Below are 71,694 nucleotides of genomic sequence, written 5' to 3'. Positions count from 1 at the left end.
TCTTGAGTCACTGGGTCTTAGTTTTCTCACCTTCAAAAAGATATAAGAAAACAATATAAATGTTCAATCATATGGGAACTCTGTACTTGCAACTCTTTTTCTTAAATATAATCCTTTATTGTTGAAACTATTACATATGTCCCCTTTTTCCCCCCACTGACCCCTTCCAGCCCCTCCGCCCACCCCCCACTCCACCTCAGGCCTTCACCACCTTATTGTCTGTGTCCATGGGTTATGCATATATGCTTACAAGGTCTTTGGTTGAATACCTCCCACCCTCACCTTCCCTCTGAGAATCTGCACTCTATTACATACTTCCATATCTCTGGATCCACTCCTTTCATCAGTTTATTAAGATTCCACATATGAGTGAGATCATGTGATACTTGTGACTGGCTTATTTCACTTAGCATGATACTCTCCAGGTCCCTCCATGCTGTCTCAAGGGGTAAGAGATTCTTCTTTTTTTACTGCTGCATGGTATTCCATGGTATAAATGTACCACAGCATTTTTATCCACTCATCTACTGATGGGCACTTGGGCTGTTTCCAGATCTTAGCTATTGTAAATTGTGCTGCTATGAACATAGGAGTACATACATTCTTTCTGATTGGTGCTTCAGGTTTCTTAGGATATATTCCTACAAGTGGGATCACTGAGTCAAATGGCAGTTCCATAATTAATTTTTTGAGGATCCTCCATATTGTTTTCCATAATGGCTGCACCAGTCTGCATTCCCACCAGCAGTATACTAGGGTTCCCTTTCTCCACATTGTCACCAACACTTGTCATTTGTTGATTTGTTGATGGTAGGCATTGTGTCTGTGTGAGATGGTACCTCATTGTTGTTTTGATTTGCATCTCTCTGATGATCAGTGACTTTTTTATTTTTATAAAACTTTTATTCTTTGTTTTTTTAAGATATCTTTTTATTGATTTCAGAGAGGAAGGGAGAGGGAAAGAGAAATAGAAACATCAGTGATGAGAATCATTGATTGGCTGCCTCCTGCACAACCCCTACTGGGGATCAAGCCCACAACCCAGGCATGTGCCCTTGACCAGAATCGAACCCGAGGCCCTTCAGTCCATAGGCCGATGCTCTGGCCCTTGAGCCAAACCAGCTAGGGCTGATCAGTGACTTTGAGCATTTTTTCATATGTCTCTTGGACATCTGTATGTCCACTTTTGAGAAGGGTCTATTTAGGTCCTTTGCCCATTTTTTAATTAGATTGTTTGTCTTCCTTTTGTTAGGTTTTATGAGTCCCTTATATATTTTGGATATTAACCCTTTATCAGACGTATCATTGCCAAATATTTTCTCCCATACAGTGGGCTCCCTTTTCGTTTTGTTCATGGTTTCTTTTGCTGTGCGGAAGCTTTTTATTTTGATGTAGTCCCATTTGTTTATTTCCTCCTTCGTTTCCTTTGATTTGCCCTAGGAGATGTATCCATAAACGTATTGCTATGAGAGATGTCTGAGATTTTGCTGCCTATGGTTTCTTCTAGGAATTTTATGGTTTCATGACTTAATGTTTAAGTCCTTTATCCATTTTGAGTTTATTTTTGTGTATGGTGTAAGTTGGTGGTCTAGTTTCATTTTTTTTTTTTTTGCATGTATCTGTCCAATTTTCCCAAAACCATTTACTAAAGAGACTCTTTTGACTCCATTGTATGTTCTTACCTCCTTTGTCAAATATTAATTGAGCATAATGGCTTGGGTCTTTTTCTGGGTTCTCTGTTCTGTTCCATTGGTCTATATATCTGTTCTTGTGCCAGTACCAGGCAGTTTGAGAACAGTAGCTTTGTAATATAGCTTGATATCTGGTATTGTGATCCCTCCAGTTTTGTTCTTCTTTCTCTTGATTGCTGCAGCTATCCAGGGTCTTTTTTTATTCCATATAAATTTTTTGAGTATTTGTTTTAGATCTGTTAATATTTTAATAGGGATTGCATCGAATCTGTAGTATGGACATTTTAATGATGTTGATTCTACCAGTCCATGAACACGGTATATTCTTCCACTTGTTTATATTTTCTTCTATCTCTTTTTTCAACGTCCTGAAGTTTTCCGAGGACAGGTCTTTTGCCTCCTTGGTTAAATTTATTCCTCTGTATCTTAAATTTTTTTGTTGCAGTGGTAAATGGGATTGTTTGTTTAGTTTCTCTTTCTGATAATTCACTATTGGTGTATAAAAAAGCCATCGAATTTTGGGTGTTGATTTTGTATCCTGCTACATTCCCAAATTCATTTATTAAATCTAATAGTTTTGTTGGTGGTCTTTAGGTTTTTCTATGTACAATATCATGTCATCTGCAAATAATGAGAGTTTTAAATCCTCCATTCCAATTTGGATGCCTTCTATTTCTTCTTGTCTGATTGCTCTGTCTAGGACTTCCAGTACTATGTTGAATAAGAGTGGTAAAAGTGGACATTCCTGTCTTATTCCTGTTCTTAGGTCAAATGGTTTTAGTTTTTGCCATTGCATATGATGTTTGCTGCACGTTTGTCATATATGGCCTTTATCATGTTGAGATATGCTCCCTCTATTCCCAGTTTGCTGGCAGTTTTTATCAAAAATGGGTGGCCCTAGCCGGTTTGGCTCAGTGGATAGAGTGTCGGCCTGTGGACTGAAGGGTTCCAGGTTCGATTCTGGTCAAGCACACATGCCTGGGTTGCGGGCTTAATCCCCATAGCCGATCAATGATTCTCTCTCATCATTGATGCTTCTATCTCTCTCTCCCTCTCCCTTTCTCTCTGAAATCAACAAAAAATAGTTTTAAAAAATGGGTGTTGGATTTTGTCGAATGCTTTTTCTGCATCTATTGATATATTCATGTGATTTTTGTCTTTCAATTTGTTTATGTGATGTATCGCGTTTATTGATTTGATTTGTAGATATTGTACCAGCCTTGCATCCCTGGAATAAATCCCACTTGGTCATGGTGTATGATCTTTTGAATATATTGCTGGATCCGATTTGCTAATATTTTGTTGAGGATTTTAGCATCTATGTTCATCAGGGATATTGGCCTGTAATTCACTTTATTTGTAGTATCTTTATCTGGTTTTGGAATTAGGATAATGCTGGCCTCATAAAAAAGAGCTTGGAAGTGTTCCTTCCTTTTGGATTTTTTGGAATAGTTTGAGTAGCATAGGTGATAGTTCTTTGAATATTTGGTAAAACTTCCCTATGAAGCCATCTGAACCAGGGCTTTTGTTTGCTGGGAGTTTTTTGATTACTGCTTCTATTTCATCAATTGTTATTGGCCTATTCAGGTTTTCAGATTCTTCCTGATTCAGTTTTGGGAGATTGTATTTTTCTAGGAATTTGTCCATTTCATCCATTTTGTCCAGTTTGTTGGCATATAGTTGTTCATAGTATTTTCTTACAATCCTTTGTATTTTAGTGGTGTCAGTGGTTACTTCTCCAGTTTCGTTTCTGATTTTATTTATTTGGGTCCTCTCTCTTTGTTTCTTTTTTTTTTTTGGTTGTCAATCTTTTAATGTACAAACATAAAAAAAAGACAAAGCAGAAAGCAGTTTTACATTGAATGAGTAGAGACAATTACATACAGCTACCAATCCCGCAGCTGGATATTGAATCACTACAGCGCCTGCTAGATCTTAACTCCAAGGCTGAACAGTTCCACCCTCCTCACAGAAGAATCAGAGCACTAAGCAAGGCCAACATTCCCAGGCCTTCACTTCTCATCCTCCTTCTAAACCAAAAGGTCAGAGCAGATCTAGGGAGGGTTCACTATTACCCAGGAGACAATAAGAATGGCACTGGCGACTTCCCTGACTGCTCAGGACTCTGTCACAGAGTGACTTTAAGAGGCCCCTGTGTATACAGGTATTTTGGTCTGAATTGTAAGGTTTACAGCAAATACAGGGTGGGTCAAATGGTTCCAGGCCAGGGAACAATTGTCACAAATGTCATGTCTTCAGTGAAATAAGGCATATACTGCTGCCCCCAAATACCCGGAGGCAAGGATGGCTGCCTGACCAGTCTATCCACATGAGACTCAAACCTGGGACTTCGCAAAAATCAAATCTGGGTGCTGAGGGTCCTCCTAGTGAAAGCCAGTGGCCCTACAACAGAATGCTAGAAAGTCTTTTCTTAGTCACCCTTGGTTAAAATGACAGTTCAGGCCCTAGCCGGTTTGGCTCAGTGGGTAGAGCATCGGCCTGCGGACTGAAGGGTCCCGGGTTCGATTCCAGTCAAGGGCACATGCCGAGTTGCAGGCTTGATTCCCAGTGGGGAGCGTGCAGGAGGCAACCGATCAATGATTATCTCTCATCATTGATGTTTCTATCTCTCTCTCCCTCTCCCTTCCTATCTGAAATCAATAAAAAAATTGTTTTTCAAAAATGACAGTTCAGGTCATTTGGGAAAGCAGAGAAATATTAACCACCCCTCCTTTCATGTTTCAGTAGCCAATAGGAATCGGGGCCCTGAAAAGCCACAAACATTTTTCTTCACGATTATGAGCAATTGCAGCAACTGGCCAAATGTGTTAGTGATAGGAAAGCTGAGAGCGACCCATGTGAGTGGGTCTCACAGCGGGGAATTCATGGCCACAGCAGCACACTGGCTTCATGACTGCCATGCTGGACAGAGTGCCTGCTCTGCAGCCTGTCTCAGCAGTACCCAGCCATCCACAGGACCAAGAGTGGGAGTGCTACGAACAGTTGAGTCTGTGCCTCACAGATAATGGTATGAAGTGACTGTTAATAGGTACGGTTTAAGCAGAGCTTTTGGAGACAACTCCTCCAGATGATCTATTATTAAAGTCTTAAGAGCTCAGAGCCAAGGATGATTGAGAAATTCAGAAGAATTAAACAAAAAACCCAACAACAACAAAAAAGGATGGGTAGAAGGTGTCAAAGACATAAGAGCTCTTTGTAGATGCTGACTGGCTCACTTTGTCCCCAAGTTCATCTTAGAGCTCAAGCGAATTCAACACGAGACAGACACATTAGACCTGAGTCAAGGGCAAAAACTTCTGGTAGTAGCTCTTGGTGACGTCAATCATCAGCTCCTGGATACATTCTGGAAGCTCCCCCGAGAAGAGTCCTGGGCAGCCTGAGAAGACAATGAATGGTGGGACCACCGTTTCTGGGGGTAGTACTGTGTTGTCAAGAATTTTGCAGCAGTCTTTCAACACACACAGGCGCCCAATCACACAGTTCTTGCCAACATGAACGTAAGAACCAATCTGAGCTGCGTTGACCACACAATCTTCCTCAATAAAAACATGGTCCCCAATATGTAAAGGGAAGAATGCAACCCCTTTGCTGAATTTCTTGAACGGTGGCCTTATGACACTCCGACTTTTCACAACACAATGACGTCCAACTCTTACATTTGCCATATCCCCTCGGATAATACAGTCATTCATCACAATGGTCTTGCCATTGAGAAAGATGTTCTGACTTCCGCACAACACCGACTGGCGACTAACTTTGTTCCCAGAGGCCAACTCGATGTACTCGGACTTGTTGTAGAGCAGCTCGCCCAACTCCATGGCCACCAAGTCCTCCAAGCAGCTCCTGCTCCAGCCAAAGCCTGTCAGCTGCTCAGTCCACCGGGGATACCGGGGATGCCGGACTCTCTTTGTTTCTTGATGAGTCTGGCTAATGGTTCATCAATCTTGTTTATCCTTTCAAATGACCAGTTCTTGGTTTCATTGATTTTTCTTTTGTTTTGTTTTTTTTTTGTCTCTATGTCATTTATTTCTGTTCTAATCTTTATTATTTCCTTCCTTCTACTTACTCTGGGCTTTTCTTGTTGTTCTCTTTCTAATTCTTTAAGTTGTAGGGTTAAATAGTTTATTGTTAGTTTTTCTTGCTTTTTGAGGTAGGCTTGTACTGCTATGATCTTCCCTCTCAGGACTGCTTTTGCTGTGTCCCAGATATTTTGGGTTGTTGTGTGTTCATTTTCATTTGTTTACAGGAATTATTTTATTTCTTTCCTGATCCTGTTGGTAACCCATTCATTGTTTAGCAACATGCTATTTTGCCTCCATGTATTTGATTGTTTTGGGGTGTTTTTACTGTATTTAGTTTCTAATTTCATTCCACTGTGATTTGAGAAGATGCTTGATATGATTTCAATCTTCTTGAACTTGTGGAGACTTGTTTTGTGTCCTGACGTGTCTATCTTTGAGAATAATCCATGTGCACTTGAGAAAAATGTATATTCTGCAGTTTTGGGGTATAATGTTCTATGAATGCCTATTAAATCCATCTCATCCAGTGTGTCCTTTAGAGTCAATGTTTTCTTATTAAGTTTTTATCTGGACGATCTATCCAGTGAAGTCAGCAGGGTGTTAAAGTCCCATGCTATAACTATATTGTTGTCGATTTCTCCCTTAAAGTCCTCTAGAAGTTTTCTTAATATATTTTGGTGCTCCTATAATGGGTGCATATATGTTTACCAGGGTTTATATCCTCTTGCATGATTTATCCCTTTAGTATTATGTAGTGACCTTTGTTGACTATTGTGATGACCTTCATTTTGAAGTCTATTTTGTTGGATATGAGTATTGCTACTCCAGCTTTTTTTAAAAATAAATCTTTATTGTTCAGATTATTACAGTTGTTCCTCTTTTCCCCCCCATAGCTCCCCTCCACCCAGTTCCCACCCCACCCCCTGCCCTTATCCCCCCACACCTGTCCTCGTCCATAGATGTATCATTATTGTCCAGTCTCTTCCTGCACCCCCCATACCCCCTTTCCCCCAAGAATTGTCAGTCCACTCCCTTTCTATGCCGCTGATTTTATTCTATTCACCATTTTATTCTGTTCATCAGATTTTTTATTCACTTGATTTTTAGATTCACTTGTTGATAGATATGTATTTGTTGTCACTTTGTTGTTCATAATTTTTATCTTTACCTTTTTCTTCTTCCTTTTCTTAAAGAATACCTGTCAGCATTTCATATAATGCTGGTTTGGTGGTGATGAACTCCTTTAGCTTTTTCTTATCTGTGAAGCTCTTTATCTGCCCTTCAATTCTGAATGATAGCTTTGATGGGTAGAGTAATCTTGGTTGTAGGTTCTTGCTATTCATCACTTTGAATATTTCTTGCCACTCCCTTCTGGCCTGCATAGTTTCTGTTGAGAAATCAGCTGACAGTCGTATGGGTACTCCCTTCTGGGTAACTGTTTTTTCTCTTGCTGCTTTTAATATTCTCTCTTTGTCTTTTGCCCTTGGCATTTTAATTATGATGTGTCTTGGTGTGGCCCCCTTTGGATTCCTTTTGTTTGGGGTTCTCTGCGCTTCCTGGACTTGTAAGTCTATTTCTTTCACCAGGTAGAGGAAGTTTTCTGTCATTATTTTTTCAAATAGGTTTTCAATATCTTGCTCTCTCTCTTCTGGCACCCCTATAATTCAGATGTTGGTACGCTTGAAGTTGTCCCAGAGGCTCCTTGCACTATCTTCATATTTTTGTATTCTTTTTTCCTTTTGCTTTTCCGGTTGGGTGTTTTTTGCTTCTTCGTATTTCAAATCTTTGACTTGATTCTTGGGATCCTCTTGTCTGCTGTTGGATCTCTGTATATTATTCTTTATTTCAGTCAGTGTATGCTTAATTTCTAATTGGTCCTTTTTCCTATCCTTGAGGGTCTCACTATATTTCTCGGAGGTTTCTAGAAGATTCTTGAGTAACCTTATAACCGTGGTTTTGAACTCTATATCCAGTAGTTTGCTTTCCTCCTTTTCTTTCATTTGTGACCTGTTTCTTTGTCTCCGCATTTTGGCCACTTCCCTGTGTTGATAGAGTGGCTTTGTGTGCTAGGTGTCCTATAGGGTCCAGTGACTCAGCCTCCCTAATTACCTGAGGTGGACACTCTTGGTGCACCCCTTTGTGTGCTGTGTGCACAGTCTTGTTGTAGTTAAGTCTTGTTTGCTGTTGGTAACACTGGGAGGAATTGACCTCCAGGCCAATTGGCTGTGAGGACCAGCTGTGTCTACAATGGGAAAACTTCTGTGCTGGAGACACCCTTATGGGGCAGGACTTGCTTCAGTGGGGCTTTGGTGCTCACTGAATCTGCCCAGGTTTTAGGCGGAGAAAGGCCATGCCATTCGTATGCAAAAGCCTCTGCTCACAGCTTGGGTGGGGTTGTAAATTGGGTGGGGCGGGGTCTCAGGGAATCACCAGGGCGGAGCAAATCGCAATGGCTGCCAGTCTGCTCTGCCTCAGAGAGGTCCCGGGGGTCTGTGTCCCGTGGCCCCGTGCAGGAACAATGACCGCTGCAAGCACCTCTGCGAGAAAGCTGCCCTCACATTCTGGCCCAATGCCAGACAGTCCAGTTTCTCTCCGTATGAGTCTGGGTCCCCCAAGTCTCGGCTGGAACTGGAGTTCAGAGCAGTCGGAAGCTTGTATCTCCCTCCTGATTGAGAAAGACAACAGCGCACCCAGCTGCCAGCCCCTTTCGCGCACGCCTCCATACCTCCACACTTCTACACCGTCACACCTCCTACCGGACTCAATGTGCTTTTCTCTTTCCTTCTAGTTGTAGAATTTCCACTCAGCCAGCCTTTCCGTGGTCCTGGATGGTATTTGTTTTGTCTTTTAGTTGTAGATTTAATGTGGTTTTGTGTGGCAGCAAATTCAGGTGTTTACCTATGCCGCCATCTTGGTTCAGTCTCCCTCCAGCTTTTATTTTTTCTTTTCCATTTTTATGGAAAAATTTTTTCCATCCCTTCACTCTTATCCTGTTCTGAGGTGGGTCTCTTGTAGTCAACATATAGTTCTGTCATGTTTTTGTATCCATTCAGCTACCCTATGTCTTTTGATGGGAGCATTTAATCCATTTATATTTAAGGTTATTATGATTTTTAATGTATTTTCTATGATTTCAGAGAGGAAGAGAGTGGGAGAGAGAGATAGAAACATCAATGGTGAGAGAGAATCATTGATCAGTTGCCCCCTGCACGCCCCGCACAGTGGATGGAGCTCATAACCCGGGCATGTGCACTGACTGGGAATTGAACCATTACCTCCTTCTTCATAGGCCGATGCTCAACCACTGAGCTATGCTGGCTGGGCATAAGGTTATTATTGACTAGAGGCCTGGTGCACAACATTCGTGCACTGGGGGATGGGGGTCCTTCAGTCCAGTCTGTGCCCTCTCACAATCCAGGACCCCTCGGGGGATGTCTGCCTGCCGCGGAGACAGGAGAGGCTCCTGCCACCGCCACTGCACTCACCAGCTGTGAACCCAGCTTCTGGCTGAGCCGCGCTCCCCCTGTGGGAGTGAACTGACCACCAGGGGGCAGCTCCTGCATCGAGTGTCTTCCTGGTGGTCAGTGCGCGTCATAGCGACCGGTCGTTCTGCCATTCAGTCAGTTTGCATATTAGCCTTTTTTATATAGGATAGGTACTTACTTATTGCCATTTTAATTCTGCATACCTAGGTTTCTCTCTCTATTTCTTCTTGGTACAGTAGTCCCTTTAGCATTTCTTATAATGCTGGCTTGGTGGTGATGTACTCTAGCCTTTTGTTTTTTGTCCATGAAGCTCTTTATTTGACCGTCTATTTTGAATTATAGCCTTGCTGGATATAGTAATCTTGGTTTCAGATCCTTGGTTTCCATTACCTTGAGTACTTCATGCCATTTCTTCTGGCCTGTAAAGTTTCTGAGAAATAAGGTGTCAGCATTATGGGAACTCCTTTATAGGTAACAGTTTGCTTTTCTCTTGCTGCCTTTAGGATTCTCTTTGTCAAAAAAGAAATATATATATCTACACTAATAAAAGAGAAACATGGTAATTGGCGTACGACCGCTACCCTTCCCATTGGCTAATCAGTGAGTATATGCAAATTAACTGTCAGCCAAGATGGCGGTAACCGCCAACAAAGATGGCGGTTAATTTGCATACTCGCAATGATGGGAGGCCAAAGGGGAAGGACTGAAGAATGGTGATCAGCAACCTAGGCGGCAGGCAAGAGCTGGGGGGTGGGCAAAGGCCGCCTTTCCCCACCCCCCAGCCGGTGATCACCATCGCAAAGCCCAGGTTGCCGGCAGGCCTGCAGCCGGTGATCGCCATGGCTATGAGAGGGCGGGAGGGCCGGGGAGCAGGCCAGGAGACAACCCAATCCCCACCATGGCCATCGGAGGGTGGGAGGGCCGGCTGCAGGCCAGGAGGCAACCGAGGACCCCCACCATGGCGATCAGAGGGCGGGAGGGCCGGGGGCGCAGGCCAGGCGGCAACCACGGACCCCCACCATGGCGATTGGAGGGCGGGAGGGCCAGGGAGCAGGCCAGGAGGCAACCCGGTCCCCGCCATGGCGATCGGAGGGCGGGAGGGCTGGGCCAAAGGCCAGGCGGTGGCGATCGGAGGGCGGGAAGGAGGGGAGCAGGCCAGGAGGCAACCGTGGACCCCCACCATGGCGATCGGAGGGCAGGAGGGCGGGGAGCAGGCCAGGAGGCAACCGAGGACCCCCACCATGGTGATCAGAGGGCAGGAGGGCCGGGCCACAGGCCAGGCGGTGGCGATCGGAGGGCGGGAGGCCGGGGCGCAGGCCAGGAGGCAACCCAGTCCCCGCCATGGTGATCGGAGGGCGGGAGGGCGGGGAGCAGGCCAGGAGGCAACCGAGGACCCCCACCATGGCGATTGGAGGGCCGGAGGGCCAGGGAGCAGGTCAGGAGGCAACCCTGGACTCCCGGAACCTCTTAAAGGTTCTCTTAAAGCAGTTGGCAGGGACCTCGGAGAGCCTCAGGGGGCCCTGGTGCCAGCAAAACTGAGACCTGGGGCGGCTCTCCCCAGCAAGGTCCGGGGAACAGCCACTGCAGCCCGCCCCCACCCCAGCACAAGGCAGGGCACGCTGGGTCCGAGGACCCACCTCCTCCCAGAGGCCACTCGCTTGCTTATGCAGCCCTGGTCACCGGAGCAGCTATAAGGCACAGAAAGCACCAGGGACTGCCGCTTGCCCCCACCTGCATTTGCAAAGACAAGGCCGGAGGGTGTGAGGGCTGGCTCACATCTCCTTCTCCCTTCTTTTGCTCCTCCTCTGGCTGCTTAGCTCGCCCAGCTTCTTATCCAGGCTCCTCTGCAGCTGGGCCCTCTTGGCGGGGTCCAGGGACCGGTCCTTGGCCCCACTGCCGGGCGTACAGCACTGCCTCCCGGCTGATTCTCTGCTGGGCGTGGGCGCGGGCCCTCTCCCCACAGCCATGGATCTCAGGCGGGCAGTGGCTGAGGCAGTAGCGGTGGCTGCAGTGTGGGCAGAGCTGGCCCAGAGTCACGACACTGGCCCGGCACTTGAGGAGGCCACAGGTGTTATCAGCCTTCATGGCGGCTGAGACCAGGGCGTGGAAGTCCTCCGTGGAGGGCAGATCCAGGGCCGGGGTCCTTTTTCAACTTTCTTCTTTTTCTTTTCTGGCAACTTCCGCAGCCCCGGGCCTGCGCCCGTGGGCCCTCCTTGGCTCGCTGCTTCTGCCTGTCCCTCTCCCTCTGCAGTCGCTCCCCGGGATCAGCAGAGCCGAGAGGCCTCCCGGCCCCGATCAGTGGAGCCTGATGGAAGCCCTGTGTGTTTATGCACCCTGGGGGTGCAGAGGTCCTGTCCTAGGCAGAGGCCTATGGCGAAATTTCCGGCTCTGAGAAGCAGCCTGGGGGCTAGAAGGCAGCTCCTCTGACCTCAGTCCTGGAGAAGACCATTAAGCAGAAAACTAAAGAAACCGATTTTACATCATTTCCCAGGTGAAGAACAGTTGGCATGTAAGCCCCTGACCAGTGCCCAGCGTCTCCTCTGTCAGTCTATCTCACTCTTAGGTACCATGTTCTTTGTTCTGTCTTAACTGCAACTCATTTTTAAACTAGATTGCTTTTAAAAGAAGACTAAATAGCCGAAACCGGTTTGGCTCAGTGGATAGAGCGTCGGCCTGCGGACTGAAAGGTCCCAGGTTCGATTCCGGTCAAGGGCATGTACCTGGGTTGCGGGCACATCCCCAGTAGGAGATGTGCAGGAGGCAGCTGGTTGATGTTTCTCTCTCATCGATGTTTCTAACTCTCTATCTCTCTCCCTTCCTCTCTGTAAAAAATCAATAAAATATATTAAAAAAAAAAAAAAAAGAAGACTAAATAAAGTTTCCCTTAAGTTATTTAGGTGGTGCTGGGGCTGCTGGGGCTGCTGGGGGCCTGATAGAAGACACAAACACGCAGCGGGGGGCCTGTACCCAGCAGCCCCAAGGCCCACCACCTTGGTGCTGGGGCTGCTGGGGCCCTGATCAAAGACCCGCAGCCCCAAGCCCCGCCATCAAGGTGCTGGGGCTGCTGGGGGTATCAGAGACACAAACCCGCAGGCCCGGCACCCAGCAGACCCAAGGCCTTCGTGGCAGCACTAAGGAGCAGCAAGCCGAGCGGTAGGAAGCAGCAAGCAGGTGGGCAGTAACGAGGGAGGGGTCCCGGACTGCAAGAGGGCACATGCTGGGCTAAGGGACCCCCACCCATCCCCAGTGCACGAATTTCGTGCACCGGGGCCCTCTAGGATATATATATATATATATATATATATATATATATATATATATATATATATTATGCAAATAGAACCAAACGGCGGGAACAAACCAAACAACTGGGCGCTATGACGTGTGGCTGAAAACGGGGGGGGTGTCAGCTGCCGGAGGATGGTGGAGCAGGTGAGCGGGGGGTGCCAGACCAAAGGGAAGGGTGCGGGTCGCTGTCATCAGGGCAGCTCTGGTGCTTACTGAAAATTCTTTGCTCTCATGCACTGCAGTCCCACCAGCACCTGCACTTGCTGCCAGCACCAGCTCTGCTTGTACCCGCTGCCAATGCTGGAGCCGCTGCTCGCACCTGCTGATGGTGCTGGCCCTGCTCGCACCCCCTCCTGGCACTGGCCCCAATCTCTCTGCGCAGTCAGCGGGTGCAAGTGGGGCCAGCAGCTTCAGCACGTGGGAGCAGTGAGAGCGGGGCTGTGACAGGAGGGGCTGGGCTGGGCGGGGGCATGGAGGATGGGCCAAGAACCGCCCCTGTGCCCACCACAGCCTCATGTCCCACAATTCCTTTCAAAGTGCATGAATTCATGCACTGGGCCACTAGTAAATAAATTTTAAAAGATTCTCTTTGTCTTTAATTCTTGGCATTTTAATTATGATGTGTCTGTGTGTGGGCCTGTTTGGATTCTTCTTGCTTGGGGTTCTCTGTGCCTCCTGGACTTGTGTGACTTTTTCATTTACCAGGTTAGGGAAGTTTTCTGCCATTATTTCTTCAAACACATTTTCTATCCCTTTCTCTCTTTCTGCCTCTTGTGGCACACCTGCTATTCTAATGTTGTTACGATTCACATTGTCCCACAGCTCCCTTAAGCTGTCCTCCTGTTTTTCAATTTATTTTTTCTTTTTGGTTCTCTGATTGAGTGATTTTTTTCAACCCTGTCTTCTAATTCACTAATTTGATCCTCAGCTTCCCCTAATCTGCTATGTGTTCCTTCCAATGTGTTCTTTATTTGTGCCAAGTCATTCTTTATCTCTGTGTTCACAGTTACTATATCTTTTTTCATGCTATTGAGCATCTTTACCATCATTATTCTGAACTCTATATCAGATACATTTCTTATCTCTATTTCATTTATCTCTTCTTCTGCAGAATTCTTTTGTTCTTTCATTTGGGGGTTGTTTCTTTGTCTCCTTATTTTGCTGCCTGTTTGGGCTTGTTTCTCTATCGTACAGTGGTTCTCAACCTTCCTAATGCCACGACCCTTTAATACAGTTCCTCATGTTGTGGTGACCCCCAACCATAAAATTATTTTCGTTGTTACTTCATAACTGTAATTTTGCTACTGTTATGAATCATAATGTAAATATCTGATATGCAGGATGTATTTTCATTGTTACAAATTGAACATAATTAAAGCATAGTGATTAATTGCAAAAACAATATGTAATTATATATGTGTTTTCTGATGGTCTTAGGCGACCCCTGTGAAAGGGTCGTTCGACCCCCAAAGGGGTTGCGACCCACAGGTTGAGAACCACTGCTATATTAGGTAGACCTGGTATGCCTCTCAGTCTCTAGTGCAGCACAGTGTCAAATGCTGTGTCTGCCTAATTAGATCATGCAGATACTCAAATCTTCCACAGACCTCCTCTGCCTACTGACTGATAGAATTCCATCTTGAATTTCCCTCTGGCAATCATCCACAGGTGTGGTAAGAATTTTTTCAACAGGGTGGGGCAATTGCTTCTGCCTGGAGTCTAATTGTTATTCTCACTCTCTTAATGGGCCTCAGAAGCTCTGCACTATGGGGCAAGGTGTTTTCCAATAGGGTGGGTCAGCTGTCTCCCCCCCACACTTCCGCTAGGCAAAGCTGCCTGTATAGCAATTGGCTGCATGAGAAAGATGACCTTGGCAGTGTGCGGGAATGGCTCAGCACAGGAAACCAGGGTGTCTGCTTTCTGAGCTGTAACCTCAGAGCCCCCAATCCTGGCTTCTGCTCACACAGGTCCAGTGCACTCTGCTCTACCTCTGCCAGAGCACAAGGTGGGTGGCTTCACAGGGAATTTTGTGGGTTGGCCCTTTAAGAGGGTGCCTGAATTTCCAGCCATCTCTCCCTGGCAGACAGCAACCCTGCTGCTTTTCACAATCAGATGTTATATGGGTACCCTTCTCAGTTGTGGTGCTCTCTTCTGGGTGTCCCAGCTTGGGGATTAGGCCCCATAGTTCTCAGTGGCAACCCCCATAGCTGAGATATCTCTCAGGAACTTCAGGTGCTGTCTGTGGGAACCTGCCAGACTTTTCACACCTCCCCCCCCCCCCCGCCTCCTATCAGTCTCTATGGAGGCTCCACTTTAGGTCCCACGTTATCAGGGTTCTCTTCAGCATGCCTTCCGTTGATTATTCAGGAAGTTTTCTGTATTTTAGTTGTAATTCCCGTTTGGGTCTGCGAGTGTGTCCATGCAGCATCCACTTACTCTGCTGCCATTTTTAATCTCCTCTCAGCTCATTTTTTATGTAATCATAAAACTGCCCTAAAATATAAAGTCTATTAAAAAACTGACACATGAAAATGCTCCTGACACATTTTTAGGAAGTAGTTAAAATAATACCTTGTAGGGAAATTCTATATATATGTACACATAGCAAAAGACTGGAAGGTAATAATGGAGCTATACCTCATATTGATGCTATCAAAATTACGTGGGGTGAGGGATGGACACTGGGCAGGCCCTGGGCCTATTTCCTTTGGGGGCCAGGGACCACCTCCACCAGGTGCAGTCAGCAATGGCTAGGACCTTGCACACCACCTCCCCCCCCCCAAAAAAAAGATTGAGATGTATACCTGTCTGACATATAGCAGGTGTTTCATATATATTGATTACTATTAGCATTGTAAGAGAAATATATCTGACTTCATGCATGGTCGGGGACTTCACACCCTGGAGCCTTCATATTCTTAAAATATTTTTTTTCTTTGACTAAGCCAAGAGTGCCCACAGTTAATAGGTTTGAGTATGTATCAGCCACTGATGAAAGGCTCTAACAAAGAATGGGTTGATTTGGGGAGGGAGGTTATAAGGTAAGAATCTAGCATACCATTCAAACACTCTTCTTCAGCCTTGAATGTTACAGTTACACATACCAGTAACTGTGGTTTTGAACTCTATATCCAGTATTTTGCTTTCTTCCATTTCTTTCATTTGTGACATGTTTGTTTGTCTCCACATTTTGGCTGCTTCCCTGTGTTTGTTTCTAAGTATTGGGTAGCTGCTGAGTTGATAGAGTGGCTGCACTTTTTAAAAACATATATATTTTCATTGATTTCAGAGAGGAAGGGGGAGGGAGTGAGAGATAGAAACATCAATGATGAGAAAGAATCACTGATTGGTTGCGTCCTGCACACCCCACACAGGATCGAGCCCACAACCCCAGCATGTGTCTTGACCAGGAATCGAACTATGACCTTCTGGTTCATAGGCCAATGCTCAACCACTGAGCCATGATGGCTGGGCTCACTGCTCTTTTTTTATGTATATCCTTTCAGTCCTTTTTTGTATACATATTTTTTACAAAATTGGAATTATGTTGTACAATATGTTCTACAACATAATTGCAATGATTGTATATTGTTTCAGCATTTGGATGCACTATGCTTTATTTATTTAGCTAATTACTGCTGGGTGTCAAACTTTGATTTTCTCATGACAGGCAAATATACATATAACTTAGTCAAACAAATGGAGGCACTAGTGCTGTACAGTGTTGCTAAAGTTAGAGTGTCAGCCCTCACACGGAAGGGTCACAGGTTCAATTCCCGGTCAAGGGCATGTACCTGGGTTGCAGGTTTTATTCCCTGGCCCAGGTCAGGATGGGTGCTGGAGGTAACTAACCCATCTGTTTCTTTCACATCAATGTTTTTTTTTCTCTCTCTCCCCCTTCCCTCCCTTCCTTCCATTCTCTCTAAAATCCTCTAATGAGGATTAGCAAACAAAAAAAACAACAAATGGAGGCACTATTCAGCTGTCATTGATTAGGATGAGGTTCACTCTTTAAAACTCAGTCTGGAAAGACATGGATACTTTTTTTTTAAATTTTCCCCCCAATTACAGTTGACATTCAATATTATATTAGTTTCAAGTGTATAGTATAGTGGTTAGACATTTATATAACTTATGAAGTGATCCCCCTGATAAGTCTAGTACCCCCTGACACCATACATAGTTATTACAGTACTAGAGGTCCAGTGCATGATTCATGCACTGGAGGGGGGGTGTCCCTCAGCCTGGCCTGCCCCCTCTCACAGTCCGGGAGCCCTCAGGGGCAGGAGGCGACCTGGTGATCAGGGGTAGGTGACGCCCCCATCACATCTCTGCTGCTGCCACTGCCGGCAGCACAAGCCTCAGCCGGCTCTGGTTACCTGAGCCTCGGGCAGCCCTGGGCGGCTGGGCAGCTGCCATCCGAGGCTTGTCTGTGCCTTGGGCCAGCCCTGGGCGGCTGGGCAGTGGACATCCGAGGCTTGCCTGCACCTTGGGCTGGCCTTGGGCGCCTGGGGGGCTGAGAGCAGGTCCAGCCACACCGTGCGCCTGCCGCCCCACCCCAGCTGGGCTAAAAGGACTGAGGGACTCCAGTGGGGCTGAGGGGACTGGGCACCGCCATCTTGTGGCTATGGGTGCCGCCATCTTTGTGATGGTGTGACGGTCAATTTGCATAACCCTCTTTATTAGATAGGACTAGAGGCCCAATGCACAAAAAATTCGTGCAAGAGTAGGCCTTCCTTCCCCCAGCTGCTGGCACCGGCTTCCCTCCAGCACCTGGGACCTGGGCTGGCTTCCCTTGGGCCACCTGCAGGCACCTGGGACCCGGGCTGGCTTCCCTCTGCCCTGGCTTCGTCAGGAAGGACGTCCTGAAGATGTCCAGTCTAATTAGTATATTACCCTTTTATTATTATAGATTATTGACGATAGTCTCTATGCTGTACTTTACATCCCTGTGACTAGAGGGCATTAAGTGTAATAAATCAGAGAAAGACAAATACCATATGATTTCACTTATATGTGAAATCCAAAACACAAAATAAACAAAACAGAAACAAGCTTATAGATACAGAGAACAAGCTAATGGTTGCCAGATGGGAGGGGTTGGGGGGGCTGAGTACAAAAGGTGAAGGGATTAAGAAGTACAAATTGGCAGTTACAAAACACATGGATTCTTATTTAATGTTTTATGCCATTCTAAAGTACCCTGAAATGAAGAAAAGGGAAATATGAACACTGGGAAAATGCTAGCCTGGGAGCTCCTCAACAATAGGGACCACTCTTACTCATCTCCATCTCCAGCATAATCCCTGATCGATACTCAAAAATGTTTTTTTTAAGTGTTTTTGTTTAGTTAGTTAGTTATTCCTCACCCCAGGCTACTTTTCTTTTCTTTCTTTTTCTTTTCTTTTCTTTCTTTTTTTTTTTTTTTGTTAATCCTCACCTGAGGATATTTTTCCATTGATGATTAGAGAGAGTGGAAGGAAGAGGGGAAGACAGAGAGAGGGAAACATCAATGTGAGAGAGACACATTGATAGGTTGCCTCCCCTACACACCTGGACTGGGACTGGGGATTGAGCATGCAACCGAGGTAAGTGCCCTTGACAGGAACCAAACCCTCTTCAGTCCGAGGGCCAACACTCTATTCACTGAGCCAAACCAGCTAGGGCCTCCGTAAATGTTTATTGGATGAACTGATGGACAGATAAATAAAGGAGGCAGAAAAAAACACCCAATGAAGTCAAATTGTAACAATCTATAATAATAAAAGTGTAATATGCTAATTAAACCAGAGATCCTTCCAGATGATCTTCCGGACAAAACCAGGGCTGCTGGGAGGGAAGCCAGTGCCAGCAGCCGGAGGAAGGAAGGCCTACTCTTGCATGAATTTCGTGCATCGGGCCTCTAGTATTTCTTTAATAGAAGGCTTAATAAGGAAAGAAATGAGAGTGAAACAAGAGGGAAGCAAAGGCAGGCAGGCAAAGAGGGAATCTTCATCTTTATCTTTTTTTTAAAAATATATTTTTATTAATTTTTTACAAAGAGGAAGGGAGAGAGATAGAGAGTTAGAAACATCGATGAGAGAGAAACATCCATCAGCTGCCTCCTGCACACCTCCCACTGGGGATGTGCCCGCAACCAAGGTACATGCCCTTGACTGGAATCGAACCTGGGACCTTTCAGTCCGCAGGCCTATGCTCTATCCACTGAGCCAAACCGGTTTTGGCTTCATCTTTATCTTTAAAAAGAAGGGTAAGTGAAATGTAGTGAAAAGGCACCTATGAGCAAGTCCAATGATGGCAGTGTGATTTAGTAGTGTGATTTTGACTATACTCCAGTCTTTTTTTTTTTTTTTAATATATTTTATTGATTTTTTACAGAGAGGAAGGGAGAGAGATAGTCAGAAACATCGATGAGAGAGAAACATCGATCAGCCGCCTCCTGCACATCTCCTACTGGGGATGTGCCCGCAAACCAGGTACATGCCCTTGACCGGAATCGAACCTGGGACCTTTCAGTCCGCAGGCCGACGCTCTATCCACTGAGCCAAACCGGTTTCGGCTACTATAGTACCTTTAAAATAATTTTCCCCCATAACAGATACTGAAAACCATCATGTGGTACTTAATATTAAAATGTCCACATACATCTTTATATATTTATATAGAAAGATAGCTAAAGTATTTTTTTAGTGAGGTGATAACTCAGAAAAGTATATATAGCTTAATCCTACATATATAAAAAGGTATAAACATTTCTGTTTGACCAGGAAAGTACAAGCACAGAAAATAAAAATGCAAGAAAGTGGTGATAATTGTAACCATTGGAATGAGTAGAGAAAGAGACTTTTCTCTTTATACTGTTGGGTATTGTTTGACTTTTTTTCCCACAAGCAGGAAAAAAATGTCTTTTTTAGAAAAGATAGACATAAAATGTCTTTTTTCATAGTAGAGCTGTTAATTCTTAAAAAATTTGGGAAACACTGGTCCAGATACACCCAATATAGTAGTCACTAGCTATATGTGACTAAATTTTAACTAATTAAAATAGAATTGCCCTGGCTGGTGCTCAATGGTTAGAGCATCAGTCCTGAACCTAAAGGTCTCGGGTTCAATTTCCAGGTAAAGGTCACCTGGGTTGCAGGTTCGATCCCAGGCCCTGGTCAGGGTGCATTCAGGAGGCAAACCATTGGATGTGTCTCTCTCACATTGATGTTTCTCTCTCATTCTCTCTCTTTTCTTCCCTCTCTCCCTTCCACTGTCTGAAAATCAATGGAAAAATATCCTCTGGTGAGGATTAACAACAACAACAAAATAGAATTAACAATTCAGTTCCTCAGTTGCACTAGTCATATTTCAAGCCCTCAATGGTCAGTCACATATAACCAGTAGCTACTGTATTGAACAGAGTAGATACAGAACATTTCTATCATTGCAGAAGCCTCTATTGGACAGTGCAGGTCTTGTTCACTGTGTCCTCACATAAGGTGCAGCCAGTTGGGACACCCTGAAAACATGAGTGTGAATTTGTTAATTAGTGGGAATAACTACAAAGAGCTATCAGTTGAGCCTTGTAGCCTTGATTAACCACAGGGCTAGAGCTAGTTAGGCGTTACTGAAAAATAAAGGGGATTACCTGATTGTTGTCCTACAGAATCTAGAATCTAGAGGTCTACAATGTATCCATGGCAATGATGACACCTGTTGAACCTCTGTAAATCTTAAGAACAATAGTGATGTTTGGACTGCTGGTTTTCCTGGTTACCATGGAAATGAGTACCTGGCTACAATTCTGTGTAATCACAGAGAATAAGGTATCAATTCTCCCTCCCCTCCCCAGTCCTTTTAATAACCATAACCATAGTGATTATTTCAGGTGGGCTTCATGAGCAGACCTGGCAGCAGGAGAAGCAACTAAAAACCTGATTAAGTATGGAGTATCAGAGTGCAAGCCCTAATGAGGAAGTGTGAAAAAGAAACATGGCGGGGCCTTTTTTTCAGTAGGAAAAGACTAGATCTACTACTGAATACAATGACATTGTTGCTCTTGCTTCTTGCACAGGCGCAGTGCAGGAATCATCAGAGCACGCCTACGCGCACATTTCCTTCCCTTCTCTCTCTCTTCCCATTTTCCTCACTCTTCCTTTTCTCCCTCTCCTTTCCCACCTCGCATCACTTGGTCTTCCAGTCTTTCCGTTAGCTCCTTTACGTCTCTCCTTCCGAGCCTCCATCCCCTCCCTACCCCCCTTCCTTTTGGGTCTCTAGCGGACGAAACTAGCGCATGCGCATTAGGTACAAAGCCTCGCTCTTTGTCCCCATCCGTCGTTCACACGAACTCAAGTCTTTCGCATTCGGCAGCCAATAGGATCGTAGAAATGGCGGAAAACTGATTCCGCCTCTGAAGAAGAATCTTGATTGGCAGTTCAGATAACCAATCAAGAATGCCACTTTGTACCCCTGGGGAGGCACCGAGCTCTGTCGTTGCGTTTCCGGCGGTCGCGCGCTCTTTTCTTGGGACGGTAGAGGCCGTGTAGCGTCGCCGTTACTTTGAGGAGAGAACAGTCGGTAGAGGGTGAGTTTGGGGACGACTTAGTTCTCGTGTGAGAGGGGAGTAGGATTTCTCGCGACAATCGGTGAAGGAAGAGGCTAGGGCAAGGCTCGGTTTGGAGGGAGGTCGGCCCTTTCCAAGGCCCCTTGAGGCCTTGTGCCCGCCATCCCACTGGCTTCCCAGCCCACCCGCGCACGCGAGGGGCCCATCGCACTCAAACCTGACTCCCGCTTCCTCTCCCGCCGCCTTTCTTTGTGCGACGTGGCCTGGAACCTTAGCCCTGTCAATAAGTTCCTGGGCCTTTGAGCCGCCCTGGGCCTGAGGGTGTGGGGTCTATCATCCCAGAGCCTTGGAGTCGCAGCAGGAGGAGGAGGTGCTTTGTAGGGCGCTCCTCCCCTCGGCCTCGCGAGGCCATGAATTCCGAATGAGCAACTGGGGCACCCCGAGCGATGTTTCTTTGTCAGAACTCTTACCTGGGAAGTTCTTCTGTTCGTCCAGACCCCTCCGCTTTCCTCCTCAGGTTCCTGTATGCCCTTACTTTTAGTCTTGTTGCCTAAGCTGCTTGACCCACGTGTAGCATCACTTTTAAAAAATGAAACTTAATTTTATGGATTTTTTATTGGCTATTTTCCACTCGGAGAAACGATTGTCGTAAGGTGACACCTTTCTTTGTGTTCTTAACAGAGAAGTCAAGGTTAGAGAAGACTGGGAGGCACTTTGCTATCTTAAATCTAGGTTGAGGTAGGTGTAGGGTAGCCAGATAAAATATAGGACGCCCTGTTAAATTTGAATTTGACACATACAACGAATTATTTTTTAGTATACGTTGCATGGGACTTACACAAAAATCCTTTATTTTTAATCGTAAATAAAAATTTTACTATGTTGTGTATTTTTATTTGATAAATCTGCCAACTCTAGTCGGAGTACACTGGCTAGATTTATACTGTCTTTGTTCAGCTTCTTTGTTATCAAATGAAAGGTCCTAAGAAACTCTTAGAAAATAAAAAAGGACCTTACCATCTTAGTACATTCTACAGCTTTCAGGCTGATCCACATCCAGGCGGCCATCGGGTCTGGTAGATTTTAACCAGATTTTCCCGAATGTTTCCACTTAAAAAGTTGATCCTTACCCTGAAAATTAAGGGGACATTTATGTAGCTTTCAGATATGTGATACAGTAATGTACTTGGTCCTGTATCTAAACACTTGTGCAATTGTATCTCATGCTCAGTAGCCTTAGTCTTTCTAAATCAGCGATACATAGTTTCTCAAGCAAGTCCTTCATCAGGGTTAGTCTTACAGACAGAAATCCTTGCTGCTGATCTTTGTACTTTGTTCTCAGAGGCCCCATGGTTAGGGGGCAGTGATTTCTGCACATATTTCCAAATTGTATTGGTAGTCATCATCAGAAGTAGGTGATAGGGACAATACTGAGTACTTAGCTACTCTCTGGGCACTGTTTTAAGGGATTTATACAATATTACGTAGTCTTCACCATTGAATGCCTGCTTGGGAAAGAACAAATGGAAAGGGAAGATTATAAAGATGAGCATTATGGAGACATTGATTTAAAAACACAAAGGTAGGGAATTTGGTTACACAAGTGACTTTTGCTAGCATCCAGAAGAGTGGAGGAAGAATGTAATTAATGACATTTGTCTAACTGAAGCACCTACCATATGTAGAAATAAGGGTAGTGGCTTCCAGCAGGAACAAGTGTCTGCTATGTACATTATCTCATTTAGTCCTTAAAATAACCAGCCCTGTGAGGTAGATATTGTTATCTCCATCTTACAGGTGAGGAAATTAAGGCTCAAGTTAGGTAACATGGCTAGTTTGGAACTCTGAAATTGAAATGAGTGATTACAAAGCCTGTAGTATAGAGATGAGTATGAGATTCTCCACTCCATGCTCCATCACACTGTGTGACCTTGGATGGGCATCATTTTTCTTTCTTTTTTTTTTCTTTTCTTTTTTTTTAAAAAAATTGATTTTAGAGAGGAAGGGAGAGGATGAGAGACAGAAACATTAATGACAAGAGAGAATCATTGATTGGCTGCCTCCTGCACACCTCCCACTGGGGATTGAGCCCACAACCCAGGCATGTGCCCTTGACCAGAATCAAACCTGGGACCCCCCCCCCCGCCCCCAGTCCTCAGGCCAATGCTCTAGCCAGTGAGCCAAACCAGCCAGGGCGGGCATCATTTTTCTTATCCAGAAGAATAATAGTTGTGATTACTAAAGGAGATAATGCAGACTTAGCACAGTGCCTGACATGATGGTCGATCAATATTTTGTATTATCACCTTAACTGCCACACTATACTTTCTAAAATAAAAAATAACCTCCCCTTGAACAACATAAGCTGATGAACAAAAATAGATCCAGAGACATAGAAGCATTGAACAGACTGTCAAACCTCAGAGGGAAAGCAGGGGAGAGAGAAGGAGTAAGAGAGCAACCAAAAGAGATCAACCAAAGGACTTATATGCATGCATATCAGCATAATCAATAGACACTGACAATAGCGGAGTGAGGGCCTGTGTTGGGGGGTGGGAGTGGGCTGAGAGGTCAAGGGGGGAAGGAGACATGTGTAATACCTTCAACAATAAAGATTTTTTTAAAATAAAATAACTTCCCTTGAAGTAATCTTAAATGGTCTAGAACATCTTTTTGAAATGGAATGATGAGGTGTGGTAAGATGTAAAGAGAGTTTTTAATATTTTAGTTTTGAATAGATCTCTAAGGATTTCTCTTAACATGTAAATTATAAATTGTAGATTCCTGAATGGGATGCAAGGTACTGAGGCTAGTGCCTTAGTTAAAGGCTGGAGGAAAAAAAGAGGGTCCTTGAACTCTAGCCAGAGATAAGACCTAGTTGAAAAAATGGCTGTGAAAATCATTCAAGTTTCTGTTATAGGCCACTTTGGGATCAGGGAAGGGAGATGTTTAATAGCTGTGACTCTAAAAAAAAAGTATCTGTGACTCAAATAGGAAAATATCTGATTCTAATGCCCACCTTACCCTGCCCCCAACTGTTGCTGGGGTAGACTTTAAATTTTGTATGCTTTTATTTCTTTTATATATATATCTTATTTTAAAATAATGATTTCCTTTTTCTTAATTTTTAAATTTTTTATTTTTTGCTAATCCCCCCCTCAGGATATTTTTTCCCATTGATTCTTGGAAAGAGTGGAAGGGATGGGGGGAGAGACAGAGAAACATTGATATAAGAGAAACATCTACTGGTTGCCTCCCGCACGCCCCCTGACGGGTTGGGGACTAGCCTGCAACCCGGGTGACTGCAGTCGGAACAGATTTGCTGTGAAACTGCTACACCTATTCATGGCGTTTAAAGTTATTACAACTTTTTGAGAAAACAGTGCTGCACTATGTGGCAAGAGTCACAGATTCAGTTATACTATTTTTATCCTAAGGAAATAAGCAGAAAGCTACAAGCACAAAGATATTTACTGCAGTGTTATATCAGGAAAATGTTGAAAACAACCTAAATGTCTCATAGTAGAGTAGTTTAGTAAATCCGTATGGGCTTTATGTAGCTGTTAAAAATTATAATTATGTTCGCTATAGAGATGAGGAAAACCTGACTATACAATGGTGCATTATGATTATAGTCATTGAACTGATAATGTATTTTCTGGAAGCTGAAGAAGCAAAAATGGAAATTGTGAGAGGAATATTTACTCAGGGCTGTGCCCCAAGATTTAGCTTGAGCATTGTTCATAATGGTGAAAAATTAGAAACAGCCCATGTCCAACACAACAGTGGCTTGGTTAACAGCTGAATACTGTGTGCATTAACAATGTAGAAGATACAGTAACATGAAAACTGTTAGTCGTGTGTCGTAAAGTAGAAAAGGCATTATAAAATAATTTTTATCATATCCTATTTACAGTACCTACAAATATATAAATCAGTGACTGGGAGGGTATACCAAAATGTTAACAGTGACTATTTTTTAATGCTGGGTCTTTGGATTTTTATTTATTTTTGTTTTTATTTCTAAGTTTTCTATAACAAAGATATATTTTGTCATAGATACCTTATTAATGAGAAACAAAATTGATGAACTGACATAAATGAGGAAATTCAAGTCTGGGCTTAAATGTCAACTTTCCAGTGACATGTTACCTCACAGCTCTATTTAAAATTACTACCTTCCACTCTATCTATTTTGCCCCCCTCTTTTTCCTCCCCCCCTTTTTTCTTTATTTTCCAGTAACTCCTCTTCTTTACTATGTGATTTAATTATTATGTATATTGTTTTGTCTCTCACTAGAAGGTAAGGACCCAGAAGGCAAGAATATTTGCTTTGTTCATTGATGCATCCCAAGCACCTAGAATAGTGCCTAGCAAATAGTTGGCATTCAGTGAATATTTATTTGTTGAATGATTGATTTAGTAAAAAAAAAATAGTAAATCACCAATAAATTATAACAAGCAGGACAGTTTTTATTTTTGCCTACCTTCTGTTCCTTGTCTACATTTATGAATTTAAAAACTCTTTCCCTCTTAAAGTATCAACATTTTTCATGCTTACATGGTTTTCATAATTTTTAATACTGTGTAATGTTCCATTGTATAGATGTATCGTAATTAATTAAAAACTATGCCTCTGATTTTGGATATGTAAGTCATTTTTATTGTCCATAAAGGCCATTGCAGTGAATATTGCATGAGTGTGATTTTTAAATTAAAAAAAATTATATTCTTATTCTTAGGATGAATTTCTAGGAACAGAATTCCTGAGTTAAAGTATATGAACATCTTGATAGTTCTTATTACCTATTATCTTATGAAACAACTTTTGGATATAGTATTTCATAATTGCAATGATGTTCCCAGTTTTGGTGGGATATGATACAAAATATATTAAGGATGTGTTTATACACATAAAAGTATTCTTATTTGCCCATTATCCAAAATTAACAGTTACTTCATCTATAATATAGCTTGCACTATTTTAAAGGAATCATAATGTATTCACCATAAGGTCTTTCTTTGCATCTTTCCTTCAGCTAAATTCTGACTAGAGGGTCTTGTGTTTAGAATTGACTTAGCCCTTTTATTTCATTAACTGAAGAACTGTCCTTGGATGTCAGTTTAAAACCATTAACTGCCAATATCTGGATTTGCCAGAAATTTTCATTTTATTTTCTTTTAATCTTATTTTAATTTTTAGATGACAGAATTTAACATTTTATGTTTATATATTCATCTTTTTGTATTGGCTGCTATTGCTTTGGTAGCCATTTACCTTTTTATTTTGATTAACAACAATATTTACTGAGTGTTTACTATGTGCCAGTACTTGAATTAGTGTTTTCACATATTTATTAATTCTCATAGCCAGCTTGAGAGAGGTAGGTATTTATTATACCCTTTATAACAGCTTAAGAAACCAATGCAGAAGTAATTTACTAAGTAGTACATAATTAGTATTAGGAGCATGCTTGAAACCTAAGTATGTCTTAACTCCACAGCCTATACTTTTCCTGTTGTTCATTCCATAGTATCTAGTGTAGGCTAGGACTGTGCAATGTGCCAGAGAAGAACAAGACTTAATAGTTTCTTGTCCTTGTGATAACTAGAATCTATTTTAGTCATTGTGTTTATGAATATATTTTTTAAAATCTTCACCCAAGGATACTTTCCATGATTTCTAGAGAGAGGGAAAGGCAGAGAGAGAAATATTGATGTGAGAGAGAAACACATCGATTGGTGCCTCTTGTACGAGCCCGGCCGGGGAGGAGCCTGAAACGGAGGTATATGCCCTTGACCAGAATCAAACCCGGGACCCTTCAATCCACAGGCTGACGCTGTATCCACTGAGCCAAACCGGCTAGTGCAGTCATTGTGTTTTTAAAATGTACTTTAATAATTTTATGATAGGGCTAACGGGGTAGATCTGTTTGGAAAAGTAGTTTCCTATTATGTGTAAAATTATTGAACTAGAAGATTCCTCAGGTCATTCTAGTGCAAGCTGTTCTTGTCTGATACTTGTCCAGTTTCTGTGTGCAACATAAATGCTAATACCTGGTTGTTTTTTCTGAATTGTATTCCTTTGCCATACTTGTTCAAAATAACCAGTTGTTAGGATCTGGCAAAAGTCTGGATACCAACGATGATTGATGACATACAGTATGAGTCATCAGGAAGGTGACTGCCTTCTTAGCACTGAATGTATTTGACAGTCCACATTTTCTTTTTAGGGTACAAAAAATGCAGAGCAATAAAACCTTTAACTTGGAGAAGCAAAACCATGCTCCAAGAAAGCATCATCAGCATCACCACCAGCAGCACCACCAGCAGCAACAGCAGCAGCCACCGCCGCCAGCAATACCTGCAAATGGACAACAAGCCAGCAGCCAAAGTGAGTGCATGCTAAGTAATGGGGTAGAGATAGGTTCCCTTTTGGGAATGGGTTCTTGATTTTTTTAAAATATATTTTTATTTATTTCAGAGAGGAAAGGAGAGGGAGTGAGAGACAGAAACATCAAGGGTGAGAGAGAATCATTGATCGGCTGCCTCCTGCATGCCCCCTACTAGGGATCAAGCCTGCAACCTGGACATGTGCCCTTGACCGGAATTGAACTGAGACCCTTCAGTCCATAGACCGATGTTCTATCCACTGAGCCAAACTGGCTAGGGCTGGGTTCTTGATTTTTAGATTAGTCTTTTGGTATTATAAAGGAATAGGTCTTTGTTCTATTTACCTCTTAATTCTTCTTAAGATAGAAAAAGGCTGATTCTCTGAAACCAAGGAGCAGGCATGTAGGGATAGCAGTTGAGTATAGGTTGCTTTGCTGTGTTGGCTAAACAGATGTCTTCATGTTTTGCCTCAGAGCTTGGTTTCCTGGAGGTAATCAGATGACTGGTACTTAGGGAATATATAGAACAAGTCTTTAAGACTTAATGGAGAAGTAGTCTGGTACTGAGTATTATTACACTTTTAGCCTGGGGCCTGTGCCAGCCCATTTGTAATCAGTGAAAAGTCTTTAAAGGTATGTTTCCACTTGTTCAGCAAACTTTGAACTTTAGGTTCTAAGACTAGAACCTAAAATAGGGGGGGGGGAAGAACTCATGGACATTGACAACAATGTGGTGATTGTGGCAGAGGGTGGAGGTGGGAAAGGGCATAGAGGAAATAAATGGTTTGGGGGGGGGGAGAGTGGAACCTACTTCAAACCTTTTTATTTCCTGAGATTTCTATTTAGGATATTTTTTTCTAACTCATTTCTTTTTTTTTTTTAAAGATATATTTTTATTGATTTCAGAGAGGAAAGGAAAGGGAGAGAGAGATAGAAACATCAATGATGAGAGAGAATCATTGATTGGCTGCCTCCCGCACGCCCCCTACTGGGGATCGAGCCCACAACCCGGGCATGTGCCCTTGACCAGAATCGAACCCAGGACCCTTCAGTCCGCAGGCTGACGCTCTATCCATTAAACCAAAACTGGCTAGGGCCTAACTCATTTCTTTTCATTCTGTTACCCCCAAGCCTGAGAGAATGGGAACTGTAAGGTTATGAAGATGAGTGAGATTGGGAAATGGAGCAATTGTGCTTTATACTTCAAAAATCTGTTCCTTCTCACATAGAGTTCCTTGACTTGCTTAATTTTCTCTTTGGCCAATAGCTCCTGTATTGTCTTCCTAACTTCGATTTAGTCCAAGTTGGCTCCTGGCCCACAGTAGTCCTCCCCCGCCCCCATCTCTACGTACTGCTTTCATATTCTTAGGTGCAATTTAGTGATACGTGGTTAGTGGATAGATTGCATTGGGGAATGGTGTTTGGCTTTTCTATAGCAATTAGGTTTCCTAATCTAGCAGTAGTTGTAGCTCTTTGAGAATGACTGTAAATCTCTTGTCTTCTCTCAGATGAAGGCTTGACTATTGACCTGAAGAATTTTAGGAAACCAGGAGAGAAGACCTTCACCCAACGTAGCCGGCTTTTTGTGGGCAATCTTCCTCCTGACATCACTGAGGAGGAAATGAGGAAACTATTTGAGAAATATGGGAAGGCAGGCGAAGTCTTCATTCATAAGGATAAGGGCTTCGGCTTTATCCGCTTGGTAAGCAACTGTAGGCTTATAGAGCAAAGATGGGGAAGCTGGGGAATAATGGATATGGAAAATAAGGCAGTAAATAATTCTCAGATGCTCTGCTAAAAGCTTATAGTTGATGGAATAGGACAAAAAAATGCAGATTTAAAAATTTTTCCTCATAGGTTTCTTAAAAAATATTGTTTTTATTGGGTTTGAGAGAGAGTGGAAGGGAGAGAGAGAGAGAAACATCAGTCAGTTGACTCCCGCACGCACCCTGACCATGGATCCAACCAGCAACCTGGGCATGTGTCCTGACCGGTAATCAAATTGGCAACCTTTCAGTGCACCGGATGATGCTAAACCAACTGAGCCACATCGGTCAGGGCTGTATATATTTTTAAAAATTTAATTGTGCTAAAATATACATAACATAAAACTTATTATCTTAATTATTTTTTTAAAATTTATTTTTTAATCTATATATATATATTTCTTTTTTGTCTAAAGTTTTACATGTCTCCTTTTTTCCCGATTGACCAGATCTTTTTCAAAAATCTGATTTGATTTAGGAAACGTGTTAAGTATATGGGGGGAAACCTTTCTAGGCATTATTTTATCTCCATAAATGAGGAACTTGATGCGGTCAGAACTAGTATTCCTTCCAGATATACCACTCACTAAAGACTATATAGGCAAGTAATTTTCTCTGGGGCTCAGATTCCTCTTTAGTAATATGAAGGGGGTCCAATCAAGGTTTGTGGTTCTAAAGAGGCCTCTTGGAGGACATAAGAGATTCTGGTTAAGTTATTTGTAGCTAGCTGAAATTTAAAAATTCTAGCTCTACTGTATTGTAAGGATAGGTTTTATGCTCATCATTTGTTGTCCAGATAATATGTTACCCTTGGGAGAATAACCTGTGATACTGATGACCATGTAAGTCAGCGGTTCTCAACTTGTGGGTCTCGACCCCTTTGGGGATTGAACGACCCTTTCACAGGGGTCGCCTAAGACCATCAGAAAACACATATAATTACATATTGTTTTTGTGATTAATCACTATGCTTTAATTATGTTCAGTTTGTAACAATGAAAATACATCCTGCGTATCAGATATTTACATTATGATTCATAACAGTAGCAAAATTACAGTTCTGAATAGCAACGAAAATAATTTTATGGTTGGGGGTCACCACAACATGAGGAACTGTATTAAAGGGTCGTGGCATTAGGAAGGTTGAGAACCACTGATGTAAGTGTTACTAACTTTTAGGATGTCCAATTGGTTTTTCAGGGCCATCAAAACAGTTAGGCTAACCAAAGAGTGATCTGAAACACACACAATTCCATTCTTTCTGTTCTATCCATGCTTCTTTATATGCTGTTGCCAAGCTCCTTGTTTTTTTGTTGTTGTTGTTGTTTTTTTTGTGTGTGTGTGTTAATCCTCACCCGCGAATGTTTTTCTATTGATTTTTAGAGAGAGTGAAAGGGAGGATGGAGAGACAGAGAGAGAGAAACATTGATGTGAGAGACATCAATTGGTTGCCTCCCATACATGCCCTGATCAGGGCCGGGGATCGAGCCTGCAACCAAGGTATATGTCCTTGACTGGAATCATGGGTTGATGCTTAATCCACTGAGCCAAACCACCTAGGGCTAAGCTTTTTTTTTTTTTTTTTTAAGATATTTTGTATTGAGCTATGCTATTTTAGAATCTTTTAAAAACATTCATTTTATTGATTTGAGAGAGGAAAAGAGAGAGAGAGAAACATCAATGATGAGAGAGAATCATTGATTGGCTGTCTCCTGCATGCCCCACACTGGGGATCGAGCCCACAACCTGGGCATGTGCCCTGGCCAGGAATTGAACCATGACCTCCTTGTTCATAGGTCAAGCAAGGCTCAACCACTGAGCCATGCTGGCCGGGTGCTACTTTAAATTCTTGATAGCTGTGTAGTTGGTCTGTTAAACCCAGTTATTCTAACTATCCTCTGCTTCCTAGGAAACACGAACCCTAGCGGAGATTGCTAAAGTAGAGCTGGACAACATGCCACTCCGTGGAAAGCAGCTGCGTGTGCGCTTTGCCTGCCATAGTGCATCCCTTACGGTCCGAAACCTTCCTCAGTATGTGTCCAACGAACTGCTGGAGGAAGCTTTTTCTGTGTTCGGCCAGGTGGAGAGGGCCGTAGTCATTGTGGATGATCGAGGAAGGCCCTCAGGAAAAGGCATTGTTGAATTCTCAGGGAAGCCAGCTGCTCGGAAAGCTCTGGACAGATGCAGTGAAGGTTCCTTCCTGCTAACCACGTGAGTAAGGGCCCGTTGTTGTCTGGGAAGTTAGCCTTTAGAAACCCTCTTCCTGTGCGCATTTAAAATACTGTTCATACTAATTCAGCTTTCTAGTAGGTTTTTTTAAAATATATTTTTCTTGATTTCAGAGAGGAAGTGAGAGGGAGAGATAGAAACATCAATGATTAGAGAGAATCATTGATTGGCTGCCTCCTGCATGCCCCACATGGAGGATTGAGCCTACAACCAGGGCATGTGCCCTGTTCAGGAATCAAACTGTGACCTCCTGGTTCATAGGTTGATGCTCAGCCACTGAGCTATGCCGGCTGGGCTAGTAGAGTTTTTAACATAATCTTAAATTAACACAAGTATAGTTTGAGGATTAAAAAATAAACTTTAATTAATAGCCCTAGCTCAGTTGATTGGAGTGTCATCCCGTACACCAAAATGTTGCAGGTTTCCCTGATTGGGCATATTCGGGAGGCAGTCGATTGATGTTTCTGTCTCTCCCCCTTCTTCTCTCTCTCAAATCAATAAAATATCCTTGGGTGAGGATTTTTTTAAGTATATTTTTTATTGATTTCAGAGAGGGAGGGAGAGGGAGAAAGAGATAAAAACATCAGTGATGAGAGAGAATCATTGATCGGCTGCCTCCTGCACACCTCCCACTGGGGATCGAGCCCGCAACCCGGGCATGTGCCCCATGTGCCCTTGACCGTAATTGAAACCGGGACCCTTGAGTCCACATGCTGACGCTCTATCCACTGAGCCAAAACAGCTAGGGCAGGATATATATTTTTTTTAAGTTAAATTTTTTCAGTCCTTCAGTGGGTCATTTAATCAGTGTTAAGTCTCCCCTTTGAAGTTTTATAAATCTGAAAAGTTGTTTTGTGCATGCAACATCTTAGAATTTATCCCAAGTTGTTGTCTGGAGTTCTGTAGAGAATAGTTAGGCTACACTTAAGTACTGTATCTACTTACTTTGAACATCTTTTTTTAAAATTATGTTTTTATTGTTTTTAGAGAGGAAGGGAGAGGGATGGAGAGAGAGAAACATCAATCGGTTGCCTCCCGCACAACCCCCACTGGGGATCATGCCTGCATGTGCCCTGATCAGGAATCGAACCGGTGACCTCTTGGTTCATGGGTTGTTGCTCAACCACAGAGCTACACTGGCCAGGCTGAACATCTCCTTAAAGGCTAGATTCAGAGGTCTGAAGCCTGACTTGATCCTATCAACCCCAGATTCCACATAACGCCATTAAGAGATATTGGTTACTTGGGACTGGGTTTAAAACTCCTTCAAAAGTTTAATTGTCTTGTCCTGACCCCTAAAACTAGTTCATGTGTCAGTGGCAGGTGTAGAGAGGAAGCCTACTATAGGGTATGATTTGATCTTTCTTTTTCCCAGATTTCCTCGACCTGTGACTGTGGAGCCCATGGACCAGTTAGATGATGAAGAAGGACTTCCAGAGAAGCTGGTTATAAAGAACCAGCAATTTCACAAGTATGTTGTCCTGACATATTCCCTGTTAGCTGTTGGCCTATTCTTAAGGAAGCTTGTAAAGGGATGTGTAAAAGAGGCAGGTCTTTGTTATATGTATTTACTAGCAACCATTATCTTGGCATTCAGAAGGAATACATTGCTTAGTTGTCATCTTAGGCAGAGTTTTAGTAACCCAGGAACCTTGTCTTTAGGGAGAGGGAGCAGCCACCTAGATTTGCACAGCCTGGCTCCTTCGAGTATGAATATGCCATGCGCTGGAAGGCACTCATTGAGATGGAGAAACAGCAGCAGGACCAAGTGGACCGCAACATCAAGGAAGCTCGTGAGAAACTGGAAATGGAGATGGAGGCTGCTCGCCATGAGCACCAGGTCATGCTAATGAGGCAGGGTGAGTATAGGCCTCTAAGTCTTAAAACTAAAAGAACAACAAAATAAGTTTTTCCGGAGTTTCTTAGTATCAATCGGTAGAGAAAGGCCTAAACCTCTACTTTTATTCTCTGAAATATTTTGTTGATCTTGGTAGGCAAATGAGCTTGGAGATGTGGCAGAAAATACTGGATTCTGTGGAGAAGGAATAATAGGTTTGGCTTTATTTTTGGAATCTGGATACCTCGAATGGCCACTCAGGGATTATATATCCCTTTTGCTTTCTGGATCTTTAATTATGAAAAATTATTGGGTCCATATGAGGAGAATGAAGAATACTCTCAATCAAGTCTGTTGTTTTTCTAGATTTGATGAGGCGTCAAGAAGAACTTCGGAGGATGGAAGAGCTGCACAACCAAGAAGTGCAAAAACGAAAGCAACTGGAGCTCAGGTAACTCTTCTCAACCCTTTTTCTCTCATAATGTCTCACTCCTGCTTCCTACCACCAAGCTACCTCATGCATTTATAAATATATTGGCAAACATTTCCTGGCTGTTTCTGAAGTTCTCCCTTTGGATGGGAGATGTTTCAGCTGCCAGTGGTTCTGGGAATTACGGCTACACTAAAGAGAAAACAGCTGAGTGCTGGTCTCATGAGGCTCCTTTGAGAAAGAACTTTTTCCCCTAAGGGGCACATCAGGGTTGCTTTAGGGCTGGGCACATTTAACATTGAACTTCCTGGAGAGCTATGATAGTTTCCAGTTGGCTCTTTTTAAACTATATATATATATATTTATTGATTTCAGAGAGGAAGGGAGAGGGAGTGAGAGATAGAAACATTAATGATAAGACAGAATCATTGATCGGCTGCCTCCTGCATGCCCCGTACTGGAGATTGAACCCACAACCCAGGCATATGCCCTTGACCAGAATCAAACCCGGGAACCTTCAGTCCACAGGCCGACATTCTATCCACTGAGCCAAACTGGCTAGGGCTTCAGTAGGCTCTTGATCCTCTTGGCTGAGTCCCCTATTAAGATAATCAGCTTAAGTTCTGGAATGCCTCTGCTTAAATACTTTGGTGACTCTCTGTAGGCAGGAGGAAGAGCGCAGGCGCCGTGAGGAAGAGATGAGGCGACAGCAGGAAGAAATGATGCGGCGACAGCAGGAAGGATTCAAGGGAACCTTCCCTGATGCGGTATATCTCCTTTGTGCCCATGATGTACCAGTCCAGTCGTGATATGACAAACCCACCATGAATTGTCTGCCCACTAGGACTATACAACATACCAGGTTATGATCAATTTTTCCATTCTGTGAAACTCCTTTTAGAAATAATTCATAGGAAGGAAAGGTAAGGTTTGAAGGAGAGCTCTTTTTGCCCCATGGGCTATTTAGGATGAAAAGCTGGGACTAGTATATGCTATTCAGACTCAGTGACTGCAGGATGAGATATATCCAATTCTGTAGCACCCTTGTCTAGTGACTAGTCCATTGCTGTCCTTCAAGTTATATAGGTTGGAGCTATAGGAAAAAATTGACTATCTTTCCCCTTTCCTTTCATAACTCTCTTGTACCTAATAGGAGACTGACTTGTGTCCTAGTAGCTCTGATCTTGAACTCACTGTATAACTAGTGAGGAATTGTTGGTGTTCCTCAGCTTGGTCTCAGTATACTTAGGATGTGTTATCACTCTATACTTTCCTTAGTGTGTGGTCTTCAATGGATTGTGGGAGAATGCAGTGCTGTCTTAGACTGTCTTTAGTGTTTTTTTGTTTTTCAGAGAGAGCAGGAGATACGGATGGGCCAGATGGCTATGGGAGGTAAGGACTCAGGAGATTAATGGCTCTGATTTCCCTTTTTGTCTTGTCTCTGGTGAACTATGTAGCTTATTTTATGTATTCCAGATTTAAGGGATTCACATTTCTGGGAGCATCGTTTTTTGGGGTGGGGTAACATGTCTTAGCCCAAAGGTCTTGTTGAATTGTTAACTTTAGAACAGAAAGAGACAGATGATATCTTTCTCCTGTACTGATCACACTACTCTGCTTTAGGTGCTATGGGAATAAACAACAGAGGTGCCATGCCCCCTGCTCCTGTGCCTGCTGGTACACCAGCTCCTCCAGGACCTGCCACTATGATGCCAGATGGAACCTTGGGATTGGTAATAACTGCAGGACCTTAACAGTAACCCTGAATGGTGATGGGAGGAGAAAGGACTTTGCTTCCATAGTCGCTTGGCCTGCCATGATTTTGCTACAGATAACAGTATTAGAACTACTGTTATCCAATGTAACCTCAAGGTCTTTATTTTGGACTCCTGAGTAAACGAGTCTCAAAATATACTTTATGGTTCATACAATCCTGAGGTGATTTTAGTTCTTATATCAAAATGTTAAAACTGGATAGGCTTCAGGTTGCTTGAAAAGTGATGGCCTGCCTTGTCCATGTACCTAGTTCATCAAAAAGGACATAGGTAGAACTTAACCATCTTAGGAATTTAGTATGTAATATTGCTTAGCTAATAAGAATAGGGATAGCCCTAACCGGTTTGGCTAAGTGGATAGAGCGTCGGCCTATGGACTGAAGGCTCCCAGGTTCGATTCCGGTCAGGGGCATGTGCCTTGGTTGCGGGCACATCCCTGGTGGGGAGTGTGCAGGAAGCAGCTGATCGATGTTTCTCTCTCATCAATGTTTCTGACTCTATCCCTCTCCCCTCCTCTCTGAAAAATCAATAAAAATATATTTAAAGAATAGGGATAAAGAAGAGGAAGAAAGAATAGGGATAAAAAGTTAAAGGTGGGATGGTTGGGTGGGTCCGTAATTCAGGCAACCTTCCTTTCAGGGACATCTATCCGCTAGAGCAGCGGTTCTCAACCTGTGGGTCGTGACCCATTTGGCGGTCGAACGACCCTTTCACAGGGGTCGCCTAAGACCATCCTGCATATCAGATATTTACATTACGATTCATAACAGCAACATTACAGTTATGAAGTAGCAACAAAAATAATTTTATGGTTGGGTCACAACATGAGGAACTGTATTTAAAGGGCCAGAAGGTTGAGAACCACTGCGCTAGAGTCTTTTTTTTTTTAATGTATTTTTTTGTTGTTGTTGATTTCAGACAGGAAGGGAGAGAGAGAGAGATACATCAGTGATGAGAGATGATCATTGATTGGCTGCCTCCTGCACACCGCACATGGGATCGAGCCCACAACCTGGGCATGTGCCCTGACTAGGAATTGAACGGTGACCTCCTGGTTCATAGGTCGACACTCAACCACTATGTACTCCAGCCGGGCTATCCGCTAGAGTTTTTTTGTTGTTGTTTTCATTGATTTCAGAGCAGAAGGGCAAGGGAGAGAGAGATAGAAACATCAATGATGAGAGAGAATCATGTCTGCCTCCTGCACGCCCCACAACCCAGGCATGTGCCTTGACAAGGAATGGAACTGTGACCTCCTGGTTCATAGGTCACTGAAGCATGAGCCATGCTGGCCAGGCTCCGCTAGAATTTTAAACATGATTAGGCATCCCCAGCAGGTGGAGCCCTGGCTGGTTTGGCGCAGTGGATAGAGCGTCGGCCTGCGGACTGAGTGGTCCCAGGTTCGATTCCAGCCAGGGGCACATGCCTGGGTTGTGGGCTTGGTCCCCAGTGGGGAGCATGCAGGAGGCAGCTGATTGATGGTCCTCTTTCATCATTGATATTTCTATCTCTATCCTCCCTTCCTCTCTGAAATCAATATAAATATATTTTAAAAAATAATTGGGGTGGAAATGGCCTCCAAGGGAAGGACTACAGATGGGTGGGAAGCTTAGGATATAGGTTATTTTGTAATGTTTCTCTCTTTTTCTCTTTAAGACCCCACCAACTACCGAACGCTTTGGCCAAGCTGCTACAATGGAAGGAATAGGGGCAATTGGTGGAACCCCTCCTGCATTCAACCGTGCAGCTCCTGGAGCTGATTTTGCTCCAAACAAACGTCGCCGATACTAATAAAATTGCAGTGTCTAGTTTCCCAAAACCCTTAAGAGAAGGACCCTTTTTGGACTAGCCAGAATTCTACCTGGAAAAGTGTTAGGGATTCCTCCCAATAGTTAGATCTTCCCTACCTGTACTACTCTAGGGAGTATGCTGGAGACAGAGGTCAAGGGAGGGGTGATATTTAACAAATCATTTCTGTGTGGTATATTGTTTAATTGTGTCTGTGTGGTGCATTCCTGAAGTCTCGAGATTATTGAAGGCCAGGGGTGGGGGGCGATGGCAAAGTGGATCCAGTTAGAGCCCCCATGAATCTTGATCATTCCATTCTGTTTATCCTGTTCTATTTGCATTCTCATTCTTAAATTTCCCGACCCCGGAGACACTGCCACATGTACCACAAAAACCACAAACATCCTCCATCACTTGATTCACTCCCAGGTGGGAATTCAGGCAATGTCCGCAGAGGTCACAGATAACATACATGCATACGGTTCTGTTATACCCCATATATTATCCCTTCATATCCTAAGGAAGACATTTTTCTCTTAGAGATTTTCATTTTAGTATATCTTTAAAAAAAAAAAAATCTTGTGTTAACTAGCCTCCATCTTTTTCTTGGGTAAGGACAACCCAGGAATGGCCCTTTTGTGTCTGATGTTGCTGTTCACAGCTTTTCTTGATAGGCCTAGTACAACCTTGGGAACAGGGTTGCTGTATGATGAAATGTCCAACAGTAGCTCTTAGCATTGCCTATCTTATGTAGTTATGCTGTGCTTTTTTTTTTTTTATTGGTGTACCATGTTTGATTTGTTCCTGATACCTTCGGAGTTTTTTTTCTGAAAATGGAGCGGTAATGAAGCATCAACTTATTAAAATACATTTTAATCCTTTTCATTTTCTGTGCTATTTTTGGAGGGGAAGGGAGGGAGGGGTGTTCTGTCTCAAGAACTGAGCAGTAGGTTTTATCAAGTATCCATGTGGCAAACATGTCAGGGATTGGATGCATACTGTGGTTGACAAATATCTGTGCTATTGGTACACAGAAGTAGTAAGGATGGGAGGAAAGCGTCTTTGAAAGAAAATGGGCTGGGGGATTGGGGTATTCTCATTAGGAGAGGTCTCAAAATTGCTATTTGTTTCTGAGCAGCTGCTAATGTGTCTGAGGCTTAGAATTGACATGGTAAAACTAAAACAGTCTCAGCAGTGATTAGCTGACCTCATCCAAGTTCCAAGCCCTACTCTGCGTGATCCTTTTCTTGAGCCTCAGAGCTAAAATGCTCCTGAGCTCATTCCTATTGGCTGGGAAGACCAATTGAAGTTCCCTTGCCCATGTTAGGAGGTGTACGCCTTCTGAACTAAAGATAGACACAGCTGCCCCTTCCAGACAGCTAAAAGCTTCCAGACTAAGAGGTCTTCCCCACTCGGCAGCCAGACTCCTTGAAATACCCTTTCAGTAATTCTACCAACGCTTCCATGTCTCTACTCTGCCATAACAAAGGCTGTGGGCAGCACTTTGACCCCAATACCAATCTTCCTGGTGAGTAAGCCTGGTCTTGCCAGGGGGCTCTGGATCCTGGGGAATGGTCATCTGTGGATAGTCTGCTAAAGGAGTAGAAGAAGAAATTTAGTGTACCTGCCCTGGTTTAACTGGTCTGGGCAGTCTTCAATCTTGACTGGATTTTTTTTAATATTATATGGAAAAACCAAAGCATATAGGCCTGTGGAAGAGGTAAGAAGTGACATTTGGTATAGTTTCTTTTCTTGATCTTTCTACCCATATCCACAGATTCCTGTTGCCATCACACTGGGATTCCAATCTTCCATGATGCACTTAAGGTGAGGTATACGTGAGGGGGTGATAGCAAGAACATTTCCCAAAGGAAATACACTCAGGAATCTAAGCTGAGCTGGGTCTCATTATCAGGGTTGGTCCTGCTGCCGGAAGCGAACTGTAGATTTCTCTGAGTTCTTAAACATCAAGGTAAATTCTTTACTTAGATTCTGCCCCTAATAGAAAGATTCTATCTCTAATCCTCCTCTCCTTATCTGTACTAGGGCTGTACTATGGGACCACACTGTGCTGAGAAGCTCCCTGAAGCCCCTCAACTTGAGGGCCCTGGCACAAGCAGTTCATTTCAGGAGCAAAAACTGACTACGATTCCAAAGTCAGCAGAGACTTTGCGCCGGGAGAGGCCCAAGTAAAGAGGAGGTCCCATCCCTAGCTGGTTTGGCTCAGTGGATAGAGCATCAATCTGCAGACTGAAGGGTCCTGGGTTCTATTTCAGTCAAGGGCACATGCCCAGATTGCAGGCTGGATCCCCAATAGGGGGCGTGCAGGAGGCAGCCGATAAATGATTCTCTCTCATCATTGATGTTTATCTCTCCCTCTCCCTTCCTCTCTGAAATCAGTAAAAATATTTTAAAAAGTAGGAGGTCTCAGGGTTTTTGCTACATTCATGGAACTTAGGGTCATTGGGGTTTGGGAGATAGGGCATAGAGATGTGAGGAGGGCCAGATGTCAGGGCTTAGTATATATTTTGTGCCATAGGGGAAATCTGTCCAGAAATAATGTCCCTTACTGTAAGGTGGTATGGGTGATAGATAGGTATTTTGAGTTAACAGGGCAGATAGCACCTCATGAATACATATTTATAATACAAGGGGGAATTGGGAAGATCTTGATTTTTTTTTCTGTTTGGAAAAGATCTTTAAAATAGTTTTACATCAAGAAAAGGATGTAGTAGAGTTGGCAGTCAGGAGGCTGCAGAGAAGAGTAAGTTAATTTTGCGGAAATAGAAGAAAGTCATATTAGGTCCACAATTAATTAGAAGAAGGGGAAATGGTATGTTTCTACAAAGAAATGTGAGATTTAAAGCAACTGAGTAGATGAGCAAGAGAAGTCCTGGTGATTTCTTCAGGGTCAGGGATTTGGGATATCCATAGAGAAGAAAATTGGCAATGGAGTTTCTACCCAATTTCTCCAACCCTGACCTTACTTTCACCAGACTTCTTCGACTCCATTAGAACTGGTGGGAGTGTTGGAGCTGTTGATCATGGTTAATGAGTCAGAACTAAATCATCTCACCCTTACCCCCTAGGTCAGAGTTGCCACCAAAGCTGCTTCCGCTAAATATATCCCAAGCCCTGGAAATGGCATTGGAAAAGAAGGAATTAGACCAGGAATCTGGAGCAGGTAAAGTGGGTCCTTAGTTGGACAGACCTCGAAGACTGGAATTTAGTGAAAGTGGCAGTTGGGTGGATATAATGGATAGGTTCCTGACTGCCCAGCTGGTGTGGCTTAGCAGTTGAGCCATAAACCAAGAGGTTACTGGTTCAATTCCTGGTTAGGGCACATGCCCGGTTTGGGGCTCAATCCCCAGTAGGGGCATGCAGGAGGCAGCCAATCGGTGATTCTCTTTCATCGCTGATGTTCCTATCTCTCTCTTCCTCTCCCTTCCTCTCTCTAAAACAGTGGTTCTCAACCTTCCTAATGCCGCAACCCTTTAATACAGTTCCTCATGTTGTGGTGACCCCCAACCATAAAATTATTTTCATTGCTACTTCATAACTGTAATTTTGCTACTGTTATGAATCGTAATGTATTTTCATTGTTACAAATTGAACATAATTAAAGCATAGTGATTAATCACAAAAACAATATGTAATTATATATGTGTTTTCTGATGGTCTTAGGCGACCCCTGTGAAAGGGTCGTTCAATCCCCAAAGGGGTAGCGACTCACAGGTTGAGAATCGCTGCTCTAAAATCAATAAAAATGTATTTAAAAATAAAAGATAGGTTCTTGACTCTATTTTCCTCCCTTGCCCAGGACTTGACAGTAGTCTGATTCAGACTGGTTCCAGCTGCCAGAACCCAGGATGTGACGCTGTGAGTGAGAGTTTATGAGGGCTCAAGCATGTGGCTGAGGGATACTATACCCAAGAGATGATTGGGTATAGATATGAAGTTGCATGGAGTACACTTTAGAATGACTTGATTCCTTTCCTTTTTCCTTGATCTGTCTTAGGTTTACCAAGGCCCTGAGAGTGATGCTACTCCATGTACTTACCACCCAGGAGCACCTCGATTCCATGAAGGGTGAGAGAGGGTACTAGGTGGGCTGTGAGAGAGGTTTCTCCCAATGTTGAACATAGATGGGAGTAGGGGCTTGTGGGAATGGAAAGGGATTCAGTTGAATTATCTTCCTACCTCAGGATGAAGTCTTGGAGCTGTTGTGGCATCCAGACCCTGGATTTTGGGGCCTTCCTGGCACAGCCAGGATGCAGAGTTGGTAGACATGACTGGGGGAAGCAGGTAAGCTCCAACTTCCCTGAACTCTTGATTAGGAGCCAATTCCAGAAATAATTTCTCCTCCCCGTACTTCATAGCAAGCTATCTCCCTTTGTATGGACCAAATAAGATTCTGCTCCTTATCCCTCAACAGCCCAGAAGCTTTGCAATCAATATAAGTTAGTGTTAATCTTCCTGAAACTCTGTCTCTTCTCCATACAAACCATGAGAACTCCTCTTGGGTTAAGCATTCATTTTTACCACTCACATTTCACATCTTTAGCTACCAGCATCTTGCCGTCATGATTGGCACCAGACAGATTCCTTAGTAGTGGTGACTGTGTATGGCCAGATTCCACTTCCTGCATTCAACTGGGTGAAGGCCAGTCAAACTGAGGTAAGGGATGTCTGATGCTGGATGGGAGGCTAGTGAATTGGGTGTTATTACAATCTTACAGGCAGTGTTGCTGTATGTAGTTAACATGTAGACTCCATAGTCCCCTGAGAGGAAGGTAATGATATTGGGTCAGGGTTATCTGACCTGTGGATCACACCTCTGGCCTGGTTCTGTGTCATAATGATCTGTTCTGACCTTCTGGATTGTTACTACCCCTATAATTCTTTTCTCTCAGCTTCATGTCCACATTGTTTTTGATGGTAACCGTGTGTTTCAAGCACAGATGAAGCTCTGGGGGGTAAGTGAAGATAAGGGAGCACAGGAGGGAGGGCAGATGGGGTGAAAAGAAGGGCCAGACTGCAATGAATAGAGGGTGTCTTGAGGGGGAAGGAGTTGTAATGGGAAGAAGTGGAGGTTTTCTCTTCATTTGCTTTTATATTCTCTCCCTTCCCCTCCCTTTTTCCCCCTTCCCTATCCCCTTTCTCTTTTTTCCTCCTCTCCCTTACTATGTTGTCTTATTTTTCCATCTTTTCCCCCACCTTACATTTTTATTTTCTCCCCGTCATTTATCACCACCCCACCTTGACCCCAACCCCCTTGATTTCTTCATTTTTCTCTTTTTCCTGTGTTCCTCTATCTTTCCCTCTTCCTCAGGTCATAAACGTGGAGCTGAGCTCTGTCTCCTTGATGCCATCTCGGGTTGAAATCTCCCTGGTGAAGGCTGACCCAGGATCCTGGGCCCAGCTGGAGCACCCTGATGCACTAGCTGAGAAGGCTAAGGCAGGGGTTGGGTTAGAGATGGATGAGGAAGAATCTGAGGACTCAGATGATCTGAGCTGGACAGAGGAGGAGGACGAGGAGGAAGCAATGGGGGAATAGTGACACCAAACAATCAAGTATCTAGACAGGACCTCAATAAATCTCATAGGATCTCAGAGACCAGGATATGGTTGGCCATGTGGTATTGAGCAGCAGGAGGCTGAAGGAGGGGAGAACAAAAATATCCAAACCATGCTGTTTGTTCTCTTAAATAAATCTGTTATTCTACAGTTTCACATAGTGTTGTTCTCTCACCTCACTATCTAAGATTGTATTCATTTCCCCCAACTTCTGTGTGTTTGACACATGTGTGAAAACAAGCACATTCACATTCAATCTATTCTTCACAACTATCAGTTATTTACTGAGTACTTACTATGTGCCCAGTTATGTGTTGGGTAGTTTAGAGATATTTGAGAAACAGAAGACTTATTCATTCCTCTCAGGAAAATTACAGTCTGGCTGACAAGTCCTGGATAATCGACATGAAATAATAATAAACATTATTAGGTAGTTAAACTGAGTACTAAATTGTGCAGTACAGTTTTTAAGAGCTATTGGAGTTGAGAGAATGGTGAGATTAATGTGGACTGCAGTAGAAAAGGAAGGCTCAGAATAAAACTTAATCTTTCCCTAAAAAAAAAGAAAGGGAAGTCTCCATGGAAGACGTAATTTTTTTAAAAAAACTTTATTGAGATACAATTCACAGACCATACAACACCCATTTAAAGTATAAAATTCAATGTTTTTCCGAGTTGTATAACCACAATCAACTTAAAACATTTTCATCACTCCAAAAGAAACCCTGTCTATATCCATTAGTAGTCACTCCCAATTTTCCTTCAAACTCATAGCCCTAGGCAACCACTAATCTACTTTCTGCCTCTGTGGATTTACCTATTGTGGATATTTTATGACTGGAATGAAAAAAAAATGTGGTCTTTTGTGACACACTTCTTTCACTTAGCATAATATTTTCAAAGTTCATCCATGTTGTAACGCATATAAGCTCTTAATTTCTTTTCATGAACAAATAATATTCCACTGTGTGATTATACTACATTTTGTATATCCGTTCATCAGTTGAGGGACATTTGGGTCTTTTTCCACTTTTTGCCTATTATGAATAATGATGTTATGAGCATTCACGTAAAAGTGTTTATATAGACATAGGTTTTCATTTTTCTTGGATATATACCTAGGAGTGTAATTTCTGGGTCAAATGATAACTTTAATCTTTTGAGCAACTGCCAGACTATTTCCAAAGAGGCTGCATCATTTTACATTCCCACCAGCTATGTAAGAGGGTTCCAGTTTCTCTACATCCTCAATAACACTTATTTGTCTTATTTTATTATAACCATACTAGTGGGTATGAAGTGGAATCTAACTATGGTTTTAATTTGCATTTCACTGATGGCTAATGATGTTGAGCATCTTTACTTGTGCTTATTGGTAATTTGTGTCTCATATTTGGAAAAACATCTGTTCATATCTTTTGACCATCTGCTAATTGGGTGATTTGTCTTTTTATTGAGTTATAAGAGTATTAAATATAAGGTATCCCCAAAAGTATATATACACACTTTGAATAATAATAATAAAGGCAGTGTTTATTAAAATAAATTTCATTTTCAAAATTGAGCTATCAGGTGTTAAAGTTTGTATACATTTTTTGGGACACCTTATGTATTTTGGAGACAAGTCTCCTGTCAGATATAAGATTTGCAAATATTTTCTCCCATTGTGTGTGTTGTCATTCCACTTCCTTAGTGGCGTCCTTTGGTACACAAAAGTTTTTAATGTTTATGAAGTCCAGTTTTTCTATTTTTCCTTTTTTTTCTTACGTTTTTGATGTCATATCCAAGAAACCATTGCCTAATCCAAGGTCACAAAGATTTGCTTCTGTGTTTTCTCCTAAGTGTTTTATAGTTTTAGCTCTTACATTGAGGTCTTCAATCCATCTTGAATTAATTTTTATATGTGGTATGAGGTAGGGGGTTCAACTTTACATTTATGCTTATGGATATTCAGTTGTCCCAGCACCATTTTTTGAAAGACTCTTCTGTCCCCGTTGAATTGCCTTGGTACCCTAGCTGAAAATCAATTGACCATAAATGTGAGGGTTAAGAAATACATTCTGAATGGAAATTTGAAGAATGAGAAATTTGGATGGGTATGGAAGAGAGGAAGAGCCAGGATGGGGCAAGAAGATGTTTTATTTTACTTTTCGTGTTTTAATTTTATTTCCAAAAGTAATATATTGCCACTGTAGAAAAACTCAGTACAGAAGTATGTAGAGTAAAAAGTAAATGTTCCTCTTCAGATATTCTCCAATCTTAGTTCCTTTGCTGTTTGTAACCACTGCTAACATATAAAAAGGCATGTTTAAGGGAGGGGACAAAAAAGTTAAATGGCGTCTGACTAGATTGGGAGGAGCCTAAAATTCTAGATCAAGGATTTTGAACATGATTTAAAAGAGAGTTAAAAAGACATTATAGGCTTTTCCTTTTAAAATGTAGATTCTTAATCAGAGGACTCTTTTAAGTCTCCCTTGAGTCAAATTTACTTCCTCAACAGCATGGCCAAGAATCTGGAAGATTTAAACTCCAAGAAACATCAAACTAGGAAGCTCACCAAACCTCAGATGACCTCAAGTTCTTTTCATAGCAACCTTCCCTCTCAGTTCAGATTCAAGAAACATAGGGTCTCGTTGGGAGCGAGGAGTAAGATGGGGATGGGAGAATGGACATGGGCAGCAAAGGTGAGGGATCACAGCATAGTTTGGCTGAGAATTTGGAGACTGAAGCAAGATTAGGGGATATTAGGGAATGAGTTCAGAAATACCTCACATATCAGAGGTAAAGAGGTTTCCTGGACCTCCAGGATATTCAACAATTCTCACTCAGTATTCTCTCATTCTATGGATTTGAAATGCAAATAAAATTTCCCCCTCAAACTGAACCCTTCAGATCCTTTCTAACCCTGGCAGCAGTTAACTATTTTAAAAAATATTTTTATTGATTTCAGAGAGGAAGGGAAAAGGAGAGAGAGAGAGAAACATCAATGATGAGAGAGAATCATTGATCATCTGCCTCCTGCATGCCCCCCAGTGGGGATCAAGCCCACAATCTGGGCATGTGCCCTAACCAGGAATCAAACTGTGACCTCCTGGTTCATAGGTCGATGCTCAACCACTGAGTCACGCTAGTCGGGCAGCAGTTAACTTTTAATGTCATTTTTCATGTGGGAGAGTTGTCATCCATAGAGGCTTTGGTAGACATTAAAAAATATGTAGAAGTTGCCGAAACTGGTTTGATTCAGTGGATAGAGCGTCGGCCTGCGGACTGAAAGGTCCCAGGTTCGATTCCGGTCAAGGGCATGTACCTGGGTTGCGGGCACATCCCCAGTAGGAGATGTGCAGGAGGCAGCTGATTGATGTTACTCTTTCATCGATGTTTCTAACTCTCTATCTCTCTCCCTTCCTCTCTGTAAAAAATTAATAAAATATATTTTTTAAAAAATATGTAGAAGTTAAAAGGAGACATATGTAATACCCTTTGTAATACTTTAAGCAATAAAAAAATATGTAGAAGTAAAAATGCATATAGAAAAATACATAAAGTGCACTAACCTTAAATGTACAACTTTTTTTCTATCTTCTTATCAAAATCAGGGGACCAGCAACTACCCAGAAATCCTGGAGAGGATGGAAGTGAGGAATCAGAAAATTCAAGTAACCCTTGTTGTATATAAACTTGATATATAAAACTTCAAATTTACAGCATTAAGAAGTAGTGTACTAAAAATAATAATAATAAAAATTTAAAAAAATAAAAATAAAGTAGTGTACTAGCTCATTTTACATAGCCCAAAGCCTAAAATGTAAGAAATTTTCAGGCAGGTGTATAACAACAATTAATTATTAATTGTTATTAATAATAACAACAATAACCATAGCTACTATTTCTGATACAAACTAACCTACCAGGCACTGTGCTAAGTACTTTGCATGCATTATCTAATTTAATCCCCCACTTCCATGAAATATATGTATATATGTGTGTGTGTACATGTGTGTGTGTGTGTCTGTGTGTGTGTGTTCACATTAGCACAAATCCTCTCCATATCTCCTTTTACACTTCTCATGTCTTCCTAATGTGCTTTGTATCCGCTCCCCTCACACCTTCCCAGAAATGTTACACTATTAACTATCCTTTCTCTTTCTTGTTTATTCAACCTTTCCCTCTTGTTGGATATTTTCATTGGCATTTAAATATGATCAAGTCTCTCCAATCTTACAAAAACAATTTCCCTTGAGTTCACATCCTTCCCTAGCTACTACTTAACTCTTTTCTCTCCTTTATAACTAAACTTTTTGAAATAACTACTTTTTCTGATTCCTTCTTCCTGATCCCTTCACAGCACACTTCATTCTGTCTTCCAACCCCCTCAATCTGTGTTGATAAGGTTTCCATTGGCTACGAAGTTACTAAATCCAGTGGATACTTTTAGTCCTCATCTTGCTTGATCTCTCAAGTAAAATTTGACACCAATAATGGTTTCTTCCTTGAAATACATTGGCTTCTGTGACCCATCACTCCTCTTGGTTGTTCTCCTACATCTCTGGCCAGTCCTTTCAGTCTCCTTTTCAGGCTCCTCCTTTTCCACTTGGTCATTCAATTATGAAGTTCTTGAAGACTCAGTCCTAGGCCTTCTCTCTTATATATAACTCTTCCAGACACTCATTTATGCACATGATTTCAAATACCACTCATATGCATATGTCTCACACACTTTTATCTCTAGGACATATCTTTCCTTTGAGGTCCAGATCTGTGTATTATAGTACTAATAGGTAGCACATATTTGGAACAGTGTCTGGCATATAGTAAGTACTATTTATGTGTTTGCTATTATTAGTACTACTTTACCACTCCTCTGTCTCTTCATCAAAAACTTTCACCTCAAAAAAAAAAAAAGAAAGAAAGAAAACCCAAAAACTTTCACCTCAGACTATCAGGAAAGTTGGGGTGCTTTTTTCTTTGGCAGGGCACACCTCCAATATCCAATTTTATAATGTTTTGGAAAAAGGCCTTACTATCCTATATAGTGATAACATACTGCTACTCACCATAACATTGCATCAGCTTCAGGATTAATGGATGTTGTAATCACCTGCTGAGTGAGTGGAGTCTCATGAACAAAATACCACTGGGCTAGGCCCTTCTACCCACATTATTTCACTTAATCCTCACACCTGTTCTGTGAAGTAGGTATTTTCCCAATTTTTTATAGATGAGGAAACCAAGGCTCAAAAAAGGAAATAGCTTGCTTGTGGGCCCAAAGCTACTGATTAAAACCTCAGTGTTTGCTAAGAGCTGTCCAGGTCCTAGAGCCCTTTGAAGACTGGGCTCTTAGAAGAGGAACTTGACACCACATCCTCTAGTCTAGAAGAGTCCCTTTGACAAGCCTAACTGGAAACCAGTGAGGCCCATAACACTTTCTCAACCAACTTTTATGTCTCTGATTACCTCATCTCTAACTTTGGTGGGACTCCTAGGTACTTTACCATTTACTTCATCCAGATCAATAATTATCTCTCAGTTATACCAGATTTGGTGTTACTGTCTCTGGGCCCCCACTGTCCTCTTTCTTTCTTTCTGCTCCCAAAGTCCCAAAACACTGCTAGAAGGAGAACCAAGCAGACCAGTATGAACTCATGCTGTCCAATTTCAACTTAGCCTTTGCAGCTGCTCAGCAACCCTTTTATTTGTCTCATACATTCCCTGGCACTTCCCACTGAGGCTGTTTCAGACCTTCCTCTTCTCAAATTCCAGGTCCTCCTGTTCCAGTCCTTCAGAATAACACGCACACTTTCATCAGTTGCTTGACAAATAACATTGTTTTAAAACCTTTTATGGAGAATCTAAAACATGTACAAAAGTAAACAATAATATAATCAATCCCCATTTACCACTCAGCTTCAACTAGTATCAGCTCTTAGGCACTCTTGTTTCATCTCTTTCCTCCCTCCCATATTATTTTGGAGCAAATCCCAGATATATCATTCCATATCTAAATATTTCAGTATGTGTCTTTAAAAGATAAGCATACTTTTTTTTTTAAAAAAAAAGCACAAATGGCCGAAACCGGTTTGACTCAGTGGATAGAGCGTCGGCCTGTGGACTGAAAGGTCCCAGGTTTGATTCCGGTCAAGGGCATGTACCTGGGTTGCAGGCACATCCCCAGTGGGAGATGTGCAGGAGGCAGCTGATCGATGTTTCTCTCTCATCAATGTTTCTAACTCTCTATCTCTCTCCCTTCCTCTCTGTAAAAAATCAATAAAATATATTTAAAAAATAAAAATAAAAAAGCACAAATGTAATACCATTAGCACATAAAATAAACAAGCAATAATTCCTTAATGTCATCAAATACCAAGTCAGTATTTAAATTTCCAATCGTTTAATAAATGTCTAAAGAAGTTTTTACAACTTTTTTGTTTGAGTCAGTATCCAGATAAAATCCACACATTGTGATTGGTGGATACATAGTATATGTCATTTTTAAACTAAATGTTCTCCTTCATTTTTTTCTTTTCTTATACTTTTTTGTTGAGGAAATTGGATTGTTTTTCAGTAGAGTTTCACAGTCTGGGTTTTGCTGATTACATCTCTGTTATATAGTTTACCTGTTTTCTTGACCTCTGTTGTATATATTGGTGAAATCAATAATATCTGTACAATGCATTTTCTATATATTTTTTTCTTTTTGCATCTTCTATATTTATTGTCCTGTTTCCAGTGGTGCGAGGAAATTGTCCATGTGACCAAAGAAATGGAAGGTCTCTGGCTTGGAGAGTGACTCAGGAAGGAGCTAGGACCTCTTTATCAGGACTGCAACAGATGGTTGGGGTCAAAGCTCAATAAATAGTAACAGAAGTTGTGTCAGATTTCCACTCTGCTGGTATGTAGAGCAGGACAAGCAGAGAAAGAATGATCAGGCTGAAGTCAGAACTGGAAAAGGAGAGGTAGCACTTGAGGCAGCAGCTGGGATTATTTCTCAGGGGAATTACTCTATTTGCTGTACCCTACTTTCTAAATATATCTTATTCATTCCCACTTGTGTACTCTTGCCCAGGATGTTTCCTCTGCTTGGGATATCATCTCCTTTCTCTCCACCTATCCAAATCCTACTTATCTCTAACGACCAGTGCTAGTTCCCTCTTTTCTGTATTTTTGCTTGTAGAGTCATAAAAATCTCTTTGAAAGGATAAATAAGAGATCATTGATTGCTTTCCCATGAAGGGGACTGGATGACTAGAGGACAAGGCTAGAAGGGAGAAAGATATTACTGATTTGTTGCAGAAGGGATAGTTCATCTGATGAAAGTATCTAATATGAAGTTTGTGAAAGTAGAAGCATGGAGATTGAAATTTGTAGTTTGAGGAGAAAGAGGAAGGTCTGGAACAGCCTCTGTGGGGAGTGCCACTGAATGTATGAGACAAATAAAAGGGTTGCTGAGCAGCTGCAAGGGCCATGTTGAAATTGGACAGCATGAATTCACACTGGTGCGCTTGGTTCTCCTTCTAGCAGTGTTCTAGGACTTTGGGAGCAGAAAGGAAAAGGACAATGGAGACAGGGGTCCCAGAGATAGTAACACTGAATCTGGTGTAACTAGGAGATAATTACTGATCTGGATGATGTGAAAGGAGTCCCACTGAGGTTAAAGATGTGATTAGAAACATAAAAGTTGTTTGGAAAAGCATTATATCAATGTGAGATATCACTGATTAACCAAGGGCCTCGCTGTTTCTAGTTAGACTTGTCAAAGGGACTCTGTTAGGCTAGAGGAGTGTGGTGTCAAGTTCCTCTTCTAAGATCCCAGTGGGTGCTTAGGTTTGGGATGTTCTCAAGTGACTTTAGGATGGCTCTTCACAATGACCAAGGTTTTAAGCAGGTGGAATTAACCACTGAAACTAGAGCGTCTGCAAGAGGCATGGTGTACGGGGTCGTTTAAAATTTTTTAATTTACAAATGTTAGTGAGAGACAGGAAGGAAGGGAGGGAGAGAGAAACATCGATCTGTTGTTCCACCCATCCATGAATTTACCACATGACTCCGCTTGTGCCCTGACCAGAGATCAAACCCACAACCCAACCAGGGCAGTGTAAGGCAAGCATGTCAAACTCAAATGCTAACACGGGCCAAATAAACAAGGTTTAAGTTTATGTGGGCCACAAAAAAACAAAAGCTTCAATTTTCATAGAAACGTAGGTTTATTTCAATAGAAATATGCTGAATACAAAGGGCTGAAATAAATGAGTAGTCATTAACATAAAATAATAGAACATTTTATTAAAAATTAATATTTTTTTCTTGAACATTAATTTACCAGACACTGAATAACTGCACAAGTTAATGTGCAACGCAAATAAACCTATTTTTTCTTGTTCTCTGAAAGCGAAATATTTCCTGTTGCACACACCAAACAAGTCAGTACAAGACTAATGACGTGGCAATCGGCTGCTAAAATATTCGCTGCTAGTATTAGTGGAGAGAAATGGTGTGCCTCCATCTAAGGCATGTAAGGGAAATGAATGCAACATGATGGTAGTAATCAGTCATTAGCGAATGCTGTAGTTCATTATTAATAATTATGTATAACAGGATATTGTAAAAATTAAGTTATGAGATTTTTATTAAAATGTTTCTTACATACTGTTATTTTGTCTGGGCCGCAAAAATATTTGTTGTGGGCCTCATGCAGCCCATGGGCTGCGAGTTTGACATGCTTGGTGTAAGGAGTCATTTAAAAATTAAAGAAACTATTCTTTATTGAGCCTTTACTATGATCCAAGCCAGGGGTCCTCAAACTACTGCCCGCGGGCCACATGCAAATACAAATATTGTATTTGTTCCCATTTTGTTTTTTTACTTCAAAATAAGATATGTGCAGTGTGCATAGGAATTTGTTCATAGTTTTTTTTAAAACTATAGTCCGGCCCTCCAACGGTCTGAGGGACAGTGAACTGGCCCCCTGTTTAAAAAGTTTGAGGACCCCTGATTCAAGCACTTAAATAAAGACATATTTTTTCTCTGTTCTCTCTGTCTCTCTGAATATATATATATATATATATATATATATATATATATATATATTCTCATTTAATTCTCACAACCGTGTATTAAAAGCATTATTATCTCTTTTTAGTTAGGGCTTTTATTATCATTTTTTAATAGATGAGGAAACTGAAGCTAAGGGAAGTTATGTAATTTTCCCTAGGTCATATACCTATCAAGTGTCAGAGCTGGGACTCAAATACAAGTCCGACCACAAAGCCTGTGCTCTTTGGTGTCCAGCAGTACTTTCAAGCAAACACTTCCTTCTAATAAATGAACTTATTTTACCAATGACATCTGTTATAAATTTACAAATGCATTCCAAGCCAAAAAAAAATTAGACACAGAATTGCAAACTTTTGGTGAGTACAAAGTTAATTGAGTAGGTTGGAAGAGCTGCAGGCAGTGAAACCAGTTGGATAATTGCTGTGGTCCAGGGGAGAAAGATGAGACCCCAGACTAAGTTGGTGTGGTAGAAAGAGTGGAGGAGAAAGTAATGGATTTAAGATATATTTCTTAAAAATATATATATATGTGAATATATATTTCTTAGTTCAGGCTTCTATAATAAAGTTCCATGAACTGGGTGGTTTATAAACAGACATTTATATCTTAAAGTTCTGGAGGCTAAAAGTCCAAGATCAGGGCACCAGCATGGTTGAGTTCTGGTGAAGGCCCTCTGCACAAAAAGCAAGCTCATATATAATTTTATTGATCTCAGAAAAGAAGGGAGATGGGGAGATTGAAACATCAATGATGAGGGAGAATCATTGATTGGCTGCCTCCTGCACGCCCCCTACTGGGGATCTAGCCCGCAACCCAGGCATGTGCCCTTGACCAGGAATTGACCCGGGACCTTTCGGTCCATAGGCCGTAGGCCAACGCTCTATCTACTGAGCCAAACCGGCTTGAGCTGTCATGACTCTTATAAGGGCACTAATCTCACTCATGACCTCATCTAGTCCTAATTACCTACCAAAAGGCCCATCTCCTAATACCATCATAATGGGGGATAGGATTTCAACATAGGAATTTTTGGGGGACACCTTCAGTCTATAACAAGATAGTTCCACAGGTAGGAGTGAAAGTAATATGGCCATGTTGGCCTTTTTAAAAATGTGGCTATGCTGGTCTTCTTTTTTTTTAATTGTTTTATTGCTTAAAGTATTACAAAGGGTATTACATATGTGTCCTTTCCCCCCCCCTCCCCGCCCTTGACAATCGCTATGCTGGTCTTTTAAAAAAACTTTTTTAAATTGACTTTTGAGGGAGGGGGGAGATATCAATTTGTTGTTCCACTTATTTACGTATTCATTGGTGATTCTTGTATGTGCCCTGACCAGGGACTGAACCCCCAACATTGGTGTACCAGGACAATGCTCTAACCAACTGAGCTACCTGGCTAGGATCATCATGCTGGTCTCCTGTGTTCTTTGAACTTAATGCAGCTCGCTCCTTCCTCAGTGCCTCTGTACTATCTGATACCTTTGCCTGGGGATAGTCTTCCTCCAGGTTTTTGAATACTCAGTTTCCTTCTTGTCATCACATCTCAGCTCAAATATAACCTCTCATGATAGGAAACCAATTCACTATCTTGAAAATGCATCAATAAAGGGAGAGAATCAAGCATTTATCCTGCCTTTCCTAGATGAACTGATGAACTGAGTAACAAAATAGTAGGATGAGGGGACATGTATTTTTACATAACTATTCCAGTGAATAAAAAATAATAGTAAAATTAGAATATCACCATTCTGCAACCCTTGATAAATATATATATAGTAAGCATCAACAGCTTCTAAGATTACAAAAAGACAGACATCAAACATTATATCTATCCTATAAGCATACCAAAGGGATGGAACTCGAGTTTGATCTAGTCTTTGGATCCAGTTGCCAATCTGTAGGAAATGTAGAGGAACTGCATGATAACTGTGCAATTAGCAAAATCCACAGTGAGAAACTGAGTTCTTCCACAAAAAAAATAACCTCTGAGAGAGACCTTTTTTTTATAATCCTCATTCGAGGATATGTTTTTTTATTTTTTATTTTAAGAGAGAGAGAGAGAGAGAGAGAGAGAGAGAGAGAGATGGATGTGAGAGAGAGACATTGATTGGTTGCCTCCCGTATGCACCCTGACCAGGGATCGAACCCTCAACTTAGGTATGTGTCCTGATCAGGAATCAAACCCACAACCTTTTGGTGCACATGACGATGCTTCAACCAACTGAGCCACCCAGTCAGGACTCAGAGAGGCATTTCTTGACCTTGATATCTAAATTGGCACCTACTATCCAAGTTACTATCATATTGCCCTGTTTGATTTTCACCATAGCCCATATCAACTGAGGTTTCCCTACATAAGAAGCAATATAGCATTAACAGTTAAGAGAACAAACTAACATCAGGCTGCCCTGGTTCAAATCTTGATTCCTCCACTTACTATTTGACCTTAAACTACTTAAGAGCTATGTGCCTCAGTTTCCACAATTATAAAATGGGATAAACAACAGTGTCTCTATCATAGGGTCATTAGGAGTATTAAATGAGTTAACTTATCTAAAGAGCTTAGCACCTGCCCTAGCCGGTATTGCTCAGTTGTTAGAATGTTGGCCAGAGGACTGAAGGATTGCAGGTTTGCTGATCAAGAATACGTACCTCAGGCCCTAACTGATTTGGCTTAGTGGATAGAGCATCAGCCTGCGGACTGAAGGGTCCTGGGTTCGATTCCAGTCAAGGACACATGCCTGAGTTGTGGGCTTGATCCCCAGTAAGGGGCGTGCAGGAGGCAGCCGATCAATGATTCTCTCTCATCATTGATGTTTCTATTAACAATAACTGTAATCAACAAACGTTATATCACTCTCGCTTTCGCTGCGTACCGGTCCGGAACCTATATATATATATATATATTTTTTTTTTTTTTTTTTTTTTTTTTAAAAAGAATACATACCTCGGTTGCAGGCTTGATCCCTAACCCAGGTCAGGGTGCATGTGGGAGGCAACCAATCGATGTGTCTCTCTCACATTGATGTTTCTCTCTCTATCTCCCCACTTCCCTTCCACACTCTAAAAATCAATGAAAAAAATATCCTGCGGTGAGGATTAATAATAAATGAATGAATGAATAATAAATAGCTTGGCACAAAACCTAGCATAGGATAAACGTAAAAGTGTTAACTATTATTGCACAATTATTTTTACTTGTATATTATTTATTTCTTTCACTAGTATATAAGTCTGTTTTTCTGCAAGATTCCCACCATCTAAAACTGCCTAGCATGTACATAATATGTGCTCATAAATATTTGTTGAGTTAGGGGTCTGAATTAGGGTGGCAAAGAATAGACAAGAAAGAGACATGTAAGATATTATTTAAAAGGAGGAAAAAATACCTTGCACTTGATTTTTTTCTGATAGGGGAGGGAAGGGTATAAGACAACTACCCTAAGGCTTATAGCTTAAGTAATAGGTAGAAGGCTAGTGCTTTGAACAGAAATGGGAAAATGAGGAACTAGAACTAATACTGTTTGAATATTATGATAATGAATTTTTTTAGATACAAGTTTGAAGTGATGGCAAAACATGACTGCAGCCAGCACCGGTTTGGCTCAGTAGATAGAGCGTCGGCCTGTGGACTGAAGGGTCCCGGGTTCGATTCCGGTCAAGGGCATGTACCTTGGTTGCGGGCACATCCCCAGTGGGGGGTGTGCACGAGGCAGCTGATCAATGTTTCTCTCTCATCGATGTTTCTAACTCTCTGTAAAAAAAAATCAATAAAATATATATTAAAAAAAAACACATGCCTGCAAATGCTAGCAGGCAGTTAATTGTAAATGCAGAATTCGAGTTCATGAGAAAACTCTAGCAATGAAGATAGATTTGAACATTGTCTACATCAATGTGACACTTAAATATTCAACTTCTGGTAGGAGCTTCCTTCATCTTTACAAAACAACTTGCAGAAGTGAATACAATGGAAAACAAAATATTTGAACACTTAAATTTATTCTTCAGAAGAAGTCACTGTTACCAGTTTGGTGTGTATCCTTCAAACATTTTGTATGCATTTGCAAACATATATTGGCATACAACAAGTAGAGACATGGTAAAAGTGTGAGTGAATACCTACATACCAATCTGGAATCATCTATATATATAAAAGCCTAAGCAACTGAATGACCGGTTGACTGGTCGCTATGACACACACTGACCACCAGGGGGCAGACGCTCAATGCAGGAGCTGCCCCTTGGTGGTCAGTGAGCTCCCACAGCAGGAGTGCTGCTCAGCTGACTGACAGGTGCCAGATGCCGGGCTCACCGCAACACTACCAAGCAGCTGCCAGCTGCTTCGCACACTACTACATCCCTCAGGGGATGTCAGACTGCCGGTTTCAGCCCGATCCCCAAAGGGGTCCTGGATTGCAAGAGAGTACAGACCAGGCTGAGGGACCCCACCAGTGCACGAATCCATGCACCAGGCCCCTAGTTCAGTAATATTTTTCAGTATCTTGTTTAATCTTTAAGCATATCACTTAATAGTCCTTGAAGATATTTCCATGTTAATATGTATAAATCTCAAAAAATATGTATAGATCTCTGACAATCTTTTTTGTGCTGCATAGTACTTTAATATATGGATATGCCATAATTTATTCCCCTATTGATAAACACTTAGGTTGTTTCCAATTTTTTGTTATTACAAATTTTGCAGCATTGATAATCATTATACATTATCTTTGAATATGTGTGTTAATATTTTTTGTGTGTGTGTTAAACAAAACTTTTATTGAGGGAGAAGAGTACCAAGTGGCTATCTTCCAGAGGTCCTTGAGCCTCAGATCTCAGGAAGTGGGGCCTCTAGGTCAGTGATCTCTTAGGAAAGGACTAGAATGAGGTTCCCTGGCCAGGCTATCTTCCTCACATGCTATGCTAAACAGATCCTGGTTCCATGTTTCTAGGTTGAGGCCTGACCTGTGGACTCACAGGCAAGGTCTGCAGTCCCCACAGTCTGGTCTTCAGAGGTGGCCCCATGGGGCAGGTTTGTATACTTGAGGGAAGAGCCACAGGACAGATGTGCTGGGTAGTATCTCCGGTTGGTGACCATCTTGGAGAGCACTGCTTGGGGAAAATCCACATGGCAGCGGGATGCTAATGCTACCAGGTACATGAGGACATCACTAAGCTCCTCTTGAAGGGCTGCCCATTTCTTAGGGGGGCAGGCTTGGGGACGAGGCTCCTCATCGGGCTCCCACTGAAAGAGCTCTGCCAGTTCCCCCACTTTCCTCACCAAGGCCAGGAGGAGGTGCCAAGGCTGGTGACTTGGTCCCAGTCTCTTTCAGCAGCAAAATCAGCATGGAGGCAGCGACTGGTATAGGAGAAAGGGGTGGAAGCCCCAGTCCCAGGGTTAGGGCATGGGGGAGGAGATACCGGGCCCAGGCAGCTATTTCTGATATGTAATGGAGGAATGGGTGTTCAGTGGGGGTTCTGCAACTAACCCCTTGAATGACCTTAAGTCATGTCTTTTCTAGGGGATTATAAAATGGACAATCCCCTACACAGACCCTAAACTCTATGGAAACCCCTGAATATTTGTGCTTATGTGTTTTTTTAAATCTTCACTCAAGGATATATTTTTAATTGATTTTAGAGAGTAAGGGAGAGAGAGAAAAAAATCAACGTCAGAGAGAAACATCAATCACTTGCTTCCTGTACTCGCCCTAACAACCCAGGTATGTCCACTGACCAGGAATCAAACCCTTTGGTGCACGGGAGGGTGCTCCAACCAACTGAGCCACACTGGCCAGGGCTATGCTAATATTTGAGGATAGATTCATAGAAGTGGGGTTGCAGGAAAGAAGACATACTCATTCTTTTTATTTTTAATATACATATTTTTTATTTCAGAGAAGAAAGGAGAGGGAGAGATAGAAACATCAATGATGAGAGAGAATCATTGATCAGCTGCTTTCTGCACACCCCCTACCGGGGACTGAGCCCACAACCCAGGCATGTGCCCCTGACTAGAATCGAACTCAGGACCCTTCAGTCTGCAGGCTGACACTCTATCCATTAAGCCAAACTGGCTAGGGCCACATTCTCACATATCTAAAATATTAATAGATGCTGCTCAATTTTCCTCCCCAAAGGCTGTTCCATGTAAATTGTTTCTAAATGTTGATTAGATCCAGGGGCTTGATTAAATTTAGATGCAGGTTCTATTTCCTCTTTGTGGGGGCAAAGATATATCATAGGTAGTGTTGTACACTTCAGTAAATAGAGTCTCTTGGTCCTTTTAAGATCTTCTCGCAGTGGTTCTCAACCTTCTGGCCCTTTAAATACAGTTCCTCATGTTGTGACCCAACCATAAAATTATTTTCGTTGCTACTTCATAACTGTAATGTTGCTACTGTTATGAATCGTAATGTAAATATCTGATATGCAGGATGGTCTTAGGCGACCCCTGTGAAAAGGTCGTTCGGCCGCCAAAGGGGTCTCGACCCACAGGTTGAGAACCGCTGTATCTAAAGTATCACTATAATGTGTCTGGGTGGGGATTTCTTTCTTTTTCCTGTTTGGGATTCCTGAATCTTGAAGATCAATATCTTTTATCAATTCTCAGCTAGTTTATCTTCAAATACTGCTGTTCCACTGTTTTCTTTATTCTTCCCCTGAACTCAAATTAGACATCACCTGTAAGCTTGAGCTTTAAAACAGGCTGTAGGCTACCAGGGATCAGATGACTTCAGAGCAAAAGTCTGCTCCAGTATTTACCCAGTAGAGTTTCAGTTATTCATTGTTTCCTCTACTTTTCTGCCAGTGCACCATATATGTGTGCATAGATGGAGATATATTGATCTCTACACACACTTAAAATATATCTTTAAATTAATTCTATATCACTATAGAATTAACCTTATTCCTTTTCATTTTTCATTTATTTAGGTATAACTTACATATAGTAAAATACACAAATATTAAGTATACATTTTAATATATGGATACACCTATGTGACCTCCCTCAGGTCAAAATAAAGAACATTTCTAGCAACACAAAAGGCTGACTCCTTGTGCCCCCTTTTGGTCATTACCCACTCCCAAGATTAAACACACTCTGACTTCTATCATCATAGATTAGTTTTGCCTGTGTTTGAATTTCATATAAATGGACTCATACAGAGTATGTACTCTTAAAAATAGAAAAAAATACACAAAAAACAAACCAAAAAGAGTATGTACTCTTTTGCCTCTGACTTCTTTCATTCAATATTATCTGTGAGCTTCATCTATGGTGTCAAATATAACTGTAGTTTGTTCTTTTTCATTGCTGTGTAGAATTCTACCTTCTTAAAATTAACTTGTCTTATGTATATACTAGAGGCCCAGTGCATGAATTTGTGCATGGGTGGGGCTGGCTGGCCCTGCCCTAATCAGGGCCGATTGGGGTGGGGCTAGCAAGGGGGAGGGGCTGGGGGAGATTGGGCGCTGGCCCCGCCCCCGATTGGGGTGAGGGGGCTGATTGGAGGCAGGGCCAGCCTGGGGGAGGGGCGGCGGGAGGTTGGCTGGCCGACTCTTCCCCTGATCAGGGGCTGGGCTGGGCTGGCCAGGGGGAGGGGCCATGGGAGATTGGCCGGCAGCCCCATCCCTGATTGAGGTGGGGGGGTTGATCCAGAGCTGAGTCCGGCCGGGGGGAGGGACCACCCCCATTTGGGCTGGTTGGCTGGCTGCAGTGCGTGTCATAGCAACCAGTTGTTCTGGTCACTTGGTTTTTATATATATAGACTAGTAGCCCGGTGCACGAAATTCATGCACTGGGGTGGGGGGGGGAAGGGGCCCCTCAGTCTGGCCTGCACCCTCTCCAATCCGGAACCCCTCAGGGAATGTCCAACTGCCTGTTTGTTTCCACACTTTTAACAGATGACAGCTCCATTGTTGTTTCTTTCTTCTTATGCTTAAAACCATTGGAATTAGTAGGTATTCGAAGTGTGTATACATTTTGGGGGGACACCCTGTATATCTCTAGTCAGCGGTGAAAGGAACCAACAGCGGATTTGGAACCCCCAGACAGGGAACCTGGCTCACTCCCCGCATGTCTCCCCACTTCACTTTCCACCTTCCTGTGTAGCGGGAGAATCAATGTTTTCTCTCATTAATTCAGAAAAGCACGTCCTGTCACCCGCTGCCCGGCAGGAATGCGCTAGGCCCCAAGCAAGCGAGGCTCAGTCAGGGCAGCCTTTGCTCATGGGTGCTGGCACCCTTTAGTGCACATTCCTCCTCTGCAGTAGCCCTGACTATCCCACTGTTTCACTGAGAGGACGGAATTCCTCTCTGCCTCTGGGCTCTTGATCTTGAACGCTGACCGAAGGCACCTCAGCGAGGGCCACCCGTGCCCACCAGGTGTGTCTGTCTGCACCTGCTCCTGCCTCAGCACCTGCATTAACCCCCTAGAGGTGATCTCGTAGCTGCTCTGGCCTCCATGGGAACAGGGCATCACCACTCTGCCATCTCACTGTCATCTCACAGGCACCCACCCTCAGCACCCAGAACACCCAGACACTCTCCAAAGGATGTGAGGGTGTCGGAGGGGATGTGTGCACATCCTGTGGGGGACTTAGGCATGCTGGGGTTGATGGAAGTGCGGCGGAGGGGTGGGGGGAACTTGTGCGCGCCTTGGTCTGCGACTGTTGCAGGCACGCAAGGGTGACAGTGTGCTGGGGGACGTTTGCACTCCAGGGGGGAAGGAAAGGATGTGCGCACCGGAGGCCTGTGGCTTCGCAGATCTGCAACCCCCCGTGGTGCGGCCAGGAGGACGTCAATCTGGCCTGCCACGGTGGCTGTCCTTGCAATCCCGCACCTTCTGGGCCAGGAGGTGGGACTTGCGCAGCCACTCCTCAGCGCTGATGGCCTGCAGGCGCTACTTCAGCTCGGGCCCACAGGCTCCGCTTGGCGCACTCAAGGCTGCCACCGCAGCTATGTGGGGAGTCCAGGCCGCCCTCTGCCAGCCCGCCTCCCCTGCCCAGAGGCTCTCCATGCGCTGCCCACAGGCCTGGAGCAGCCTGGGCGGGGCGGGACACCAGCGTGCACTGCTCACCTGCCCGGAGTGACCAGGGCTGGGCGGAAGCCAGGCTTCCCGCCCCGTCCCGGCCGCTCCTTGCCTCCACATGCTGCGCACCAGCTTGGAGTGGCCAGGGCTGGGCAGAAGCCAGGCATCCTGCCCCACCAAACCCCAGCCACTGCGCCCCTGTGCCCGCTGCCCACCGGCCTGGATTAGCCAGGGCGGGGTGGTGCAGGACGCCTGCCCCCAGCAGCTCAGCGCCTGTGCATGTGTGCGCTGCCCACAGGCCCGCCATCTTTGTCGGGTTAATTTGCATATCACTCCGATTGGCTGGTGGGCGTGGCTTGAGCGTAGTGGAGGGACAGATAATTTGCATGTTTCTCTTTTATTATATAGGATTATAATTTAGTTAATCCTCTATTGATGGATATATAAATGGTTTTCAGCCTTTTGTTATCGCAAACACTACTGTAGTGCATATGTTTATTTATGCATCTTTGCTAATATGTGTAAGTATATCAGTCGGATAAAATCCTAGATGTGTAAGTGCTAGGTAAAGATTAGGTGCCTTATTAGTTTAAGTAGATATTGACAGATTGCCTTTCAAAGAGGGTGTATAAATTTATACACTCACCATTAGTATATATGAGGACATGTTCCCAACATCCTTGCTGACAATTAACAAATATTTTTATCTCTGACAATTTGACAGGTAAAATATAGAAACCTATAATTAATAAATATTTTTATTTAATTTTTTAAAACATATTTTTATTGATTTCAGAGAGGTAAGGAAAGGGAGAGAGAGAAACATTGATGAGAGGGAACATAGATCAGCTGCCTCCTGCACACCCCTTACTGGGGATTGAACCTGCCACTTAGGTATGCTCCTTGACGGGGAATTGAACCAGCGACCTCTAGGTGCATGGGACCACACTCATCCAACTGAGCCACACCAGCTGGGCAATAATTATTTCTATTTTAATTAAAAATATATGCACATGGCTCTGGCTGGTATAGTTCAGTTGGTAGGAGTATCTTCCCATACACTGAAAGGTTGTGGATTCAATTCCCGGTCAGGGCACATACGGGAGGCAACTGATTGCTGTTTCTCACATCGATATTTCTCTCTATCTCTATCTCTATGTCTATCTCTAACTCTATCTATCTCTATCTATATATCTCTATCTCCCTTACCCCCTCTAAAAAAGTCAATGAAAAATGTCCTTAGGTGAGGATAAAAAAAGTTTTTAATTAAAAAAATGAAAATATATGCACATGGTAAAAAAAAGTCAAGCAATTATAAAAAGGTAAACAATAAAAGTTATATACTACCCCTACTCCTATTTCCTAGTTCCCTTTCCAGAGACCATCACTGTTGTCTGTTTGTTGTATATGTTCTAGATATATTCTATACAAATCAGGCATATGCAAGTATAAATGGGTGTATATATGTGTGCGCACATATGTTTGGATATCTCTGTCCATCTGGTTTGGTTTATTGATGAAAACGGAAGTTTCCCTTTTCCACGTAAAAATATATCAATACCTACATATACACATCACTTCTCCCTTTTATTTCACAAATGGTAGCAGGCTATTAACTTTACTTTTTTCACTTAATATATCTCTTAGATTGTGTCATATCAGTAGATTTACCGCTGTCTTACTCTTTCATATGGCTACATAATTTATTTAACCAAATCTAGGCATTTCAGTTGTTTCCAATATCCTGTTATTACAAACAGTCTCTTTGAACATACTTATTTGTGTACATGTACCAGTATATTTGTAGGATAAATTCTTAGAAGTATGGTTCTGGATCAAAGTATATTGTGACTAATGTGATTCCCTGCCCAACATCCATTCTGTCTTCCCCATTGTTTAGCAGTTATAAAGTTTGAAGGGGTGTAATTGATCTCACCTCCAGCTTTTGGCAAGTGGTACCACCATGTAACCCAATCAGTGTAAGTCCATCCCTATATGCCTCAATGATTGGTTTAGGCAACCCAGGCCTTAGCCAATCAATGCATACCATTGTCCTGTCAAGAAGATTGTTCAGGAATGGGCCACTGACCCAATTCAAATTCTTAAAATGTTAGAGGGTATTTGTTGAAGTATTTGGAGGAAGAATTTTTTTGTTTTAGTTCTTTGCTCTTCTGAGAGACATAACAGAAGGCCAGCTTTGTCTCATCTTTTGGACATTGTGATATGGCTGATGTGAAGTCTTCAAATGCTGCAGCCTTTTTGCTACTGAGAAGGGAGTCAAATTTACCTTGAAGCTCACACTGTGGAAGGGTGAACTGACAGATGGAAAAAAAAATTAGGTCTTTGGTTATATTGTTGATCCATGCAATCAAACCAATTGCAAAGCCTGCTCATCCCCTGGAATTTGCAGTTGTACATATCAATAAATCCTCTTTATTGTTTAAGCCTATTGGAGTTGGGTTTTCTGTTACTTACCAATAAAAAAGGCATATTTACGTTTAAAATGTTTTGACAAGCTGCCTTCCAAAAGTTATATTAATTTACAATCCAATAAAATATGAGTGTCTGTTTCTCCACACACTTGCAAAAACAATACATTATCAGACTTTCTGATATTGTCATTTTTATAGGAAAAGAGTGGTACCATATTTTTAGCACAATTTTTCTCATGAATAAGGTTAAGCTTTCTAATATGCTTAAGTCACATGTATTTCCTGTGTGTGTGTGTGTGTGTGTGTGTGTGTGTGTGTGTGTACTGTTGCCTAGTTTTCTATTTCTATTTATCTTTTTCTTATTGCTTTGTAAAAGCTTTTTACACTACAAAACCCAGGGCTTTATCATATCGGTTGAAATATATTTTCTGAGTTTCTTCTTTAACTTTTGACATTTTTTAGAAATGTTTTTATTGATTTCAGGGAGGAAGGAAGGAGGGAGAGATAGAAACATCGATGATGAGAGGGAATCATTGATCAGCTGCCTCCTGCATGCCCCACTCTGGGGATTGAGTCCACAACCCAGGCATATGCCCTGACCGGGAATCGAACCGTGACCTCCTGGTTCATAGGTCGATGTTCAAATACTGAGCCTTGCCGGCCAGGCTTTATTTTTGATATATTTTTTTAATTAAATCTTTATTGTTCAGATTATTACAGTTGTTCCTCTTTTCCCCCCATAGTTTCCCTCCACTCGGTTCCCACCCCACCCTCTGCTCTTACCCCACCCCCACTGTCCTCATCCATAGGTGTACGATTTTTGTCCAGTCTCTTCCCGCACCCCCACACCCCATTCCCCCCTGAGAATAGTCAGTCCACTCCCTTTCTATGCTCCTGATTCTATTATATTCACCAGTTTATTCTATTCATTCGATTATTTATTCACTTGATTTTTAGATTCACTTGTTGATAGATGTGTATTTGTTGTTCATAATTTGTATCTTTACCTTTTTCTTTTTCTTCTTCTTCTTAAAGGATACCTTTCAGCATTTCATATAATACTGGTTTGGTGGTGATGAACTCCTTTAGCTTTTTCTTATCTGTGAAGCTCTTTATCTGCCCTTCAATTCTGAATGATAGCTTTGCTGGGTAGAGTAATCTTGGTTGTAGGTTCTTGCTATTCATCACTTTGAATATTTCTTGCCACTCCCTTCTGGCCTGCATAGTTTCTGTTGAGAAATCAGCTGACAGTCGTATGGGTACTCCCTTCTGGGTAACTGTTTTTCTCTTGCTGCTTTTAAGATTCTCTCTTTGTCTTTTGCTCTTGGCATTTTAATTATGATGTGTCTTGGTGTGGTCCTCTTTGGATTCCTTTTGTTTGGGGTTCTCTGTGCTTCCTGGACTTGTAAGTCTATTTCTTTCACCAGGTAGGGGAAGTTTTCTGTCATGATTTCTTCAAATAGGTTTTCAATATCTTGCACTCTCTCTTCTTATGGCACCCCTATAATTCGGATGTTGGTACGCTTGAAGTTGTCCCAGAGGCTCCTTACACTATCTTCATATTTTTGGGTTCTTTTTTCTTTTTGCTTTTCCAGTTGGGCATTCTTTGCTTCTTCGTATTTCAAATCTTTGACTTGATTCTTGCAATCCTCTAGTCTGCTGTTGGAACTCTGTATATTATTCTTTATTTCAGTCAGTGTATGCTTAATTTCTAGTTGGTCCTTTTTCATAACCTCGAGGGTCTCACTAGATTTATTGAGGGTCTCACTAAATTTATCAGTGGTTTCTAGAAAATTCTTGAAAAAACCTTATAACCGTGGTTTTGAACTCTATATCCAGTAGTTTGCTGTCCTCCATTTCTGTCATTTGTGACCTGTTTCTTTGTCTCCGCATTTTGCATGCTTCCCTGTGTTGATAGAGTGGCTTTGTGTGCTATGTGTCCTATAGGGCCCAGTGGCTCAACCTCCCCAATTACCTGAGTTGGACACTCTTGGTGCACCCCTTTGTGGGCTTTGTGCACAGTCTTGTTGTAGTTAAGCCTTGATTGTTGTAGGTATCACTGGGAGGAATTGACCTCCAGGCCAATTGGCTTTGAGAATCAGCTGTGTCTACAGTGGGAGAACTTCTGTGCTGGAGAGTCTTCCCCCTGAGTGTGTCCCTTATGGATCTGAGAGGTTGTAATCTGGATGGTCCCACTCTGACCACTAGGTACACGGGCTCTTGGATCTCTAAGGAGGTGCTAATTTAGCCTCTTCCTGAAGTTACCCAGCAGGAGCTATGGAGAGATCTGCAGATTCCTCTTCTTTGTTTGGGGTTTGGAGGTGCCCAGATGAGGCCCAGCTGTGAAGTAATGCAAGCTGCTGTGGGGCCTTGGGCCTTCTCTTGGAAGTTCTGGGTCTGTCTGGCCCAGCTGCAGTTTGTTAGGTAATTTTAGATTGCAAAGGGCCAGGCCATTCATATGCAAAAGCCTCTGCCACAGCTTTGGTGGGGCAGGGACTCAGGGAATCAACAGGGTGGAGCAAACAGCTATGGCTGATCCTCAGCCCTGCCCTATGAGGCCCTGGGTCTCAGTGTCCAAGTAATCGCTGCAAGCACCTCTGAGAGAAAGCTGCCCTCAAGTTCCGACCGATGCCAGACAGTCCAGTTTCTCCTCGTATGTCCCCAGAGACTCGCCCGGAACTGGAGTTCAGAGCTGTCAGGAGCTTGTGTCTCCCTCCCGATTGAAAAAGAACTGCGTCCTCAGTTGCCAGCCCTTTCCATGTGCGCCACGTCCTCAGTTGCCAGCCCTTTCCACGTGCGCTGTGTCCTCAGTTGCCAGCCCTTTTCGCATGCGCCTCCGTACCTCTGCACTTTACTTCTGCACCTCCTCTGAGTCTCAGTGTGCTTTTCTCTTTCCTTCTAGTTGTAGAATTTCCACTCAGCCAGCCTTCCTGTGGTTCTGGGTGATGTCTGTTTTGTCTTTTAGTTGTATTTTTGAAGTGGTTGTGCAAGGCAGCAATTTCCGGTGTTTACCTATGCCGCCATCTAGGTTTCTCTCCTTGTGTTATGTTTTAAAATCAGAAAGTTCTAGTCCTCCAACTTTGTTCTTTTTCAAGATTGTTTTGACTATTTAGAGTCCCTTAAGATTCCATATGAATTTTAGGATGTATTTTTCTATTTCTAGAAAAAAAATCTATTGGGATTTTCATTGGGATTGCATTGAATCTGTACTGTGGATCACTTTGAGGAGTATTTTCATCATAATAATATCAAGTCTTTCAATCCATGAACACAGGATAACTTTCCATTAAAAATATGTTTTTATTGATTTCAGAGAGGGAGAGAGAGATAGAAACATCAATGATGAGAGAGAATCATTGATTGGCTGCCTCCTGCATGCCCCCTACTGGGGATTGAGCCCGCAACCTGGGCATGTGCCCTGACCCAGGAATCCAACTGTTACCTCATGGTTCATGGGTCGACACTCAGCCATTGAGCCACACCATCTTTCCATTTTTAAAAAAATGTCTCTTCAACCCCAGCCCTTCTTCTTCATCCAGCCTCCCCAAACGGCCAGCAGACAGGAAGCCCCTACATGGGGGTGGTTATAACCCTTTGTCTGGGGAAGGAGGAGGAGCCTGCACGTGGAGACCTGGATGCCGAGGCCCATCATCTGGCGGATGAGGCTAAGAAAGCCTTGCCCGTGTCACTCGACACGAAGCAAGCCCAGCCCTCACCCCCAACCCCCTTCAATTGCCTTACGCACCCTTTCTCACAGTGATCAACCAAGCCCAGGGGGCAATGTGGCTCACTTCTGTCCTCCACCACCTGCACAGCACCCACCAGGCAACAGCGGGCCCCCACCTCTGAAGGAGGCACCTGACTCAATCAGTAAAGAACACTGGGACTTAGAGGAACGGCCCCCCTCTCACACAGCCCTTCGCTGCTGCTAGGACAGTCTCTGTGATAGGTTGCGTCGAATGACGTCCTCCTTGTAAATGGTGAAGCCACCACCAAGGATTACCGAGGCTCACAGTTGATGGGGTTCCTGTAGACCTGCTTTCATGTACAGAACACTTTGGAAGGTATAAACGTTTTAAAGCTGCAAAAAAAAAAAAAAAATGTCGCCGTAGCCGGTTTGGCTCAGTGGATAGAGCGTCGACCTGCGGACTGAAGGGTCCCTGGTTCGATTCCGGTCAAGGACATGTACCTTGGTTGCGGGCACATCCCCAGTGGGGGGTATGCAGGAGGCAGCTGATCGATGTTTCTCTCTCATCGATGTTTCTAACTCTCTATCCCTCTCTCTTCCTCTCTGTAAAAAATCAATAAAAAATATATTTAAAAAAATGTCTTCTTTAGTTCAGCAATGTTTTGTGGTTTTCATTACTAGTGTATAGAAATGATACTGATTTTTGTGTGTGTTGATTTAGTATCCTACAACTTTGCTGAATTTATTAGCAAAGCAGTTTTGTGGAATCTTTAGGGTTTCTGCATATAAGATCACATCATCTATGAATAGAGATACTTTTACTTCTTCCTTTCCAACCTGGTTTCCTTTTATTTCTTGTTCTTGCCTGATTGCTAGTTAGAACTTCCACTATTATGTTAATAGACATAGCAAAGGAAGATATTCCTGATCTTATAGGAAAAGCTTTCAGTCTTTCACCATTGTGTGTAATGTTAGTTGTGGGTTTTTCATATATGGCCTTTATTATGTTGAGGAAGTGTCCTTCTATTCTTAGTTTATTAAGTATTTTTACCAAGAAAGAGTTTTGGATTTCATTAAATGCTTTTTCTGGGTCTATTGAGATGATCGTGTGATTTTTATTCTTTATTATGTTAACTAGAGGCCCAGTGCATGAAATTCGTGCACTGGTAGGGTCCCTAGCGGCTGCCAGCTGCCCCACCCCGGCCCCCTGGTTGAACTCCTGGAAGAACTCCAGTGGAGGGGACAATTTGCATAATAAGCTTTTATTATATAGGACTAGAGGCCCGGTGCACAAAAATTTGTGCACTCGGGGGGGGAGGGGGGGTCCCTCAGCCCAGCCTGTGCCCACTCCTTTTTTTCTTTTTTCTTTTTTCTTCTGGGCCAGCTTTAGCTCTGGCTCTAGCTCTGAGGCTTCCGCTGCTGGTTTGTTTGCCGTTCTATAATCGAAACAATGTATAACTTCAGCTCTGAGATCCCGGCTGGCTATATTTGTTACAAAGTTTCAAACTGCCAGCTCAGAGGCCGGCAGCGCAGGCGGGGAACGTTGGAGTCTGCAGTCACTGAAGCAAGCAAGCCTCATGTTCGCTTCCAGCTGCCTGGCTGCCGGCCGCCATCTTGGCTGACAGTTAATTTGCATAAGGATATGCTGATTAGCCAATGGGAAGGGTAGCGGTCGTACGCTAATTACCATGTTTCTCTTTTATTAGTGTAGATGTGGCATGTTACATTTATTGATTTGCATGTGTTGTACCACTCTGCATCCCAGAGACAGATACCATTTGCTTGTGGTATATGATCCTTTTAATATACTGTTGAAATAAGTTTGCTAGTATTTTGTTGAGGATTTTTGCATCCGTGTTCATCAGAGATCCTGGCCTGTAGGTTTCTTGTGCTGTCTTTGTCTGGCTTTGGTATGAGGATGATGCTGGCTTCATATAATGAGTTAGGAAATGTTTCCTCCTCTTCAATTTTTTGGAAGAGTTTGAGAAGGATTGGTTTTAATTCTTCAAATGTTTGGTTGAATTCACCAGTGAAGCCATCTGGTCCTGAGCTATTCTTTATTAGGAAATCTTTGATTACTGATCCAATCTCCTTGCTAGTTATAGGTATTTTCAGATTTTCTATTTCTTCATGGGTTGGTTTTGGTAGACTGTGTGTGAAAGGGACATGCTTATTTCCTCTATCCATAGAATACTTTTGTATTCCAAGTGTGTGGATGTTTTTCCCACACCAAGTAATTATCCAGGTCTCGGTAGATACCAACTGGGTGGTCTACAATTTAACTCAATTCTGACACTATCTACCTTACTTACTATATTACTGGTTTATTATAAAAGGATAAAGCTCAGAAACAATATGGGCCTGGAAGGCACAGTTCCCCCTTTATCCCTGAGTTTTGGGATTGGGGGAGCAGAATGATTGTTTGGGACCTGGGAACTTGTGTGAAGTGTTGTGGAAAGAAGGGGCAGGGGTTGAAATTAGTTGGCTCTTACTGACCCCCAGTGAGATTGTGGTCCCCTCACTGCAACTTTTCTTCACTTTTCTTAAAGGCATTTTGTTTCTTTAAAGTCTGTACAGCAAGAGCAACTTTTTGTCAAAAAATGAGAAATGGAAAAAAAGGAATAATGATATGGAAAAAGTACACAAAGGCATGGGGGAAGGAGTGTGGAGCCCCCTCTCAGCACCTCCACATGATCACCAATCTGTAAGTTCTCCAAACCTCTTCTATGAGAATTTTTATGGAAGCTTCATTACATCAGCATGATTGATCAAATCATATGCCATTGGTGATTAAGTCAATCTCCAGCCCCTCTCTTCCCCAGATGGGGCTGAAAGTTCCAATCCTCTAATCATATGATTGGTTCCCCTAGCCACCCCCCCCCAATTCCTGAAGCTATTCAGAAGCCCCTACCCACCAGTCATCTGCTTTATTTCTTGTTGAAGTCTTTTCTTTCTACATTGATCTGTCTGACTTAATTATCCATTCTTGAAGTGAACTGTTAAAGGTTCCAACATGTAAAACTGTCTATTTCTCCCTTCAATACTGTTAATTTTTGCTTCATATATTTTAGGACTCTGTTGTTAGGTTAATATATATTCTATATTCTTGCTGGGTCAAACCTTTTAGTAATATGTAATGTCCACCTGACGTTCATAAGTAATATAGCTACCATTTAGCATTATGCTGGAAGTCTTAACCAATACAGTGAAATGAGAAATCAAAATAAGAGGTATAGCCCTAGCTGGTTTGTCTCAGTGGATAGAGTGTTGGACTGTGGACTGAAGAGTCCCAGGTTCGATTCTAATCAAGGGCACCTGTCCGGGTTGTGGGCTTGATCCCCAGTAGGGGGCATGCAGGAGGCATCTTATCAATGATTCTCTCTCATCATTGATGTTTCTATCTCTCTCTCCGTCTCCCTTCCTCTCTGAAATCAAGAAAAAATAAACAAAACAAAACAAAATAAGAGGTATAAATATTGGCAAGGTAAACATAAAACTGTCATTATTTCAAATCAACATACAAGTTGATTAAACACACACACACACACACACACACACACACAAATATCTATGTTGCAAGATGGCCACTTATTAAATATAATAAAAAACTCAATAACTTTCCTAAATATAAGCAACAACTAAGTAGAATATGTTATAAAAAGAAATTCCAGCTCAGCTGGCATGGCTCAGTGGTTCAATTCCCAAAGACCCAACAATTCCACTCCTAGGTATTTCTCAAGAGAAATGAAAACATATGTTCATAAAAAGTCTTATATACAAATATTCATAGCAGCTTTATCCATTACGGCCCCAAACTGAAAAATTGTTATACATCCTTGCAATTGAATACCACTTTGTTGGTGGTTAATTTGCATATCACGCTGATTAGCCAATGGGAGGCATAGCGAAGGTACGGTCAATTACCATGTTTGTCTATTATTAGGATATTTAAATGCCATTTAACAAAGAAAAATCAACAAAAAAAAATGAGTTCGTGTGTCACCTCTGACACGCATGTCATAGGTTCGCCATCACTGGCCTAGGGCTAGCTGGTAATTTCACAACATGAGCCCAGCCTATGAGGGAACATTTATTAAAGCTGGGGACAGTAAAACAAGAAAGGGCTTAGCATAGAAGAAGCAACAGGAGAATCTAGATAGGCTAGGCTGCCCTAGCTCTCTGGGAAGTCAGAGAAAAGGGGGCCTTGGTTTCAGGTTCAGGAATTAGCCTGAGACAAGGGGCTGTTGCCCATTGCTTCTCTGATTGCAAGCCTCATGGGGTCCTTTAGGGTTTACAATGGTTCTCAACCTGTGGGTCGCGACCCCTTTGGCGGTCGAACAACCCTTTCACAGGGGTCGCCTAAGAACATCCTGCATATCAGATATTTACATTACGATTCATAACAGTAGCAACATTACAGTTATGAAGTAGCAACAAAAATAATTTTATGGTTGGGTCACAACATGAGGAACTGTATTTAAAGGGCCAGAAGGTTGAGAACCACTGGTAGAAGATGCATACCTGTGGGGGAAGAAGAGGAGAAAGGGAATGGCAGGGGCTGCTCCCCAGAGGGAGAGCACCCACTGGATCCTTTTTCTTGAGGCTTTATCTCTTTCTTGCAGGTGGAAATCTTAGGG

General features: G+C 42.6%; 2 protein-coding genes and 1 pseudogene across 3 annotated transcripts; 2 read left to right on the top strand and 1 right to left on the bottom strand.

Moving 5' to 3' along the window:
* Window positions 1-4,732: 4,732 nt before the first annotated feature.
* LOC102437749 lies at window positions 4,733-5,589 on the bottom strand (annotated as a pseudogene).
* A 15,362-nt stretch (window positions 5,590-20,951) lies between these two features.
* NONO (non-POU domain containing octamer binding) lies at window positions 20,952-38,157 on the top strand. Of its 2 annotated transcripts, XM_006082875.3 has the most exons (11): window positions 20,953-21,076; window positions 27,289-27,449; window positions 28,956-29,149; window positions 31,123-31,424; window positions 32,818-32,913; window positions 33,105-33,301; window positions 33,646-33,730; window positions 34,374-34,476; window positions 35,062-35,101; window positions 35,333-35,442; window positions 37,141-38,157. In XM_006082875.3, the coding sequence occupies exons 2-11, from the start codon at window positions 27,299-27,301 to the stop codon at window positions 37,273-37,275; spliced, it is 1,413 nt and encodes a 470-aa protein (XP_006082937.1). In that variant the 5' UTR covers window positions 20,953-21,076; window positions 27,289-27,298; the 3' UTR covers window positions 37,276-38,157. The 2 variants fall into 2 exon arrangements, 1 of the variants encoding a protein (XP_006082937.1); XR_002832120.1 differs by lacking the exon at window positions 37,141-38,157 and having other exon boundaries at window positions 20,952-21,076; window positions 34,374-34,571.
* A 421-nt stretch (window positions 38,158-38,578) lies between these two features.
* ITGB1BP2 (integrin subunit beta 1 binding protein 2) lies at window positions 38,579-43,005 on the top strand. Its single transcript, XM_006082874.3, has 11 exons — window positions 38,579-38,800; window positions 39,050-39,099; window positions 39,188-39,244; window positions 39,319-39,461; window positions 40,362-40,456; window positions 41,093-41,151; window positions 41,291-41,361; window positions 41,478-41,577; window positions 41,837-41,950; window positions 42,186-42,248; window positions 42,605-43,005. The coding sequence occupies exons 1-11, from the start codon at window positions 38,737-38,739 to the stop codon at window positions 42,827-42,829; spliced, it is 1,041 nt and encodes a 346-aa protein (XP_006082936.1). The 5' UTR covers window positions 38,579-38,736; the 3' UTR covers window positions 42,830-43,005.
* The last annotated feature ends 28,689 nt before the right edge of the window (window positions 43,006-71,694 follow it).

The sequence above is a fragment of the Myotis lucifugus genome, unplaced genomic scaffold, assembly GCF_000147115.1.
Source record: "Myotis lucifugus unplaced genomic scaffold, Myoluc2.0 scaffold_4, whole genome shotgun sequence".
Lineage (NCBI taxonomy): Eukaryota > Metazoa > Chordata > Mammalia > Chiroptera > Vespertilionidae > Myotis > Myotis lucifugus.
This window is presented reverse-complemented; position numbering and strand designations above follow the sequence as displayed.

Coding starts and splice junctions, on each gene's coding strand:
- NONO (XM_006082875.3), top strand. CDS start 27,299: ATGCAGAGCAATAAAACCTTTAACTTGGAGAAGCAAAACCATGCTCCA. Junction 27,450..28,955: donor ACAACAAGCCAGCAGCCAAA/GTGAGTGCATGC, acceptor GTCTTCTCTCAG/ATGAAGGCTTGACTATTGAC. Junction 33,302..33,645: donor GGTCATGCTAATGAGGCAGG/GTGAGTATAGGC, acceptor TTGTTTTTCTAG/ATTTGATGAGGCGTCAAGAA.
- ITGB1BP2 (XM_006082874.3), top strand. CDS start 38,737: ATGTCTCTACTCTGCCATAACAAAGGCTGTGGGCAGCACTTTGACCCC. Junction 39,462..40,361: donor TTGCGCCGGGAGAGGCCCAA/GTAAAGAGGAGG, acceptor CTTACCCCCTAG/GTCAGAGTTGCCACCAAAGC. Junction 41,362..41,477: donor GCACCTCGATTCCATGAAGG/GTGAGAGAGGGT, acceptor TTCCTACCTCAG/GATGAAGTCTTGGAGCTGTT.